At 43.5% G+C, this 72089-nt stretch overlaps 2 protein-coding genes across 2 annotated transcripts in view; one reads left to right on the forward strand and one right to left on the reverse strand.

Annotated features, from left to right (window-relative positions):
- Nucleotides 1-1649: 1649 nt before the first annotated feature.
- On the forward strand, nucleotides 1650-59658 carry RMDN3 (regulator of microtubule dynamics 3). Its single transcript, XM_044293963.1, has 13 exons — nucleotides 1650-1775; nucleotides 10361-10556; nucleotides 10635-10800; nucleotides 12816-12959; nucleotides 22432-22699; nucleotides 25313-25415; nucleotides 26794-26854; nucleotides 51182-51257; nucleotides 51665-51742; nucleotides 54650-54748; nucleotides 54842-54895; nucleotides 57919-57999; nucleotides 58873-59658. The coding sequence occupies exons 2-13, from the start codon at nucleotides 10370-10372 to the stop codon at nucleotides 58921-58923; spliced, it is 1368 nt and encodes a 455-aa protein (XP_044149898.1). The 5' UTR covers nucleotides 1650-1775; nucleotides 10361-10369; the 3' UTR covers nucleotides 58924-59658.
- Nucleotides 59659-71918: 12260 nt separating this feature from the next.
- LOC122938982 (cytochrome P450 1B1-like) overlaps nucleotides 71919-72089 on the reverse strand; it is a 2177-nt gene continuing 2006 nt past the window's right edge. The window contains exon 1 of the mRNA XM_044294891.1: nucleotides 71919-72089. This exon is cut by the window's right edge and continues 2006 nt beyond it. The gene's annotated coding sequence lies outside the window, so the exon portion shown is untranslated.

The raw sequence follows: 72089 nt of genomic DNA on the forward strand, positions 1-72089 counted from the left end.
GGGATCAGACGTAGAGATGGCGCTGTGGGGGGGGATCAGACGTAGAGATGGCGCTGTGGGGGGATCAGACGTAGAGATGGCGCTGTGGGGGGATCAGACGTAGAGATGGCGCTGTGGGGGATCAGACGTAGAGATGGCGCTGTGGGGGGATCAGACGTAGAGATGGCGCTGTGGGGGATCAGACGTAGAGATGGCGCTGGGGGGGATCAGACGTAGAGATGGCGCTGTGGGGGGATCAGACGTAGAGATGGCGCTGTGGGGGGATCAGACGTAGAGATGGCGCTGTGGGGGGATCAGACGTAGAGATGGCGCTGTGGGGGGATCAGACGTAGAGATGGCGCTGTGGGGGGATCAGACGTAGAGATGGCGCTGTGGGGGGATCAGACGGAGAGATGGCGCTGTGGGGGGATCAGACGGAGAGATGGCGCTGTGAGGGGATCAGACGGAGAGATGGCGCTGTGGGGGCTTTCCCCAGGTGCTAAATGTTTTACGGTGGCCCTGGGTGGGGGGCTGTGTAATAATGTGCGGCTATGTCATGTAAGAGCATGTCACACACAGCTCTACTACATGTGATGGAGAGACAGGGCATGGGGGGCAAGTGCTGAAAGGGTCCCTGTGTCACTATACAGGACCCCCGGAGAGGTTTATACTGGTCCTGTTATTTCTCTTCTGCTCCATTAAAACAATAAAATAAATATAATACACTGGTGTTACTATAAAAAACACAAACTACAGGACGCGCCCTCCATGGGACAAGCTGGCATTTTACTGGGCAAAAGAGCGCAACACTAACCGTGCCCAAAATGCCCATCATTGTGCTTCCTAACAGGCAATAGTGCCTCCCTCACATCAGCTTTTTATACTCACCATACACCTGGCACTGCTGCATGTACATAATACTCACACAACTCTGCTACATACAGACTGCACTCACATACGGCACTGCTGCATGTACAGGATACACACACAACTCTGCTACATACATATGGCATTCACATACGGCACTGCTGCATATACATGAAGCACACACAACTCTGCTGCATGCACATGGCATTCACATACAGCTCTGCTGCATGTACATGATACACACACACAACTCTACTACATACACATGGCACTCACATACAGCTCTGCTGGGTGTACCACACACACACAACTCTGCTACATACACCCTGCACTCACATACAGCTCTGCTGGGTACACCACACACACACAACTCTGCTACATACACACTGCACTCACACAGCTCTACTACATACACACGGCGCTCACATACAGCTCTACTAGGTGCACCACACACACAACTCTGCTACATACACACTGCACTCACATTCAGCTCTGCTGGGTGCACCACACATACAGCTCTGCTACATACACACACCACTCTGCTACATACACAATGCACTCACACACAGCTCTGCTACATACACACTGCACTCACACACAGCTCTGCTACATACACACTGCACTCACACACAGCTCTGCTACATACACACTGCACTCACACACAGCTCTGCTGGGTGTACACCACACACACATCTAGCGCTCCACTACAGCAGTGAACGTTTCCTCACACATGCTCTCATCGCCCACCCCAACCTGCTCCCCGGCGTGGCCCCGCCCATGCACGTGACGGATCACATGACCCTGACATCCCACAGCTTCTCTCGGCTCCTTCGGCTTTCGCTTTGCGGCTGAACCGTTATTGTGGGACGGGCTTGGTGTACGGTAGTGACGTGAAGCCGGCTTTTTCCCCCGGCTGCAGGAAGAAGCGGGTAAGAACCTGTTCACACCACGCTTTGGGCCTTCCTTCAGAAGCGTGCGGCTGGAGCAGGTCCTCCACTGCGTCTCTGTGACAGAAGGCTGTACAGCCATAGTGTGCATGTGTCCTCTCTATAGAGGCGGGTCACGTGTACAGCGCAGCTCTTCTTCTGGCCCCGCCCACGGAGTTATCTTTATAGAATTAACCCCTTCCACCATAGGCAGACAGTCTCAGGGGTTAAACAGGAGCTTTCTGAGTCAGCACCCCTAGACCGGACAGTTTGCTGGGCTATTCCATACTGGGTTTTATGTATAGCAGCCACTAATGCATACATTTAGAGTGTAGGTCAGGGGGCGAGAGCACGTGTATAGTGGCCATCACCACGTAGTCACATGACCTATGGACAGATCAGTCCTATGTCCAAGCACAGCCACTATGCAGGACACGGCTCCCTATACAGCAGCAGGTACCTGTCACATCCAGGGCCTCCCGGTGACGTCTCCTCCGATGTAGATCCATTCGGTCCGGACACTTCTCTCAGCCGCCTCGTCTCTGCAGAGTGTGACGCACAGACATCTTAGCTTCCTCACTTTTCTATACCCCCAAATACTATCCTGAAGAAAAATGAGTGCCCCCCATAGTAACAGTACTCCTCATAGTCCCACCAATAGTAATTCCCTTCTAGAATGCCCTCATTGGTAATACTTCCCCCTACTGGACCCAACATTGATAATGCTACACAAGAGTGCCTCCTTTAGTAGTAGAGTTCTCCAGTATTAATAATACCCTCACAGAGCCCCCAGTAGAAATAAGGCCCCCTATTATTCACCCAGTGGTAATAAAGCTCTCTACAGACCCTTCAGTAGTAATAGTGCTCTTAGTAGAAATAATGTGGATCCCTCCTATAGAGCCCCCAGTAGAAATAAGAACGCCTAATGTCCCCTGTTAAGATGTCCCCAGTATTTATACCGCCTCCTACTGGTATAATGCTCGCCCTGAAGCGTCCCAAGTATTTATAATTCCGCCTGCAGTGCCCCCTGTAGTTATATCACCCCCTACTGTTATAATGCTCTCCCTGAAGCACCCCCAATATTTATACTACCCCCTACTGGTATAATGCTTGCTCTGAAGCGCCCCAAGTATTTATAATAGAAAAAATAGGTGGTAGGACCGCACCACTTACTTGGGTCAACTCAAAAAGTTTTGCGGCGGTGATCGTGGCGTCAGGTCTCGGCCTCAGAGACCCCCAAAATTACCATGTAGAGATGAAGAAGGTCACGGCACTCTAATAGCTTCCTTGTTCAGTGTTCTTTATTGCACCAAAATAACAGCAGCAACGTTTCGACAATACAGTCTTTATCAAGCTACATAAATTGTAGCTTGATAAAGACTGTATTGTCGAAACGTTGCTGCTGTTATTTTGGTGCAATAAAGAACACTGAACAAGGAAGCTATTAGAGTGCCGTGACCTTCTTCATCTCTACCAAGTATTTATAATGCCACCTGCAGTGCCCCCTGTAGTTATATTCCTCTGTTTAATGTCCTCAGAAATTATAATTCCTCAGCACCTCCGCCATACAGTCCCATGTAAATAACATTACCCCTCAACATACAATCCCATGTAAATAACATCACCCTACCCCAGCCACTTCCAAATTTCAGTCCCATGTAAATAACATCACTCCACCTCACTGTCCCATGTAAATAACTTCCCTCCCTTCACCCCTAACATACAGTCCCAGTTAAATAACCACAACTCCCAGCATTGCTCTGCCTCTTCCTTCACTTACCTCTCCTCATGTAGCAGACCTCACCTCAGCCTCTTCACTGCTGAGCCGTCCTCTCCTGCACTGGTCACATGATGGTGACATCATCCCAGGCCCTTTTTTTATCGACTGCATTTAGAACTGATCACATGACCTGTGAGGTCATCACAGGTCCTTCAGCTCTTGCAGTGCATTAGATTCAATTGTATTGCCGTCCTGAGGACTACAATACAGTTATATCTAACAGGCAGGCAGGACATACGGGGCCTGGGACAAAACTTCAGGGGCCCATACCCCGAATGTTTTGTCCTAGCAACGCCCCTGTCTTCTGGCATGGAGAGGTGAGTAACCACCGGACTGCAAATATTTAAAGTCTATGTACACTTTCAGCATTTTTTTTATGATTGCATTTTACTCATTTTGGGCTAAAAATCATTTTTCCAATTGGACTTTATTAAAAATATTCAGCCGTTCTGTCACAAAGGGTTAACTGTTTTTCTAGCTATGTTACCGGTCACAAAGGGTTAACAGTTTTTCTAGCTGTGTGAATGGTCATCTAATAACCCTCATCTCTAAACTACAGATAGGTCATAAACACTTAATAAAACCACATTCTTATCAGTAAGATAAGAGCTGAGCTATACTGAGTGTTTATAATGTCAGAGGGCAGAGATAAGGAGCCCGTCAGCACCTCAACTGACGGAACAGTGAGAAAATTCAGATCCTGCTAGTAGAGCATCTCAGCTCTGTACAGAGAAAAGGGCTCCATATTTTTTAATAAAGACCAATTGAAAAAATGATTTTTAGCTACTAATGAGTCCAATGCACTAATAACATAAGCGTTTCCGGCTTTATCAGGCACATATCATTTGGGCGTCCTTCTGTCAGATTTAAAGGGATTGTGCAGCGATTTATATTGATGACCTATCCTCAATATCTGATCCCCCCCCCCTCCCCCCCGCCGATCAGCTGTTTGAAGAGGAGGCAGTACTCCATCCGAGCGCAGCTTCCTGGTCATTACACTACGGGTCGTCGGCCCTGTAGAGGTGGCGCAGTGTAATTACAAGTACTCACCCCTGAGACGAGGTGCAGTATAATGAAGAGGAAGCTCTGATTGGCGGGGGGTGTCGGACCCCCACTGATCTGATAGTGATGACCTATACTGACAATAGGTCATCAATATAAATCGCTGCACAACCCTTATAAAGTACTTACACTGGAAGAGATACATGGGTCGATTGCCCATTGCAGCATTAAAAGGGATTTTATAACCCCCGGCGATCAACTTTTTGAGAATGCAGCGGTGGTCCTGTTAGCGGCGCAGCCTTTTCACAGCGCCGTACATTGCGTGGTATCGCACTCAGCCCCACTCACTTCTATGACCAGTGAATGTGACGTCACTGGCCTAGGGAAAGCTGCGAGAAGGCCGTGGCAACAGCTGATCGGCGGGGGTCCTGGGTGTCAGACCCCCACTCATCAAGTACTGAGGAAAGGTCCTCAGTTATAATGCCTTGGAAAACCCCTTTAATGGTGGCTGCACAAGATGCATACAGTACCAACAAAGTAAAAGATTATTATTATTTTTTTTTCTTAGCTGCGGAAATGTGCAATTTGTTGTGTGAATGTTAACCCTTTCATGACCAGGTCTAAAAAAAAGCCTGAATTTCCAGGCAATTTTTCATGATTTTGTTCACGTGGTGTTTTTTGGCAACGTTTTTTGCTTGACACTTAGGATTTTTTTATTAATATGTTTTTTTTTTAAGAGATTTTGTTTACTTTTTTTTGGTTTAATTTGGTAGAAAACCACTAATTCTTATTAAAAAGTCATTTTTTTTTATTGTAGCTTTTTATTTCTTAAATATTAAAACTGACACAAAAATGAATTATTGGGTTGTGCGGGCTGAATCCCCCATAAAAATGAATTATTGCAATGGTTTCCCTATTTTGTGACGATCGTTTTGATGTGTAGATTTGAGTGAACGGGGCAACCATTAGGGACTGCATTTTTTATTTTATTTTTGTACATTTTTTTTATTAGTATTTTTTATTATTATTTTTATTTATTTTTGGCACATGTCCCCTAGGAGGGCATTAAAAGACCTCTCGAAGACACATTTTTTTTCCTTTACTTTTTTTTCACTGTTTCCACTGTAACTGGGGCATCCACAGAAGCCCCAGTTATAGGGGGGACATTACACACAGGCAGAGCTGCAGGGTCTCCTTAGACCAGGCATGTCCAAACTGCGGCCCTCCAGCTGTTGCAAAACTACAACTCCCAGCATGCCCTAATAGTTGTAAGCTATCCAGGCATGCTGGGAGTTGTAGTTTTGCAACAGCTGGAAGGCCGCAGTTTGGACATGCCTGCCTTAGACCCTGCAGCTCTGCTCCTGCCCCTAGACACCCGGCGGTCACATGACCACTGGGACTAATAGAGGAAGCAGCTCGGCGCTCCTCCACGATCTCCTGCCGGCACTGGAAAAGGCAAGAGTGGTAGTAGACTGCTCCCGGACCCGACCTGCTCCTGCTAGATTGCGGCCTGACCGTTTCTATACATGTTGTGTGCAGATAGGACGTATATAGTCAGTGGGCAGTCGGGAAGGGGTTAAAACCTGCAGCATGTCAATTGTAAAGTGTGTCATAGACTTCAATGGGGTTGTTAATATAAACAAACAATGCCCAAAAACGGTGATAAATAGGGCAGATTCATGTCCGTTTTTTGTGCACTTTTGGTTCCATGTGACATCCATGTTTTTTTTTTTTTTTCTTAAATCCATTGTACCAATGCCTATCCTTGTCTGCAAAACGGACGAAAATAGGACGGACATGTTCTATCTTTTTTTCGGTGCTATAGAACGGACATACAGATGCGGACAACACACGGACTCGTTGAAATGAATGGGTCTGCACCCTATCTGCGAAAAAATAAATAAAATAAGTGACACGGAGACAAAATATATGTGTGTGCTTGATCTGCAACATGTGCATCTACAGATCCTGGAGAGAGGAAATGTGTTGAGGATGATGGGTGATTTGGTGTCCACAGAAGTGACCCGTTTCACTGAAATTTGACCATTATATATGGAATTTCCCCAAGTGTTAGGAACAGATTTCAGCAATGTATAATTAAAGATTCTGCAAACTGGTTCCAGATGTAAACGAGAAAACACCAAATGGACACATTTTTATTTATTAATTCTTAAAGGGGTTGCGCAGTGGCTTAATATTGATATCAGATCGGCGGGGGTCCGACCCCCGGGACCAAGCAGCTGGTTAAAGAGAAGGCCGCACCTTCTCTTCATTGTTTACCTCCTCGCCGTCGCATCGCCTTCACTTCTATGGGACGGCTCTGTACTATACACTTGAATAGGAAGGATCTGTCCCCTAGAAGTGAACGGGATGACTTGTAATTACACGGTTCACCACTGCGAGCAGGTAAATAAAAAAGGGAAGGCAGTGCTCCCACGGCGCGTAGCCTTCTTTTTAAACAGCTGATCGGCGGCCGTGCCTGGGGATATCAATATTAAAATCCCGAAAAAAAACCTTTAAAGGGCATCTGTCAGCAGATTGGTACCTATGAAACTAGCTGATCTGTTGCATATTTATATGCACCGACTTGTTGGGAAAAATGATGCATTAATATATGCAAATGAGCCTCTAGGAGCAACGGGGGCGTGGCCGTTACACCTAGAGGCTCTGCTCTCTATTCAACTGCGACGCCCTCAGTACTTTGATTGACAGGACCAGGCGTTGTGATGTTTCACTGCCCCCAATGTCTGATCTTTAGAACGGAGCCTTCACAGTGAAGGAGGGTGTGCCTCACATGCATTCATTCTGAAAAAAGTTAAGGGAGCAGTGGCCTTGCTTGCGAGATTTATTTCAATGGAACTTCTTATAGGATTGAATAGAGGGTGGCTGCGCAGGCGTGGTGCGCCCTCCTTCACTTTGCGGACTCTGTTCTAAAGATAACATTATCAGACATTGGGGGCATATCCTAGTAATATGCCCCCAATGTCTGAGGTGAGACGACCCTCTTTAATTTTAACACCTAATAGAAACAAAAATGTAGAAATTAACGCAACACTTTTTCTTTGTCAGCAAATACAATCCGCCGTTTGTCCGAATTTTGTAGACTAGTATTGGGCGCCTTCTGTCTTTTTGTGGAACGGACGTACAGATGTGGAAAGCGCACAAATCATCCATGTGCTTTCTGCCTCCATATGTGCTTTCCGCAAAAAGATAAACTATGTCCGCAAAATACCGACCCATTGAAGTCAGTCTGCCAAAAAAAAAAAAAAGCCGACGGCACACGGACCGGATCCGTATTTTGAAGATACGTGGTTTGCGGACTGCAAAATGAATATGGCTGTGTGCTTGAGGGCTTGGTCTGCCCTGCATTTCATATTTCCCATATTTCATACCAGTCCCCCGATACCGATCCTGGCGCAACATGCTGGCTCAACCAGTGGCAGGTCACCCCAAAGGCCAGTGATTGGATGAGTGAGCAGCGTCAGGGAACTGATGGAGGTGAGTAACGCTTGTTATTTTTAACATTTTCTGTCCCTTTTTTTTATGAGTTTCTGGAAACCTCAGGGATCTCTCAGGATCTCTTTTAGCACCGTACACCACTATCGATAGATGAACAGTTTTAATACTAGAGACTACCCGGAATATTCCCATCAGGGTGGTCACTGATAACCTCTGCCTATTAGGATGTGTTCATACACAGCAGATTTGTGGTAGAAATAGCTACAATGAAGAAAGAAAAAAAATATGTTGTATAGATACCAAAATTTAGATTCGGTTTTGATACCATAAAAAAGTATTGCGTAACTCGATACCGATCAATACCACGCCCCAAAAAAAAAAACGCCAAAAAAGCTGCGTGCATTCCACATTTTATGGAACGTCCGGCCCATAATAAAACAGTACGATCCTATTTTTTGGGGGGACAAGGTGACTAACAAAAAATGGCGAATCGCGCATTTATTTTTTCTGTTACGGCGCTCACCGCATAGGACATTTTTAAAAATATTTTAATAGTTTGGACTTTTCAGATGTGGCGATATGTAATATGTTTATTTATTGTTTATATATTTTATATGTAAAATTGGGAAAGGGGGTGATTTATACTTAATATTGAAAAAAAAATTTTTTTTCCTTTTTTTTATATTTTTTTTAACTTTTTCCCCCCTTAGGGGCTATAACCTGGATCTTTTCATCCCTTGTTATATTTACCCTGGTAGAGCTGTATAGGGTGAATAGGACCTCACACTCTCCCTGTGCATAGTATCACACAGTGTCCTGGCTGCCATGGTAACCGATCGGAGCCCCAGGATTACACTGCTGGGGCTCCGATCAGAACTGCCACCAATGAGGGGGAGGCGAGGGGACCCTGTGGCCACTGCCACCAATGATTTTAATACTTTGGGGGGGCGCACTGCGCCACCAATGATTTTAATACCAATGGTAATATAATAAACATTTGATACAGGAGGTGGGTGTGGCACCTGAGGGGTTAACTGCCGCTAATGGCAGCTCCCCGCCTCCGGGATTTGTATTAAGGAGGACCTTTCATCTGGCAAAAATTTCTGAACTATGTATCATAGATACAGTATGTAGAGCGGTGCCCAGGGATCTCACTGCACTTACTATTATCCCTGGGCGTCACTCCTTTCTCCCGCTATCTTCGGGGACTTGGTTATAGTAGGAGACTGCCCTTTTTCTCCTGGGCGTCTCCTTCTCCCAGGCTGTGAGCTCTGCGCTGCGATTGGCCAGCGCTACAGCCTGGGAGAAGGAGACGCCTAGGAGAACAAGGGCAGTCTCCGCCCAGTATAACCAAGTCCCCGAAGTCTCCGCCCAGTATGATACCGGAGGACATACCGGGAGAACGGAGCGGCGCCCAGGATAATAGTAGGTGCAGTGAGATCCCTGGGTGCCGCTCTACATACTGTATCTATGATACTTAGTTCAGAAATTTTTGCCCGATGAAAGGTCTTCTTTAAACATTTACTTTCATTGGTGGAGCAGTGTGCCCGCCCCTCTCTCCTCATTGGTGGAGCAGTGCGCCCGCCCCTCTCTCCTCATTGGTGGAGCAGTGTGCCCGCCCCTCTCTCCTCATTGGTGGAGCAGTGTGCCCGCCCCTCTCTCCTCATTGGTGGCAGCGGTGGCACAGGGGGGAGGAGAGACTGCTTCCTTCTGCCCCGTGCTGCTGAGGAGAACATGGAGCACGCTGACAGCAGCACGCTCATTGTTCTCTGATACTAGCGAAGCCTAGTATTGAAAAAAGGCAAATCCTGGTATGATTATCGAAAATTCAATACCAGAAACAACCCAATTGTATAGTTATGTACTTTTCCATCTTAAGCGGTAATCAAATAGGTTTCTGAATTACTGTAAATGGGTTGTCTGATCTTAGATATTGATGTGCTACCAATGTCAGATACAGTAGGTGCGGGTGTCTCCTATGGGGCCCCCCAAAGTGAGCGGAGAGGAGCCATGCACGCAAAACCTCTCGCCATTCATTTTTATGGGACTGCCGAAAATAGCCAAACGCTGGCTTGGCTATCTCCGCCAGTCCAATAGAAGTGAATGGAACGGTGCGCTCTCCATTCATTTCTATGGGGCTTTGGCGCTCTGCCATTTTTGGAACTCCCATAGAAATGAATGGAGAGCACCCTACGTGAGCTCTCTTTCTGGGGCCTGTTCTGGAGATAGGTGGGATCCTCGTGATATGCCAAGTCTGAGATGACACAGCCACTTTAAAAACCACATAAGAGTAAAATATATCAGGAGCAAATTGATTTATCCCAATTGCAATGTGTTTGTTTTCCAGGAAAGCGTCATGTCTAAATTTCCCCTTTCACATCAGGTCGGCTTAGGCCTGGCAGCTGGTGTGGCGGCTGGAATAATAGTATACGTGGTTCACCGGCAGCGTCGCCGAAATAATAAGCGAGCACCAAAGCAAAATGGACATCATGTACTTGTGACCGGGGATCGCGATGGTACTTTAACAGCAAGCTATTCACAAGGTTTGTCGTATTCTGCAAGTCGTCACAGTCGGTGCCTAAGGCCTCATGAAAATAATACAGTGGTGTGTTTTTTTTCAGCGTTGTCAGCAAACACGGATATTGGGGCCGCGTCACGCAGCGAGCAGTCAGATTTATTGAGCCGCCTGGACTATGTCCTTGGCAGCATTACAGAGCTGCGGCAGGAGATTGAGTCATTGCGGAGCATTCTTCATGGCCTGGCTGACGATATTGTTGGAGAAGTCCGGTGGGTAATACAGTCACTTCTGCCATCTTTAGGATTATAGTTGTATTATGTGGAATAACTTCTCGTTTAAATAAAACACTATGGCACACATCAGCAAATAGAAATACAAAATTGTCCACATCCTAATAAAATATCATCGGACACTACTGCTGCATTGGTATATCGATGGTGTGCCAGTGACTTATCTCCTTAAAATCAGGAAATTGAAAGACTAATGAGTACCGGCTCTTGCTCTGGTGGACTTAAGCCTCCAGGTATTACATTGCATAGCAGTAGTGTAACACTACGTGTCCTCTGCAGTGTCCACAGTGCGTCCTAACTCCGCTGTACATGTACGACTGAAGTCCAGTCTTCAAATACCGCGTCCTCTTGTGAGTGCAGTGGGCGCTATAGCTGCCAGGTATACAGCAGAGGCCCGGAGCTAATGTCTACCATCGGTGATAGCGGTGATTGCAGACATTTAGTTTTCTGCTGTATTATACAGCAGAGGCCCGGAGCTAATGTCTACGATCGGTGATAGCAGTGATCGCAGACTTTTAGGTTTCTGCTGTATTACACAGCAGAGGCCCGGAGCTAATGTCTATGATCGGTGATCGCAGACATTTAGGTTTCTGCTGTGTTACCCAGCAGAGGCCCAGAGCTATTGTCTATGATCAGTGATAGCAGTGATCGCAGACATTTAGGTTTCTGCTGTATTACACAGAAGAGGCCCAGAGCTAATGTCTACGATCGGTGATAGCAGTGATTGCAGACATTTAGGTTTCTGCTGTATTACACAGAAGAGGCCCAGAGCTAATGTCTACGATCGGTGATAGCGGTGATCGCAGACATTTAGGTTTCTGCTGTATTACACAGAAGAGGCCCGGAACTAATGTCTACGATCGGTGATAGCGGTGATTGCAGACATTTTACCCCTCAGATGCCATGGTCAAAAGTGATCACAGCATCTGAGTGGTGAAAATACGGGAGCTGCATGCTGCCACCCAGCAACAACCTCCCCCAGTTAAGATCGGGGAATTTGTTACATTAAGGTGATCGGCTGGAACCTGCTTGAGGCTCCAATGCCCGTCACTGGTATATTCCAATACAGGGCTGCAGGTGCTGTATTCTGTAATGGATAACTATCCATTACAGCATGCTATTGGCAATCTAATGATTGCTTGTTATAGTTACCTAGGTTGACTTAAAAAAGAAAGAAATAAAGCTTTTAAAATATAATAAAAAATGAATATAAAAGTTCAAATTACCCCCATTTCCTCAAAACTTGAGCGCCAATCTGCTTCTTTCAGCCTCATAAACCTTAAATGGAGGAGCAGGTCACATGCCTGACTCTGACACTTGGGGACCCTGTTCTAGTGACTGGTCCCAACCTTCCTATCTTGAGGATTGGTAATACCTCATTCATGGGAAAACCGCTTCACGTACATCAGAGGACTCTCTTGGGTTGACCATTGGATTATTTTAAACAAACAGCTTTGGGACCTGCACCTTTCTCCAGAATGCAGGGTCCTGGTTGGTGAGTGGGCACCTGCTGGCGCATCCAGCTGGGGAGTCGCTGAAGAGCTGGCTGTGCCTGTGTGAGGGGCCACTGTCCCCGGAGTGGGAGCTGCATTCATCAGAAGGTTATGGCATAAAGCATAACCTTATATTTCTCTGCCTACAACGCTGTATGGGACATTTGCATCACCAGTTGTAGTTTTGATTAGTACCGTTTGGGGCTACATATAATTTATTTTATGGAGTTTATGAAATTTCTCGAGGAAAATGAAAATAAATAAATAAATAAATCAATTCCACCATAGTTTTTTCCCTTTTTTTTTTTCTTTTGCACAATGTGTGACTTGGTTTATATGTTAGCTTTATTCTCTGTGAACACATAAGTGTTTATTGGATGTGTGAGGAGGTGCGTTTTTCTTAAATGTACTATTTGTTCCCCCATGACGTGGACGTGAATGCTTGACGTGGCAGAATCTACGGCATCTGGCAGTGTTATTGAATTGTAGTATATTTGTCAGGTCACATTTGGAGGAGAACCAAAGGGCTAATCGACGGCGACGATACCTGCCCCACAGAGAGCGGACTGATTCCACGGGCTCCAGCTCCATCTACTTCACCACCAGTTCCGGGCCAGCACACACCGATGGGGAAAGTGAAGGAGGGTATGTACGGAAACGTATGGCCACGCTCATGTTGTTACATTAAAAGGGTTGTCGTAGATAAAAACAAATAAAGAGCCCCAGACAATAACTTGGGCTACTTTCACACTTGCGTTGTTTGATTCCGGCAGCCAGTTCCGTTGCCTGAACTGCCTGCCTGATCAGGCAAACTGTATGCAAACGCATGTCATTTTTTCTGACTGATCAGGATCCTGATCAGTCTGAAAAATGCCTGATCAGTCAGAAAAATGTATTGCAATACCGGATCCGTTTTTTCCAGTGTCATCAGGCAAAACGGATCCAGTATTTTTTCCCCTCATTTTTAAAGGTCTGCGCATGCGCAGACCGGAAGGACGGGTCCGGCATTCCGGTATTTTGAATGCCGGAACCGGCACTTATACATTCCTATGGATCCGAAATTCAGGCATGTCTTCCGTTTTTTTCGCCGGAGATGAAACCGTAGCATGCTACGGTTTTCTCTTTCGCCTGATGAGTCAAAATGACTGAACTGAAGACATCCTGATGCATCCTGAACGGATTACTCTCTATTCAGAATGCATGGGGATATGCCTGATCAGTTCTTTTCCGGTATAGAGCTCCTGTTACGGAACTCTATGCCGGAAAAAAAAACGCTAATGTGAAAGTACCCTAAAGCGAGAAGGAATTTGTATCATGACAGATATACTGTATATATATCATCTTTCTACTGCATTTAGCATAGCATGCTGCCATTAATAAGAGGCTGTGTGGGCGGAGCAGCTGCAAAGTGAAAGTAAAACTCCCAGCATGCATCACATCCAGGGGAGCAGTCACATGACACCCCTGGCCAACCGTGATGCCATAGTAACAGCAGCACCTCAGGTGTCATTTCATCAGTGCTTTAGCATACCTCCCAACTCTAGAATAGAAGAAGGAGGGACACGATGTGATTAAGGCTGGGTTCACACTCCGTCATGGATCTGCAAAAACGGTTCCGTTACCATAATACAACCACATGCATCCATCATGAACGGATCCGTTTGTATTATGTCTTTTATAACCATGACGGATCCGTCTTGAACAACATTGAAAGTCAATGGGGGACAGATCCGTTTTCTATTATGCCAGAGAAAACTGATCTGTCCCCATAGACTTACATTATGTGCCAGGACGGATCCGTTTGGCTCAGTTTCATCAGGCGGACACCAAAACGCTGCAAGCAGTGTTATGGTGTACGCCTCCAAAGCGGAATGGAGACGGAACAGAGGCAAACTGATGCATTCCGAGCGGATCCTTTTCCATTCAGAATGCATTAGGGAAAACTGATCCATTTTGGACATACCTTCCCCGTACCAGGACCGCCACTTAAAATCGGGACTGTCCTGCCGGATACTGGAAGGAGGTATGGCTTTAGGCCTCATGCACATGACCATAGCCTGCCTGTGCCTCTATTGTGGGCCGCGAACAGGGGGTCCGCAATATATAGGCACCAGAAGTGTGCACACTGTATCAAGTGATGGGTCTGAAATCCGAAAGATACAGTGTGGTGCGGAATGGAGGCACAGATCGGAAACCTATGGAGTGCATCCATGGGTTTTCTGTCCATGCCTCCGCACCCCAAAAAAGTACTGTCTGATGTAGATTGCAGACCCCATTTAAGTGAATGGGTTCATGTCTGCAGACAGTGGACACACTGTCGGTGGCCATGCATTGCAATGTATATACACACATATATATATATATATGTGTGTGTGTAAATATATGTATATAAATATGTATATATACATGTATATTCATATATAATATGTACACATACATATCCACAGGTCTCAGAGGTGGCAGAGATGGCTTATCCTAGCGATATCAGTGGTAATAAGTCAGATCAGCTGGACTTTTTGTAAGTCATCTGACTGGCTTTCTGAATTTCTTATGACTTGTACAAGAAATCTCCAACATTAAATGGGATTGTTCACCCCTGGCTCTTCCGTGCTGGGCCATACTCTGGCGTAGCTGCTGTTTTCTTTCCCCGGGGTACAAGTCGTGGCACTCCTCACTGCACTGGACTGAATACACAATATTGCTTTTCTCGTGTCTGAGCATTGCGCTAGAGTATGGCCCAGCACGGAAGAACCTACACCTGCGGTCAGGACTCGGCTGTGTATCTACATCATGCGGACAAAGGACACTCGTTTGATGACAGCTAGGTTCAAGGGCTGGTTCAAAAATAGGTGTGAAAGAAGCTTTCTATGTCAAATTGGAGAAATTGAGCTTGAATAGAGGTGGAAGGGTAAAACATCTATTGTCTGCCACTTACGATGCTGTTCTAACACCTCTTCCTGGACAGTTTAGGCTAATTTCACACTCGCGTTTTGTGTGCATTCGTCATGGACAGATCCGTCCAGATAATGCAACCGTCTGCATCCGTTCTGAACTGATCCGTTTGTATTATCTTTAACATAGCCAAGACGATCCGTCTTGAACACCATTGAAAGTCAATGGAGGACGGATCCGTCCCCATTGACTTACATTGTGTGCCAGGATGGATCCGTTTGGCTCAGTTTCATCGGCAGCGTTTTGGTGTCCGTCTCCGAAGCGGAATGGAGACTGAACTGATGCATCCTTTTCCATTCAGAATGCATTAGGGCAGGGATGATCAACCTGCGGCCCTCCAGCTGTTGTAAAACTACAACTCCCACAATGCCCTTCTGTAGGATGATAGCTGTAGGCAGTCAGGGAATGATGGGAGTTGTAGTTTTGGACCGCTTGTGAGAGCCCTGAACGGATCTCGCAAACGGAAAGCCAAAACGCGAGTGTGAAAGTAGACTTAATTGCACCTAATAGCTTCAGTCATGCATATTGGTATCAACATCTTCTCTCCATGAGGTCCTTGACCTTGTGTTGATTATGATAAAAAGATTATGCTGACTGCAGCATGAGTCACCGGTAATAAATGTCAGACATCTCTTGTACAACTCATTCTAACTTAAAAGCCAGTTGGTGAAAATACAAGTCCAGTTGATTTGACTTATTACTACTGATATAGCATGACCTGGATGAATGAGAATCTTCACAGACACAGTACAGAGATCTTTCTAATGATCTTTTAATCATTCATGCAACCATGATATCCTGCACATCTAGAGGAAGTAAGGTTTCATTATAAATGTAGACAGGGTTCTTTACTGTAAGAGCAGTGAGACTATGGGACTCTGTGCCAGAGTATGTTGCAATGGTTTGATCATTGAACTAGTTCAAGAGGGGCCTGGATGCCTTCCTTAACCACCTCAGCCCCCCTAGCTTAAACCCCCTTAATGACCAGACCACTTTTTACACTTCTGCACTACAATACTTTCACTGTTTATTGCTCGGTCATACAACTTACCACCTAAATGAAATTTACCTCCTTTTCTTCTCACTAATAGAGCTTTCATTTGGTGGTATTTTATTGCTGCTGACATTTTTACTTTTTTTGTTATTAATCGAAATCTACTGAAATTTTTGCAAAAAAATTACATTTTTCACTTTCAGTTGTAATTTTTTTTTTTTAAACTACATTTCTATATAAATATTTCTCTAAATTTATTGTTCTACATGTCTTTGATAAAAAAAAATTGAATAAGTGTATATTTATTGGTTTGCGCAAAAGTTATAGTGTTTACAACTATGGTGCAAAAATGTGAATTTCCGCATTTTGAAGCAGCTCTGACTTTCTGAGCACCTTTCATGTTTCCTGAGGTTCTACAATGCCCAGACAGTAGAAACACCCCACAAATGACCCCATTTTGGAAAGTAGACACCCTAAGGTATTCGCTGATAGGCATAGTGAGTTCATAGAACTTTTTATTTTTTGTCACAAGTTAGCGGAAAATGATGATTTTTCTTTTTTTTCCTTACAAAGTCTCATATTCCACTAACTTGTGACAAAAAATAAAAACTTCCATGAACTCACTATGCCCATCACGAAATACCTTGGGATGTCTTCTTTCCAAAATGGGGTCACTTGTGGGTTTTTTATACTGCCCAGGCATTTTAGGGGACCTAAAGCGTGAGAAGAAGTCTGGAATCCAAATGCATAAAAAATGCCCTGTGAAATCCTAAAGGTGCTCTTTGGAATTTGGGTCCCTTTGCGCATCTTGGCTGCAAAAAAGTGTCACACATGTGGTATCACCGTACTCAGAAGAAGTAGGGCAATGTGTTTTGGGGTGTCTTTTTACATATACCCATGCTGGGTGAGAGAAATATCTCTCTAAAAGTCAACTTGTCCCTTTTTGTTATACAAAGTTGTCATTTTACAGAGATATTTCTCTTACCCAGCATGGGTATATGTGAAAATACACCCCGAAACACATTGCCCTACTTCTCCTGATTACGGCGATACCACATGTGTGACACTTTTTTGCAGCCTAGGTGGGCAAAGGGGCCCAAATTCCAATGAGTACCTTTTAGGAGTGCATTTATAGGCATTTGGATCCCAGACTTCTTCTCACGCTTTAGGGCCCCTAAAATGCCAGGGCAGTATAAATACCCCACATGTGACCCCATTTTAGAAAGAAGACACCCCAAGGTATTCTGTGAGGGGCATGGCGAGTTCATAGAAGTATTATTATTTTTTTTGGCACAAGTTAGCTGAAATTTTTATACATTTTTTCTTTCAAAGTCTCCCTTTCCGCTAACTTGTGACAAAAAGTTAAATCTTTCATTGACTCAATATGCCCTTCAGCGATTTACCTTGGGGTGTCTTCTTTCCAAAATGGGGTCACATGTGGGGTATTTATCCTGCCCTGGCATTTTAAGGGCACTAAAGCATGAGAAGAAGTCTGGAATATAATTGTCTAAAATATGTTATGCATTTGGATTCCGTGAGGGGTATGGTGAGTTCATGTGAGATTTTATTTCTTTGTCACAAGTTAGTGGAATATGAGACTTTGTAAGAAAAAATAAAATAAAAAAATAAATCAATTTCTGCAAACTTTTGAAAAAAAATAAAAATCTTCTATGAACTCGCCATGCCCCTCAAAAGTGATCTTTTTATAGCGCCGCAGCGATTTTACGGTGTTTTTGCAGTGATCAGAAAAAAAAAAATTCTGTCACTGCGGTGAGGCGGACTGAACGCAAGTGTGTGCACAAGATCAGGCCTGATCGGGCGAACACTGCGTTTTTGTAGAGCCTATAGAACATGTCCTATTCTTGTCCGCAATTGCGGACAAGAAAAGGCATTTTCTATATAGCTCTGGCAATGTGCGGATCCGCAAAATGCGGAAAGCACATTGCCGGTGTCCGTGTTTAGCGGATCCGCGGATCCGCAAAACACATACGGACGTCTGAATGGAGCCTTACAGGGGGTGATCAATGACAGGGGGGTGATCAGGGAGTCTATATGGGGTGATCACCCCCCTGTCATTGATCACCCCCCTGTAAGGCTCCATTCAGACGTCCGTATGTGTTTTGCGGATCCATGGATCGGATCCGCAAAACACATACGGACGTCTGAATGGAGCCTTACAGGGGGGTGATCAATGACAGAGGGGTGATCAGGGAGTCTAATATGGGGTGATCAGGGGTTAATAAGGGGTTAATAAGTGACAAGGGGGGGGGGTGTAGTATAGTGGTGTTTGGTGCTACTTATTACTGAGCTGCCTGTTTCCTCCAAGCAATCCAATCCAAAAGGGACCACCAGAGGACCAGGTAGCAGGTATATTAGATGCCGTTATCAAAACAGCGTCTAATATACCTTATAGGGGTTAAAAAAATCGCATCTACAGCCTGCCAGTGAACGATCGCCGTTGGCAGGCTGTAGATCCATTCGCTTACCTTCCGTTCCTGTGAATGCGTGCGCCTGGGTGTGCGTGTTCACAGGAAATCTCGCGTCTCGCGAGATGACGCGCCGGCACGTGATTGTGGCTGAGTCAGCCGCCTCCGGAACGCGATCCTGCTTTAGGCGGTCCGGAGGCGGTTAAAGTATAATGGTCATTCTTTTTTTATTTGTGTAATGTATAGGGGCAGCGATACTGACCATTTTTGTAATATACTTTAATTACTGAAATCGTACATTTCTATTAGAAAAATAGCTCTAAGGGTCCATTCACACGTCCGTAAGTGTTTTGCGGATCCGCAAAACACGGACACCTGCAATGTGCGATCCGCAATTTGCGGACTGCACATCACAGACCTAAAATAGAAAATGCCTTTTCTGGTCTGCAATTGCGGACAAGAATAGGACATGTTCTAGAACGAAATAGTGGATCCCGAAAATGCGGATGCGGATCCAGGAAATGTGCATTTGCATCCGTTCCAGCCCCATTGAAAGTGAATGGGTCCGCAAATTGCAGAACGAATGCGGACCCAAATTACGGACGTGTGAATGGACCCTAAAGTGGTCCATGGAGACTTGCTCAACACTGACTGTTCTGTAAACAGAAGACAGAGGAGCGTTGCTAAGGCTCAAAATGGGCCACTTTAGAGCCATTTTTCTAATAGAAAGGTATGATTTCAGTAATTAAAGTATATTACAAAAATGGTTAGTATCACTGCCCCTACACATTACACAAATAAAAATAGAATGACTGTTACACTGTAAAGGTGATAATATATCCAGGGTTTTAGTCTGTCATATTTTGGAGTCTAGAAGTAATTTTTTTCCCTAAGATTAGGATAGTTGGTGTCTACCTCATAGGCCCCTTTCACACGAGCGAGTATTCCACGCGGGTGCAATGCGTGATGCGAATGCATTGCGCCCGCACGGAATCTGGCGCTGTGCACATGAGCGGTGGTTTTCATGCATCACTTTTGCGTTGCGTGAAAATCGCTGCATGTTCTATATTCTGCTATTTTTTATATTCTGCTATATTCTGCGAAAATCGCATCCGCAAGCAAGCGCAAGTTTTTCACGGATGGTTGCTAAGAGATGTTGTTTGTAAACATTCAGTTTTTTAGCACGCACGTGCAAAATGCATTAAATCGCATTGCACCCGCACGATAAAAACTGAACAACTGAACGCAATCTCAGACAAAACTGAATTAATTTGTTTGCGAAATTGCGCAGTTTTTACTGAACGCATCCGGACACGCTGGTCTGCAAGGGGCCATAGTGGTATCTGATGACCATTAGATCAACACAGTACAATTATAAAATATACGGTAATTTAAAAATTTTTTATTTTTTTATTTTTTTCAACCTTATCAGCTGTGTAACAGTCATTAACGCTCTAAACTAGGTCTGAACTCTCTCTGGTGTCTCGGCCTGTCACTGACACCCCTGCTCCACTTCTGCAGCTGCAGGATTTTTTTTCGGCAGCTGCTAAATCAATGGTTAGTAGGAAGATCTAATGTGGTCTTTAAGGGGGTAACCCTTTACTATAGAGTTTCTGGGAATATTGCCAGCCATATAGAGATTAGGGTATTAAATAGGGGCCGCTCCGTTGTGCGGTCAACCAAGGCATTTACACAGTTTAATTCACAGAAAGAAAAGGTGAAAGAAGCAGAGAAAGATAATATAGACACGGAGATGAAAACAATGATGGAATGCTAAACAAATAGACTGGCTCCGGTCTGCGTGTTTTCTTTGGCTGACGCTATGGCAGTCAGGGTAATTATTCTCTTGCCTGTTTTACATGATCATCCTCCGGTCCCATTTTGACGGTTTCATTTTTCAACTTTTTAGCAAAACAAAAGCCCCAGAGTACACATTGTTTGTAGTTTCCAAATCCGAACTTGAGCATAATGTAAAAAAAAAACTGCCGTTCAGCATTATTCTGGCCAAACAGACAGTTTTAAGTCCACTATTCTACACTAGAGTGCTCTGGATGTAGTGGGCACTGCACAAACATGTTTTATTAATTTAAATGGAGTCGGTCAGCACTTTTGAGCAGGCAAAGGTAGGGGCTGGGGAAAGCAGGACAAACATATCTTTTGTTATCAGGATTAGTATGAATATGAATTTTTATTCTGCTCCTGCAAGTGCACTGGAGGTGGTGCTTCAATGGGACGTGCTTTCTGCATTGAACTGCTTTGCAGCCCGTCCCCTCTGCTCTGAGTGACAGGTGTAGCATCCATCTAGGAGACCGCTAAGCAGCCCATTGCAGAAAGCTCAGTCTCCATCAGGAGCTAAACCTGGCAGAAAAGAACATCATATTCTCACTACTCCTGATGAGAAATGTTCCACAGAAGGTGTATTTGTCCTGCTCTTTCAGGCTTTAGTGCTGTTAACAGTATAGCCTGGTTAAAGCTACTGACAGACGCCCTTTAAAGCTCTCATGAAATGGAGACCAGGGAGAGAAACAAAGGGGCAGATTTATCATGCCTTCACTCCAGCATTTGTGACTTTTTACACCACTCGCTCCAGTTTTGGAATATGGGTGGAAAAGTGGGTGTGGTTAGCTATGTTGATGAGGGACATTTATTAACCCCTTCAAAAACCAAGCCAGTTTTCACCATTTTTTGCAAATCTGACATGTCACGTTATGTGGTAATAACTCTGGAATGCTTTACTTCCAATAGATTCTGAGATTGTTTTCTCGTGACACATTGTACTTCATGTTAGTGGTACATTTGAGTCAATTTGTTTTACCATTATTTATAAAAAAAATAAAAAAATCCAAATTTATGAAACTTTTTGAAAAATTCACTATTTTCTAAATTTGAATGTATCCACTTTTAAGGCAGATAGTGATACTTCATAAAACTGTTATTACTTAACATTCCCTGCATGTCTACTTTATGCTGACAATATTTTTCTAAATGTGATTTTCTATTTTTTAGGACCTCAGAAGGCTTTGAATTTATAAGCAGTTTTGAAATTTTTCATGAAAATTTCCAAACCCACTTTTTTAAAGGGGTCGTCTCATCCCAGACAATGAGGGCATATCGCTAGCATATGCCCCCGTTGTCTTATAGGCGCGGGTCCCACCGCTGGGCCAACGCCAAGCACGCTTCCCATGGAAGTAAGTGGGAACGCACTGTGCATGATCGGCCGCTGCTCCCATTCACTTCTATGGGTCCAACGGAAATAGCTGAGCTAAAGCAGATGGACTCCTTATCTCTGCTCTCTGACCTTATAGACACTCATTATAGCTCAGCTCTTATCTTAAATAAGTGTTTATCACCTCTCAGTAAATGAGAGATAAGGGTTATTAGACAGTGAAAGTAAAAAGTACCATTCATACAACTAGACAAACAGTTAATCCTTTGTGACAGAATGGCTCAATATTTTTAATAAAGGCCAATTGAAAAAATTACTTTTAGCCAAAAACAAGTACCAAAAAATTGCCTACATAGTGCAGGATAGGCTATTATTAAAGAGTAAGACTCTGTATACCTTTGTGGGTCGTCAGCCATCTTGATAATGTTTCACAGCATCCCTGTATGTGCTATAACAAAGAAATCCTAATAACATTACTCACAACAGAGTCAAAGACTATAATCTATGAACCATTGCTCTGGTTCTTCAATACCATGTCAGGTTTCGACAATGTCATGCCAGAATTCATTGCTTTTACAGATACACTACAGCAAATGCTGAATCCGATTACGATCGAGAAAGTAGCAAAGGGAGTGATGAAGAAGAGGATGAAGTAAGCTGTGAAACAGTGAGGACAATGCGCAGGGACTCTGCGGATCCCGTTACAGATGATGAATCCACAGCGATTGCGGATGACCCTTTGGAGGAAGAGTTAACGCTTTTGCTCCAGAAGTCGGATCAGTTGCACAGTGGTGATGCTCAGCAGAAGAGGGAAGGATTCCAGATGCTGTGCAGTAATAAATTACTGGTAAAATATTGTTTTCTTGCTCAATTATACAAAATTATTTTTTACTTCTGTAACAGGTCTGTCTGTATTCATTGACCTATTCTGCATAAAATGTTGGCAAAACCAAAGTAATTTAGAAAATGATGCACTGGCATTCTGTGACTTTATTTTGTCACTTTAGCACAAAAATGTATATTTGTTTAGTGCAGTTTCCTGATTCACACCAGAGTGTTTAGTTCAAACTGTTGGTATATGCAAAAAGTGCTGGAATATGCAATGTATGAATACAGTCAAGTCCCTTTTTAACCGCTTTGCTGCAGCAGACATCATGGCCAGAAGGCCTCTGCTGTTTCAAACAGCAGAAACCCGCGGCTAATGACGTTCATTAAAGCCTTTTAGATGTGAAAAACCGGCATCCTCTGCTGCCAATGAGGATGCCGGTAATTGATTTCAATACCCTGGGTCTCTCTGAAGAGACCCAGGGTGTTGAAGCTGCAATTCTTATTTTGGCCAGCAGGTGGCAGGCCCACATAAGCAATGAGCAATTCTGTACAAATAATGGATCTAAAAAATCCACGATTGTTCAGAATCAAAAAAAAAAAAATGGATTTTGTTGGCTCAAATATGACCTTCAAAATCATTTAAAAAAAAAGAAATAAAAATGATGGGCGTCAGAATATGGTGATGTAAAAAAAAGTTATTTTTTTAATTTTTTTAAATTTAATTATACACTATTTAGCCATACAGAACCCATACATATGTAGTATTGTTGTAATCGTACTGACCCAGAGAATAAAGGGCAGTTTTGCAGCAAAGGGAACACCGTGGGAACAAAACCCGTAAAACGGGGGAGAAATTGTGTTTTTTTCCAATTCCACACCATTTTTCCCCGCTTCCTACTACTTTTTTGCCATATTAAATGGTGGCATTAGAAAGTACAACTTGTCCTGCTAAAAAAAAAAGCAGTGATACAGCTATGTGAATGGTATAATAAAAAAAAGTTATGGCTCAAGGAAGAGAAGGAAGAAAAATTAAAATGCAAAAACAAAATTATCTCTGCTATACTAAGGCCTCTTTCACACGGGCGTCATGTTTTTTGCCCGGATAAGAGGCGGGTGCGTTGCGGGAAAATGCACGATTTTTCCGCGCGAGTGCAAAACATTGTCATGCATTTTGCACTCGCGTGAGAAAAATCGCGCATGTTTGGTACCCAAACCCGAACTTCTTCACAGAAGTTCGGGCTTGGGATTGATGTTCTGAAGATTGTATTATTTTCCCTTATAACATGGTTATAAGGGAAAATAATAGCATTCTGAATACAGAATGCATAGTAAACCAGCGCTGGAGGGGTTAAAAAAAATAAAAAAGTTAACTCACCTTCTCCTCTTGTTCGCGTAGATGCCGGTCTGTTCTTTAGCTGTGGGCTGAAGGACCTGTGGTGATGTCAGATCACATGCTCCATCACCATGGTGATGGACCATGTGATTGGAGCATGTGATCTGACGTCACCTCAGGTCATTCAGCCCACAGCTAAAGAACAGACCGGCATCTACCCGAACAAGAGGAGAAGGTGAGTTAACTTTTTTATTATTTTTAACCCCTCCAGCACTATTATACTATGTATTCTGTAGTCAGAATGCTATTATTTTCCCTTCTAACCATGTTATAAGGGAAAATAATACAGTGAATAGACTGTCACCTAGAACCCATGCGTGAAAATCGCACCGCATCCGCACTTGCTTGCGGATGCATGAGATTTTCACGCAACCCCATTCATTTCTATAGGGCCTGCGTTACGTGAAAAACGCACAAAGAGGAGCATGCTGCGATTTTCACGCAACGCACAAGTGATGCGTGAAAATCACCGCTCGTGTGCACAGTCCCATAGAAATGAATGGGTCAGGATTCAGTGCGGGTGCAGTGCGTTCACCGCACGCATCGCACCCGCACGGAAAACTCGCCCGTGTGAAAGGGGCCTAAGAGTTCATCTTAAACGTCACAAGACTAGGACCAGACCACCTAGTCTTGAACGTCCTGTAATGAAGAATATATGATAACTCTGCACCCACCAGGTCTTGTTTATGGTTATCCGAGACTAAATCAGATCTCCAGATGTGGCTGATCTGTGGTGGTGACGATACTTCCCTGGTGTTGGATTCAGCCAGGGTGTGGCTCCCGGACCGGCACTTCTACTCCCCTCTTTGCCGATATCAACAAACGTCTGCGGGAGGGGTCACACGACCTCTGCAGCCAATCACCGGCTGCCCGAGTGACCTGCCACCCTTGCATCACGTGTGAAGATCAGGTGAGTATTGCCACATCTGGAGGTCTGATTTAATCTCAAATAACCCCTTTAAAGGCAATCTTACACCGCATACCTCCACAGCAATCCAAGTGCAGGATCAGATGTGTGCAGGTCTCCTGACTCGGACTCTGTTTCTCTCCGATCTGAGAAGTCCAAGCTTTTATGATATTCATGCTGACTGCATTACATCATGATATGACATCATTGGAGGACACTGCATATTTCGCCATATAGCGTTGTTCTTACAAACCTGCTTTTCACCTGTTCACTGCCATTATGTATAAAATCTTCTAACACACCCAATATATATATTTTTTTCCATCTGTCAGTACGGCAACCGCCAAGACTTTCTGTGGAGGCTCGTGCGGTCCTACAGTGACATGTGTGAGATTACTGAAGACATTCCAGAAAAGAAATCCTATGCCGTGGAAGGTGTGTTCCAGAAATAAGAGTATTTGTTGGCCTAAAGTATAAGAGGTTTATCAGGTTTAGGTTAATATTACTTCATCGCTAAATAAATGAAACATTCCAGTTATTAACAACATCCTATAAAATAATCATTTATGAAGGTAGCTGTAGTGGCTGCCATCTTCCGTTCTGGGCTGTGGTCACATGACCATGTCCAGTCAGCTCTTATTTCCTGTGATGTCATGTCCATGGGTGTGTCAAAGCTGCAACAGGAACAGTGATAGGACAGAGTCTATGTAACTAGCTAGGTGGGAGGAGCTATAAACTAGCTGGGCGGTGTTAGGGGCGGTGCTGGAGCTCTGGCAGAGGAAGGAGAGGTGCATCATGGGTTTGGAACTGGAAGTGCTACATACGGGATGGAAACACACCAGTGGGATTTCTTTACATGGTGAAAATGGGTCAGGGCAGTCCAAATTGAAAAAAAGACGACGAAGAGGAGTACTAAGATGACGGACCATGAGCACCATCTGGTACTGTGCTGATTGGACAACAGAGGTCACTCTTGACTGTAATAGCTGATGGGTTAAATATCTGAGAACGGAGTTCTCTCTGATCCTGGCTATTGCAGGTGAGTGTCACCCGCTGTGTTGGAGCTTATATAACAGGGTGCTATTACATGGGTGCCGGTGTAGCGTTACATTACCCTACTTCGTGAGATTTCCCTACCTCCTGACTTCCCGTCGCACTGCTAATGACGTGAAGAGGCGTTCCTGAGTTTTGACGATCTGTGCATGCGCAAACTGACAGTTTATGGAAAATCTCAGCGGAGTTCAGCTTCGCGCCGGCCGGAGTTAGCCGCGCTTGCGCACTGGGCCGTATTATTTCCCTACTGAGGCTCTCTTGCGCATGCGCAGTGTCCCGGTGTACAGCTGAACTCCGCTGAGGATTTCCATAAACTGTCGGTTTGCGCATGCGCAGATTGTCAAAACTCAGGAACGCCTCCTCACGTCATTAGCAGTGCGACAGGAAGTCAGGAGGTAGGGAAATCTCCCGAGGTAGGGTAGTATAACGCTACACCGGCAGTTACCCTTAAATTGCTAGCTGCTAACGCACATGTAATAGCACTTTTATGCCCCTCGCCGGCCTTCATTATGTAAGGTGGCCATGCTTTAAACCTATGTCTAGAAAACTGCGTATCTTTTTGTACTAATAAGTAGTTTGGACATTGAATGGAAAACTAAAATCGTAGCCCTTAAAATGTAATCCTGATTGAGACCCCAGGAGCTTGCTGATATGTGTACGGCTAACTAGATGGTTACCAGGGTGGAATTGGTGGACAAGTAATTTATGGACGTTGACGTAAGCCATTATCTAAGGAGAAATGATGTGGTTCTTATTTTAGGGAAAGAAGAAGCTGAAGTTGCACTTCTAAAAGAAGGTCCAAGTGCCGAGTGTCACAAATGGTATGTGTCTTTACTGTGGGAGAGGGGGTTCGGGCTCATGTCCAACATTCATCTTATAGACATAACACAGAACACACAACTAGCCGGTTACTGCCTACACTATGGTCAGAAGTTAACGGCTCTTGCCTTTCCCAAGAGATCTTGCTGGCTCTTTAGCAGACACTTCATCCAGATAAGTGTTTTTTCTTTGCTTCTTTGAGGTACATAAAAAAACAAACCAAAAACCATTTATGTACCCTTGAATTCTAGGCTCTATGCCAAAGACAAAAAAGTACAGTGTCCTTTACGCCTGTAAATACAACTATATACAGCGAAGGATGGTCCCTGGTACAACCACTGGCCATGGTCTTCGCTCTGTGAGAGGGATGGCTGTAAAGCTGGGTGTCCATATGTGGGCTGCACAGCATTGCTGGAGCTTAGAAAGATGGAAATATTCACATGTAAGGCATTTTAATTAAGCAAAGCTACATGTGAAATAGTTTCCGGGGTGATTAAAGGTGTTTTGCAAGACTTTTATATTGATCACCTATCCTGATCATCAGTATCGGCTCACTGCAGAGCAGGCAGCACACCAGAACCGTGCACGCTCCGTACGTGGTATAGTGGCTGATTTGGGCTGCCAGTGGGTACAGAAGCATCAAAGACACATCATATCTCCTAGAAACTGCAGCAAATCAGCAGGGATATCCTGCAACTCTTTTTACTGAACATATAACTGGCTCAGTCAGGAGTATATTGCAGGCAAACCTCTCTTAAAGGGGTTGTCCGGGTTCAGAGCTGAACACGGACATATCCCTATTTTCACCCAGACGGCCCCCCTGACTTGAGCATCGGAGCAGTTCATGCTCCGATACTCTAAAGGCATGTTCTGAAGTTCCGGTGACGAACCGGGCTCTCCATTGGGCTGCCAGGCGGAGGCTTCCGCACAGCAGTGAGCCCGGTGATTACGGGCACTGATGAGCAGGCTTTAGCGGTACACTAGCCTGTAACATGGCTAGGGCAGCACTAAAGCCCTCCCATCAGAGCTGGTGTCTCCCCCAAACACACTGCTGGGCGGAAGCCTCCTCCCGGCAGTGTGTTATTGTAAATAAAAGAGCCCTTGCGATCTAGAGCAGGGCAAGGGAGAGCATCAGAGCATGAAATGCTCTGATCCTAACATCAGGGGGGGGGGCTGCCTGGGTGAAATTATGGGTATGTCCGGGTTCAGCTCTGAAATTGGACAACCCCTTTAAGGATTGAGCTTATTTTTGCATTTTTGATTTTTCCTCCCCAGATTCTAATAGCCATAACTTTTTTTTTTTTTTTTTTTAAAGTGCATTTATTTAATAACCATGTCTTGTATTGGACAATGAGAAGAAAATTCTTTGTGGGGTAAAATAAAAAATTTTTAATTCCGCCAATGCTTTTGGGGATTTGACATTACGGTGTTCAACATGCGCCAAAAATGACATGGCGTCCTTATTTTGCTGCTCAATACAATTACAGTAATATCCAACTTGTATAGTTTTTATTTTGTTTTATTACTTAAAAAATGTAAAATAAAAACCTTTTAAATAAATTAAACATTTTCTTTGCATTACCATTTTCTGACAGCCATTACTTTTTTAAATTTCAGTCTAAAGAGCTGTATGGGGACTTGTTTTTTATGGGACTAACTGTAGTTTTTATTAGTACCATTTTTGATGCACAATTTTTTTGGGGGTGAACAAGGTTACTAAAAACTGGCAAATTGCGTGCTTTTCATTTTTTGTGAAATTGGGAAAGGGGGGTGATTTAAACTTTTAATATTTTTGTGTTAACTTTTTTTTTTTTTTTTCTTCACTTTTTACTTAACCACTTCACATCTGGGCCATTTACCCCCTTCCTCACTAGAGCCTAATTTTGCAAATCTGACATGTCACTTTATGTGGTAATAACTTTGTAACGCTTTTACTTATCCAAGCCATTCTGAGTTTGTTTTCTCGTGACACATTGTACTTCATGACAGTGGTAAATTTGAGTCAATATATTTCACCTTTATTTATCAAGTAATCCAAAATTTACAAAAAATTTAGAAAAATTATAAATTTTCTAAATGTCAATTTCTCTTCTATTAAAACAGAAAGTGATACCTCATAAAATATTTGTTACGTAACATTACTCATATGTCTACTTTATGTTGGCATCATTTTGTAAATAAATATATAGGTGGGTGGCTCTCACCTAGTGGCTATGATGGGTGCTACTAACTCAGAATTGGGTGCCCGGACCCAAAGTGATTTGAAAATTTAAAACAAGAGGAAGAGTGAGCACTCACAACACCTAGGTCATACGATATACAGAATGTTTTAATTTTTAAATTTTTAGGATAGGACCTACACGGTCAAAAGGGTAAAACAATTACACACCATTCACAATATAAAATACATTCGAAATAAAATAGAATAAAATGTTGCAAATAGGTACCAATATCTATAATAAACTGATGTCGGGGTAGAATCCTAGTGCCACAGTCTGTGTGGGTGTTAGTATTCAAAGAGAGCTCTTTAATAGGGAGAACTCCCTTTGGCAATTTATATGTAGCAGTGTCCGGTCACTGCCACTGCCTCCTATACCACACACCACACGTCAATAGGGACGTCCTGAAAGTTCCTCAGATAGATCACTTATAATAAATAGCTTGTCTCCGGTGCAAACAGTCACTATAATAAACAGTCCCTCCGAGGGTGCTTACTTCTTCTAGTTATTTGTTAACCACCCAAACAGGTAAGTAATGGCGTGGTCCGTGTCCAGAACGAAAGTTTGACAGTGTCCTACCTGATTCCTGGTAGTATGTCCCGCTGTGTGGCGTCTTACGGTCCTTCCACGAGACGAGCGATGCCGGCTGTTCAGGCGTCTTGCGTCGCACGTCTCAGGCCGATGACGTCACAATATCGCGGGATTCAACAGGCAAAGATAATACCTGATCGGCGGTGTCCGCTGCTCCAAACTGGATCTGTGGTTTTTCACTGGAGATCTATTATCGCATGGCCATGCAATTTGTAAGAGGGTCCAGTAGATTCCTTTCTTATCTTTACCTGTTGAATCCCGCGATATTGTGACGTCATCGGCCTGAGACGTGCGACGCAAGACGCCTGAACAGCCGGCATCGCTCGTCTCGTGGAAGGACCGTAAGACGCCACACAGCGGGACATACTACCAGGAATCAGGTAGGACACTGTCAAACTGTTGTTCTGGACACGGACCACGCCATTACTTACCTTTATGGGTGGTTAACAAATAACTAGAAGAATTAAGCACCCTCGGAGGGACTGTTTATTATAGTGACTGTTTGCACCGGAGACAAGCTATTTATTATAAGTGATCTATCTGAGGAACTTTCAGGACGTCCCTATTGATGTGTGGTGTGTGGTATAGGAGGCAGTGGCAGTGACCGGACACTGCTACATATAAATTGCCAAAGGGAGTTCTCCCTATTAAAGAGCTCTCTTTGAATACTAACACCCACACAGACTGTGGCACTAGGATTCTACCCCGACATCAGTTTATTATAGATATTGGTACCTATTTGCAACATTTTATTCTATTTTATTTCGAATGTATTTTATATTGTGAATGGTGTGTAATTGTTTTACCCTTTTGACCGTGTAGCGTGTAAAATCCTAAAAGTAGTCATTGGAATTTTGGCCCCTTTGCGCACCTAGGCTGAAAAATAGTGTCGCACATGTGGTATCGCCGCACTCAGAAGTAGGGCAATGTGTTTTGGGGTGTATTTTTACATATACCCATGCTGGGTGAGAGAAATATCTCTCTAAAAGACAACAAACTTTTCCAATTTTTTTTTTACAAAGTTGTCATTTTACAGAGATATTTCTCTCACCCAGCATGGGTATATGTAAAAAGACACCCCAAAACACATTGCCCCACTTCTGAGTACGGCGATACCACATGTGTGACACTTTTTTGCAGCCTAGGTGCGTAAAGGGGTCGAAAGTCCAACGAGTACCTTTAGGCTTTACAGGGTTGCTCACAATTTAGCCCTGCCCAAAATGCCAGAACAGTAAACACAACCCACAAATGACCCCATTTCAGAAAGTAGACACCCCAAGGTATTCGCTGAGGGGCATATTGAGTCCATGAAAGATTTAACTTTTTGTCACAAGTTAGCGGAAAGGGAGACTGTGAGAAAAAACAAAAAAAATAACAATTTCTGCTAACTTGTGCCCCCAAAAAAAAACTTCGATGAACTCGCCATGCCCCTCACGGAATACCTTGGGGTGTCTTCTTTCCAAAATGGGGTCACATATGGGGTATTTATACTGCCCTGGCATTTTAGGGGCCCTAAAGTGTGAGAAGAAGTCTGGAATCCAAATGCCTAAAAATGCCCTCCTAAAAGGTACTCATTGGAATTTAGGCCCCTTTTCGCACCTAAAAGTGTCACACATGTGGTATCGCCGTACTCAGAAGAAGTAGGGCAATCTGTTTTGGGGTGTCTTTTTACATATTTTACATATACCCATGCTGGGTGAGAGAAATATCTCTGTAAAATGACAACTTTGTATTAAAAAAATTGGAAAAGTTTGTTGTCTTTTAGAGATATTTCTCTCACCCAGCAGGGGTATATGTAAAAATACACCCCAAAACACATTGCCCTACTTCTTCGGAGTACGGCGATACCACATGTGTGACACTATTTTGCAGCCTAGGTGCGCAAAGGGGCCCAAATTCCAATGACTACTTTTAGGATTTTACAGGGCATTTTTACGCATTTGGATTTCAAACTACTTCTCACGCTTTAGGGCCCCTAAAATGCCAGGGCAGTATAAATACCCCACAAGTGACCCCATTTTGGAAAGAAGACACCCCAAAGTATTCCGTGAGGGGTATGGTGAATTAATGTAAAATTTTATTTTTTTGTCACAAGTTAGTGGAATATGAGACTTTGTAAGAAAAAAAGAAAAAATTATTTTTCGCTAACTTGTGACAAAAAAATAAAAACTTCCATGAACTCACTATGCCCATTAGCGAATACCTTAGGGTGTCTACTTTCCGAAATGGGGTCATTTGTGGGGTGTTTCTACTGTCTGGGCATTGTAGAACCTCAGGAAACATGACAGGTGCTCAGAAAGTCAAAGTGCGTAAATGAATTTTTTTGCACCATAGTTTGTACATAGTTTGTAAACGCTATAACTTTTACCCAAACCAATAAATATACACTTATTGCATTTTTTTTATTATCAAAGACATGTAGAACAATAAATTTAGAAAAAAATTAATATAGAAATGTCGTTTTATTAGAAAAATTTTACAACAGAAAGTGAAAAATGTAATTTTTTTGCAAAAATTTCGGTCAATTTTGATTAATATCAAAAAAAGTTAAAATGTCAGCAGCAATGAAATACCACCAAATGAAAGCTCTATTAGTGAGAAGAAAAGGAGGTAAAATTCATTTGGGTGGTAAGTTGTATGACCGAGCAATAAACGGTGAAAGTAGTGTAGTGCAGAAGTGTAAAAAGTGGTCTGGTTATTAAGGGGGTTTCAGCTAGCGGGGCTGAAGTGGTTAAAGCAACACTCTGGTTCAAGAACAAAAAAAATGTACACTAACTGGCGAATGAACAGAACCCTTACCTCATGACCTGCTTTTCATCTGCAGATCCACCAGTTTTTGGGCTCCTGTTCCTCAATCTGAGATGGCAGCACCCCTTCTCATACGAGCTGATACATATGTATTTGGTAGCCCAAGACACTTCCTGCTGCTCACGTGATCAGTGCTGGCCAATCCAAGGTCGGGGCTGGACAAGTAGGAAGTATCTTGGACTACCGATGCACAGTGTGCACCAGGTAGTCTGAGAACAGGTGTGGACATCTTGGAAGACAGAAAAGGAACCTGGCAATTGGCGAATCCGCAACTCAAAAGATGAAAAGGAGGTCACCAGGTAAGTGTTCTGTTCACTCCCCAGCTAATGGATAACGGGTCGGACTGGATGGACAGATGTCTTTTTTTGGCCTTATAAATTGTTACTATGTAATGTGAACTTGGTGGATCCCTTTAAGTAGTAGTATAGAAGTGACATGAGATAACGGTACTAACTGATATGTGTAATGTTTTCTCGTCATTGGTGGACGTTCGGAGATGAATTACTAGACTAATAGGACCTGATGTAGTTTGCGCTCCTCGACCTTTCAGATAGCCTGCATGCCCTACGTGTATCCCTCAGGGGATGTCACAGTGACCCGGATTATAATCCTGGGTTTTCCAGGCTTTTCCACTTAACCTTACAATTGTTACAGCCGAGATGTAAACTCTCTGCAGAGCATTAGGCACATTCGGCATTCACGTTTGCACAAATTGGGGGCTGACATCTGTCTTGCATTAGGAGTCTCGTGTTTTTGTGGCCCGCTGTACTGCAGTGAGTTATTGCTGTATTCTACCAGCGCTGGCTGCAGTGGTTTAGTCATTTGAGACATCGTTTTTTAAGAAGGTAGAACATAAGTCTGCAATATATAGTGTGCATCGTCCACTGTCCGGAATGGGTGCAGTTATTGGAGCTGACAGAGAGACTTGTCCAGAAAGTTCCACCTTTCTCAGTCTTAGCAGGTCAAGGAGGGGCAGAACTGTGGGGCCTGTAGAGGTGGCAGCAAAAGGGTCTGAGGGGAATACCAATGACCGATAGTGAGGCATCACTGTATATTATCCCTGTACTGTGACATTACTGTATATTGTACCTGTACTGTGACATCACTGTATATTATCCCTGTACTGTGACATCACTGTATATTATCCCTGTACTGTGACATTACTGTATATTGTACCTGTACTGTGACATCACTGTATATTATCCCTGTACTGTGACATCACTGTGTATTATTCCTGTACTGTGGCATCACTGTACATTATACCTGTACTATGACATCACTGTATATTATCCCTGTACTATAACATCACTGTATATTATCCCTGTACTGTGACGTCACTGTATATTATCCCTGTACTGTGACATCACTGTATATTATCCCTGTACTGTGACATTACTGTATATTGTACCTGTACTGTGACATCACTGTATATTATCCCTGTACTGTGACATCACTGTGTATTATTCCTGTACTGTGGCATCACTGTACATTATACCTGTACTATGACATCACTGTATATTATCCCTGTACTGTGACATCACTGTGTATTATCCCTGTACTATAACATCACTGTATATTGTACCTGTACTGTGACGTCACTGTATATTATCCCTGTACTGTGACGTCACTGTATATTATCCCTGTACTGTGACATCACTGTATATTATCCCTGTACTGTGACGTCACTGTATATTATCCCTGTACTGTGACATCACTGTATATTATCCCTGTACTGTGACATCACTGTGTATTATCCTGCACTGTGACATCACTGTAAATTATCCTGTACTGTGGCATCACTGTGTATTATCCCTGTACTGTGACATTACTGTATATTGTACCTGTAGTGTGACGTCACTGTATATTATCCCTGTACTGTGACATCACTGTGTATTATTCCTGTACTGTGGCATCACTGTACATTATACCTGTACTATGACATCACTGTATATTATCCCTGTACTGTGACATCACTGTGTATTATCCCTGTACTATAACATCACTGTATATTGTACCTGTACTGTGACGTCACTGTATATTATCCCTGTACTGTGACATCACTGTATATTATCCCTGTACTGTGACGTCACTGTATATTATCCCTGTACTGTGACATCACTGTATATTATCCCTGTACTGTGACATCACTGTGTATTATCCTGCACTGTGACATCACTGTAAATTATCCTGTACTGTGGCATCACTGTGTATTATCCCTGTACTGTGACATTACTGTATATTGTACCTGTAGTGTGACGTCACTGTATATTATCCCTGCACTGTGACATCACTGTGTATTATCCCTGCACTGTGACATCACTGTATATTATCCATGCAGAGTGACATCACTGTATATTGTACCTGTAGCGTGACATCACTGTATATTATACCTGTACTGTGGCGTCACTGTATATTATACCTGTACTGTGGCATCACTGTATAATATCCCTGTACTGTAACGTCACTGTATATTATACCTGTACTGTGACATCACTGTATATTATCCCTGTACTGTGACATCACTGTGTATTATCCCTGTACTGTGACATCACTGTGTATTATCCCTGTACTGTGACATCACTGTATATTATACCTGTACTGTGGCGTCACTGTATATTATACCTGTACTGTGGCATCACTGTATAATATCCCTGTACTGTGACGTCACTGTATATTATACCTGTACTGTGACATCACTGTATATTATCCCTGTACTGTGGCGTCACTGTATATTATACCTGTACTGTGACATCACTGTGTATTATCCCTGTACTGTGACATCACTGTATAATATCCCTGTACTGTGACATCACTGTATATTATCCCAGTACTGTGACATCACTGTGTATTATCCCTGTACTGTGACATCACTGTGTATTATCCCTGTACTGTGACATCAGTGTATTATCCCTGTACTGTGACATCACTGTATATTGTACCTGTGCTGTGACATCACTGTATATTATACCTGTACTGTGGCGTCACTGTATAATATCCCTGTACTGTGACATCACTGTGTATTATCCCTGTACTGTGACATCACTGTATATTATACCTGTACTGTGGCATCACTGTATAATATCCCTGTACTGTGACATCACTGTATATTGTACCTGTGCTGTGACATCACTGTATATTATACCTGTACTGTGGCGTCACTGTATAATATCCCTGTACTGTGACATCACTGTGTATTATCCCTGTACTGTGACATCACTGTATATTATACCTGTACTGTGGCATCACTGTATATTATACCTGTACTGTGGCATCACTGTATATTATCCCTGTACTGTGGCATCACTGTATAATATCCCTGTACTGTGACATCACTGTATATTGTACCTGTGCTGTGACATCACTGTATATTATCCCTGTACAGTGGCATCACTGTATATTATCCCTGTACTGTGACGTCACTGTATATTATCCCTGTACTGTGACATCACTGTATATTATCCCTGTACTGTGACATCACTGTATATTATCCCTGCACTGTGACATCACTGTATATTATCCCTGTACTGTGACATCACTGTATATTATCCCTGTACTGTGACATCACTGTATATTATCCCTGTACTGTGACATCACTGTATATTATCCCTGTACTGTGACATCACTGTATATTATCCCAGCACTGTGACATCACTGTGTATTATCCCTGCACTGTGACATCACTGTGTATTATCCCTGCACTGTGACATCACTGTATATTATCCCTGCACTGTGACATCACTGTGTATTATCCCTGCACTGTGACATTATTGTACCTGTACTGTGACATCACTGTATATTATCCCTGTGCTGTGACATCACTGTATATTATCCCTGTGCTGTGACATCACTGTATATTGTACCTGTACTGTGACATCACTGTATATTGTACCTGTACTGTGACATCACTGTGTATTATCCCTGTAATGTGACGTCACTGTATATTGTACCTGTGCTGTGATGTCACTGTATATTATCCCTGTACTGTAGCATCACTGTATATTATCCCTGTACTGTGACGTCACTGTATATTGTCCCTGTACTGTGACGTCACTGTGTATTATCCCTGTACTGTGACATCACTGTGTATTATCCCTGTAATGTGACGTCACTGTGTATTATCCCTGCAGTGTGCCGTCACTGTGTATTATCCCTGTACTGTGACGTCACTGTGTATTGTCCCTGTACTGTGACGTCACTGTGGATTATCCCTGTACTGTGACATCACTGTGTATTATCCCTGCAGTGTGACATCACTGTGTATTATCCCTGCAGTGTGACATCACTGTGGATTATCCTGCACTGTGACATCACTGTGGATTATCCCTGTAATGTGACATCACTGTGGATTATCCCTGTAATGTGACATCACTGTGTATTATCCTCCACTGTGACATCACTGTGTATTATCCATGCAGTGTGACATCACTGTATATTATCCATGCAGTGTGACATCACTGTATATTGTACCTGTAGTGTGACATCACTGTATATTATCCATGCAGTGTGACATCTCTGTATATTGTACCTGTAGTGTGACATCACTGTATATTATCCCTGCAGTGTGACATCACTGTATATTATCCCTGCAGTGTGACATCACTGTATATTATCCCTGCAGTGTGAAATCACTGTATATTATCCCTGCAGTGTGAAATCACTGTATATTATCCCTGCAGTGTGACATCACTGTGTATTATCCCTGCACTGTGACATCACTGTGTATTATCCTGCACTGTGACATCACTGTATATTATCCATGCAGTGTGACATCACTGTATATTGTACCTGTAGTGTGACATCACTGTATATTGTACCTGTAGTGTGACATCACTGTGTATTATCCCTGTACTGTGACATTACTGTATATTATCCCTGTACTGTGACATTACTGTATATTGTACCTGTACTGTGACATCACTGTATATTATCCCTGTACTGTGACATCACTGTGTATTATCCTGCACTGTGACATCACTGTATATTATCCATGCAGTGTGACATCACTGTATATTGTACCTGTAGTGTGACATCACTGTATATTGTACCTGTAGTGTGACATCACTGTGTATTATCCCTGTACTGTGACATTACTGTATATTATCCCTGTACTGTGACATCACTGTATATTATCCATGTACTGTGACATCACTGTATATTATCCCTGCACTGTGACATCACTGTGGATTATCCTGCACTGTGACATCACTGTATATTATCCATGCAGTGTGACATCACTGTATATTGTACCTGTAGTGTGACATCACTGTATATTGTACCTGTAGTGTGACATCACTGTGTATTATCCCTGTACTGTGACATTACTGTATATTATCCCTGTACTGTGACATCACTGTATATTATCCCTGTACTGTGACATCACTGTATATTATCCCTGTACGGTGACATCACTGTATATTATCCCTGTACGGTGACATTACTGTATATTGTACCTGTACTGTGACATCACTGTATATTATCCCTGTACTGTGACATCACTGTGTATTATTCCTGTACGGTGACATCACTGTATATTATCCCTGTACGGTGACATCACTGTATATTATCCCTGCACTGTGACATCACTGTATATTATCCCTGCACTGTGACATCACTGTATATTATCCCTGTACTGTGGCGTCACTGTGTATTATCCCTGTACTGTGACATCACTGTGTATTATCCCTGCACTGTGACATCACTGTGTATTATCCCTGTACTGTGACATCACTGTGTATTATCCCTGTACTGTGACGTCACTGTGTATTATCCCTGTACTGTGACATCACTGTGTATTATCCCTGCACTGTGACATCACTGTATATTATCCCTGTACTGTGACATCACTGTATATTATCCCTGTACTGTGACATCACTGTGTATTATCCCTGCACTGTGACATCACTGTATATTATCCCTGTACTGTGACATCACTGTATATTATCCCTGTAATGTGACATCAGTGTATTATCCCTGCACTGTGACATCACTGTGTATTATCCCTGTACTGTGACATCACTGTGTATTATCCCTGCAGTGTGACATCACTGTGGATTATCCCTGTTATGTGACATTGTGGTCCTTAGTCATTAGCAGTAGCATCAATGTGTGTCACTGTTCTGTGACTATGACTGCTCTATGTTTTGATCCGTGTACTGAAGGAAATGGGTTAGAGGGACAGAAGATTTTGGTGAGTAAACCCCAGGAAAGCAGTACAGAGATAGGAAGTTATTTAAGCAGCACCCTGACAGAAGCCATATCCTTCTGACCGTCTGCACGGAACTCCTAGGGGAGGATGCTGTCTTCTGCTGACATGCAATCATAAACCATCCCCACTGCACTCACGCGATGAAACCCTCAGCTGGGAACTTTCATTCAAGTAGTTTTTTTTCCTGTTTTTGCACGTTACTTACACTTCCTAAAATGACTGCACAGCGTACCCTGCTCAGGAATAGTGCCTAAATATATCCTAAGGTTACGGCCACGCATGGTATATATGCTTTGGATTTTCTGCAGCGGAATTGCATACAGAAAAACTGCAAAGTGGATGAGTTTTTATAAAAAAAAATGGGATCCACTTTGCAATGCAGAGGGTGAAATTTGCAGCAAATTCTGCTTGTAACTCCTGGGAATTTTGGTACAGAGTCACTGGGGAGCATCAGGGGGTCTTCAAATGTGACATGGCCCTCCAAAAACCATATGGCGTTCCTTTCCTTCTGCGCCCTGCTGTGTGCCCGTACAGCAGTTTACGATCACAAATGGGGTGTTTCTGTAATCTACAGAATCAGGGTAATAAATATAGAGTTTTGTTTGGCTGTTAACCCTTGCTTTGTTAATGAAAAAAATGGATTAAGATGGAAAATCTGCCAAAAATGTGAAATTTTTAAATTTCATCTCCATTTTCCTGTAATTCTTGTGGAACATCTAAAGGGTTAAAAAGTTTGTAAAATCAGTTTTGAATACCTTGAGGGGTGTAGTTTCTGAAATGGGGTAATTTTTGGATGGTTTCTATTATGTAAGCCCCACAAAGTGACTTCAGACCTGAACTAGGCCTTAAAAAGTGGGTTTTGGAAATTTTCTGAAAATTTTAAGATTTGCTTCTAAACTTCTAAGCCTTCTAACGTCCCCAAAAAAATAAAATGTCATCATTCCCAAAATGATCCAAACATGAAGTAGACATATGGGGAATGTAAAGTATCGTATTTTTCGCCCTATAAGACGCACTCCCCCTCCCCCAAAAGTGGGGGGAAAACAGCAGTGCGTCTTATGGGCCGAATGCTGCATGTTGCCGAACCGTCAATGATATGCCGCGCAGCGGGTGTATCAGCTGAGAGGGAGGAGGGGCTGGGGGCCGGCATCTACTTTTATAATGACAGCGGGGCCCGTGCAGTGACTGTATTCTACTACACGGGCCCCGCTCACTGTATAATCATATCTCTAATAGTTAATTCTTATGTACATAATCGCATAATCAGCGCTGTGTATTACTTACAACTACAAGCGCTCGCCGCGCGGTAGGTAGCAGAGAGGAGGGAGGAGGCAGGCCGGGCGCTGGCAGCGTGAGTCACTACGTCACGCGCCTGCGTCGCCCACTTTATGAACGAAGCAGGCGGCGTGGGCGCATGACGTAGTGACTCACACTGCCAGCGCCCGTCCTCCCGGCCTGCCTCCTCCCTCCTCTCTGCTACCGAGCACTTGTTGTAAGTAATACACGGCGCTGATTACTATTAACAATGCCACAATTATAGATAAGATTACGGTATATACAGTGAGCGGGGCCCGTGTAGTAGAATACAGTCACTGCACGGGCCACGTTCTCATTATAAAACCAGATGCGACCCCCACCCCCTGTATTGGGGGTCATTCACACTACAGGGACACTGTTATGGAGGGGATCTGTGGATGACACATATATGTGTCATCCACAGATCCCCCCATAACAGTGTCATCCACAGATCCCCCTCCCTATAACAGTGTCATCCACAGATCCCCATAACAGCGTCATCCAGAGACCCCAATAAGAGCCATCCAGAGATCCCCCATAAGTGTCACCCACAGATCCCCCATAAGTGTCACCCACAGATCCCCATAACAGCGTCATCCAGAGACCCCAATAAGAGCCATCCAGAGATCCCCCATAAGTGTCACCCACAGATCCCCCATAAGTGTCACCCACAGATCCCCATAACAGTGTCATCCAGAGACCCCAATAAGAGCCATCCAGAGATCCCCCATAACAGTGTCACCCACAGATCCCCCATAACAGTGTCACCCACAGACCACCATTAGTTCAAAAGCACACCTTTTTGTTCAAAATATATTTTTTCTTATTTTCCTACTCAAAAACCTGGTGCGTCTTATAGGGCGAAAAATACGGTAATAACTATTTTTGGAGGTATTACTGTCTATTATAAAAGTAGAGAAATTGTCACGGTAACCACTGTGACTGACAGCCGGCGGTTCGGCTGGCTTTGCGGAACTCTCTGCATAAGCGCTGTCAGTCACAGCGAAGGTGCAGGGAAGGGGGCGTGGTTATCTTGACTTAAAGCAAGGAGGACGTTGCCCCCTTGACTTCAAGCCTGATTAGAGAAGGGCGCCGGCAGGGGATAAAAGAACGTTTTCTGAGCTTTAGCCGCATCGGCCTTCAGGAAGATAATTATCGTCGGAAACCCGCTATTGGCTACTGTCAGGTACTGCTGGCGGCTTGGGATGATTTTTGGAGGCAACAGGTTCCCTTTAACAACCTCCATATATCTATCCAGTCCAATTCTTGGACTTCTTTGTGTGTAAATCCATGTTATGCCCTATTCTGCATCTGTCTATCCCCTCAGCCATTACCACATTAATGCGCTATTATTTATGGAAAACTCCTCAATCTTCAGCAATACCTCTACTTTAAAGGGGGGGCGGTATGTATACACTCGCAATTATCCTATATGCAATCCATTAACATGTCGCCCCTCTCTATCCATCACTACATCTTTATATCCCTATGAACTAAAATGCTTACACCTCTAGCATAAGTGGAAAACACCTAATAATATGCATACTGTACCCATGGTTTCCCCAATACGTTACTGTTTTCTTTAGTTATATGTGTTTCCTTAAGGAATATAATTGCTGGTAAAATTTTTTATTCTTTTCACTCCAGTTCCTATACCTCTAATATTCCAAGAAACTATACACATCTTATATCTTCTTAAGGCCGAATGCACACTGCCGTTTTCCGCAGCCGTGAGCGGTCCGTGGTATGCCGGCCTGGATTCCTGCTAACAGCAGGAGCGCACGGCGTCATTGGTTGCTATGATGCCGCCGCTGCACTACAGTAATACACTGGTATGATCTATACGAGTGTATTACTGTAGTGCAGCGGCGGCATCATAGCAACCAATGACGCCGTGCGCTCCTGCTGTCAGCAGGAATCCAGGCCGGGATACCACGGACCGCTCATGGCCGTGTGCATTCGGCCTAATAATTACTATAAATCTCACCTAACACGAGGGAAGGGTCCCTGGAAAATAAATACATATTAAAACCCCAAGACAGGAGGGAGACAATCCAACCCTGATAGATATAGGGCGGGAGAAAGAGAGAGCAAAAAAAAAAAAGCCCACCCTAGCTCACCCACACTCAGAATTCCCCACCCATTGACCCATAGGGCTCTTCATGCCCCTGACTCTTAGCTTAGCATTGACGCCCTCCCAGACAGCCGGCCCGACGCTTTTGATTTAATGAACTTCTTCCGGGGTATTGAAAAACCAAGTTTTTTCTCTCCACATTACTGGTAACTTTGCTGGAAACAACATTGAGTATCGAACCCCTTTCATGCAAAGCTCTGTTCCGATTTCTAGGAATCGACTTCTGTCCTGCTGAGTCTCTCTCACATCATCTGGGAATAACATCACTGGATCCCTTTATAATCCAGATTCCCCTTCTTCCTTGCCCTACAGATTATCTCTTCCCTATCCTTGGACGTCTCGCTCGCTCTAGGTCTCGCTCCAGGGGGCGCTACTTTAGTGGTTAGTCTGTGGGCACCTTCTACAAAATCTGGATATCTTGTCACATGCCTTCCAAACATTTCCATAAACCATTTCTGCATAAAAAGGACCACATCCTGTCCTTCCACTCCCTTAGGCTACTTTCACACTGGCGTTTGGTGCGGATCAGTCATGGATCTGCACAGACGGATCCGTTCAGATAATACAACCGTCTGCATCCGTTCAGAACGTATCCGTTTGCATCATCTTTAATAGGGATCGACCGATTATCTGTTTTACAGCAGTGTGATCCATGTTCGTGATTCGTTATTGGCATATCGGCAAGGTTAGATACCGATAACTTTGAAAATCCTGAATATCAGCCGATAATATCGGTAAAACCGAGAATCGGTCGATCCTTATTAAAGATGATGCAAATGGATCCGTTCTGAACGGATGCAGACGGTTGTATTATCTGAACCCTATGTTTTCCCTCTGCAGCACAGGGGAGAAGTAAGCAGTGTCTCCCCCCCCCCCCCCCCCCCCCTGTGCTGCTGCCACCAGTGAGAGGAGAGAAGAGGAGGGGCGGGGCTGAGGGCACTGCGCCACAATGATGTTAACTAACCCATTCATTCAAATTCAACAGGAGGCGGGTGCTGGCTGCAGAATCATATAGCCGCACCCAACCTCTATGGCAAGTAGCTGCCATCTGCGGAAGTTAATCCCTGACGCACGTGAGGGGTTAGCTGCCGCAGATCGCAGCTACCGCTCATAGAGGTCTGGTGCGGCTATATGATTCTGCAGCCAGCACCCGCCTCCTGTATTTGAATCAATGGACAAGTTATCTTCATTGGTGGCGCAGTGCGCCCCCCCCCCCCCCAGTATTAAAAACATTGGTGGCGCAATGGGCCCCCCCAACCCCAGTATTAAAAACATTGGTGGCGCAGTGCGCCCCCCTATCCAAGCCCCCCAGTATTAGTCATTTGTGGCAGTGGCCACAGGGTCCCCTCCCCCCTCCTCATTGGTGGTGCAGTGGCAGCTTCTGATCGGAGCCCCAGCAGTGTAAGCCTGGGGCTCCGATCGGTTACCATGGTCCTGGCTGCCATAGTCAGCTCCCTGCTGCTGTGTACACAGAGCAGCAGGGAGAGTGTAAAGTCCTATTCACCCTATTAGAGCTCTGTTAGGGTGAAAAGGACAAGAGTTCTAGCCCCTAAGAGGGCTAATAATAGTAAAAAAAAAAAAAGTTTCAAAAAACACAAACGCCAAAATATTAAGTATAAATGAAAAAGAAAGATTTACAAAAAAACTGATCTTTTTGGACCGCTGGTGAGAGCCCTGAACGGATCTCAGAAACGGAAAGCCAAAACACCAGTGGGAAAGTAGCCTAATATTGGCTCTCCTAGATCTATTTTCTATTTCCAATAATTGACTCTTTATTTCTTTATTTTCCAGCATTGTTTTCCCACTCTCTCTAGCCGTTTTCTTCCACTTCCTTATACTTATGCAGATCCGCTCAGAGTAACCCTACGTTTTATTTCCCACTTGGAGAGAGAGATCCAGTATTGCTGTTTGATTTCTAAGAAGATATCCTGCAACTAGGTGATTGCTCACCATTTACTTTGCTGACGTCTCTTTCTGATATGTTCTCTCTTCATTCAAGGAGTCCTCCCCTTTTCACTTACAAGTAATATTAGCGGTGTTATGTTCTTCTATCTGGAGAAACGTTCCTTCCCTATCTTGGGATTCATCATCCTTCTTATGTAGGACAGTTTTTGAGAAACTCGCCTGTTTATTTATTCTAGTTATTAAATGTAAAACCGCTCTGCTCTCCAACAGGTGCCAATCCAACCAGCCTGGGGAAGTGGAATTATCCAAGTCCCTCTCTTTCCTCCTGTTTGTTTTGCCATTACTCTATTTAGATTGAAATGTCCATATTTGCATCCACTTTTCTATCCTCCTTTTCCCACTTCTCTCAATCCCTCCTTCTCTGTTCCCTCTATACCCCTTGAAGCAATTGGAGATCTTAAATGAACTGTGCATGATTCAAATAAATCTTGATAAAAAGCAACAGAAGGCAAATAATATACAATCCACAATCATGTGAAACCCTAAATTAATTGTACATGATTCAAATAACATTTAATAACAAGCAATTAACATATAATCCATGATTAAGAATAACATATAATGCATGATTATAATAAAGAAAAAAAAAAAAAAGAAGGAAGTTTCACTCTCTCTCCCCCTTCACTTTGTTTTCTCTTTTTTTCTCCCCCCCACCTCCTCTCTTTTCTCCCCTTCTCCCCTCTCAAAAAAAATAAAAATTAATAAACACTACTGTAGTTCATCAAACTTTCCAATATCTATATGTCCTTTCTCCCTTTCTTCTCTCTTCGTTTCAATATATCGGAACCTTTAGTTCAGGAGTAGTAAAATGATTAGGGGGAGTAGGGAGCCATGATTAATAATTGATGAGTACTCCAATACAGGTTTATGTATATCCAGTTTTCGCATCCAATTATAAAGAAAAAAAAGTCTCAAAAAACATAATTATCAACCATGTACTTGTTTTCAAATTCCATATATGCCCAAGTCCTGACGGTCCACTTATTACCTCAATCTGATCTGCATTAGAAAAAAATAAATAAATGTAAAGATCAAAAGGAGGGATAGGTATAAAAATGTAGAGGGAAGGCGACTAGCCCAAAACACTCCAACAAAAAGTTAATCTGTGATAGCAAGCCTAGGACGATTCGAGTCCCAATTTATAATCTACTTCGCACGGGTATATTTCATCTATTTAATTTTATGTTTGTGTGTCGTAAAAAGATATCGACCGTTTCCCCCTTTAACAATGACCTCCACAGTGCCCGCCCCTTTAACAATGACCTCCACAGTGCCCGCCCCTTTAACAATGACCTTCACAGTGGCCGCTCTTTTAACATTGGCAGAGCTCAGCACTGGAGGGGAGAAGTGGTGGTGAAGGACCTGTGAGGACGTCACTGATGTGATCAGAGCAGAAGGGGGCAGAGCTCAGCAGTGGAGAAGTGGTGGTGAAGGACCTGTGATTGCAGTCTGCAACACGGGCACAGAGGCCCTGCGGTTGTGTGAATGGGGCCTTACTATAATCTGCCTCCATGGTGTTTTGTAGATTTGTAGGCAGTGTGGCTTTCAGTTAAAGGGGTTGTCCAGGTTCAGAGCTGAACCTGGACATCCCTCCATTTTCACCCCGGCAGCCCCCCTGACATGAGCATCGGAGCAGTTCATGCTCCGATGCTCTCCTTTGCCCTGCGCTAAATCGCGCAGGGCAAAGGCATTTTTCTGAGTTCCGGTGACATACCGGGCTCTCTATGGGGCTGACAGGCAGCCCGGTGACGTCACCGGCACTGATGGGCGGGATTTGGCTCTGCCCTAGCCAGTAAAACGGCTAGGGCAGAGCTAAAGCCCGCCCCTCAGAGCCGGTGACGTCACCGAACACACTGCTGGGCGGAAGTTACCGCCCGGCAGTGTGTTATTGTAAACACAAGAGCCTGTGCCCTGCGCGATCTAGCGCAGGGCACGGGAGCGCATCGGAGCATGAGATGCTCCGATGCCAGGCTCAGGAGGGCTGCCGGGGTGAAAATAAGGGTATGTCCGGGTTCAGCTCTGAACCCGGACAACCCCTTTAAGCGTGCATACCTATGAGGGAGTTGGGACGGATAGCTGATGGCCTACAGAGTCCAGTTATCTAAATTATGTGGACATTGGAGGTGGTGGTGGGGGCACTAAAGTGCCTAAGGCAGCATGAACTGTAAATACGGCCCCTGATGATCTGATATTGATGGCCTGTGCCATTAATTCGCACAATCTTGATCTGCATCTATTAAAATTATAGTGTTGCCCCAGCAAACAGGATGATCTTATTATTTTGTCTGTAGGCTCAATCACCCAAGTCCGGTTTATTTATATATGGGGGGTCATGATTGAGCCGGATTTTATTTTGGCCAGTCTCTTACAAGATAAATCGTCTTCAGTGCAATTCCTGGGAATGGAGAAGTGAATGGCGGAATTATTCCTGATAGTCAAGCCCTTGATTTGTGGTTTATGCACGTACCCCGCTGAGCGTGGAAATAGATATGTTGTTTTATGTTTCTGAAGTTCTTCTGTCCCCATATGTTAGGATTGTAATTATTTGTTCAGCTGCCTGAGCACCGTGGGAGATGTCCATAGTATCTTTCCGGATCAGTATAAGGACCACATTCTACACAGAAATCGCGGGATTTTACTGTGTTGACAAAAAAAAAGCAAAGAGAATTTTTGGAGAATTACAGTATATGGACTGTATAAAATACATGTACTTTTTGATCTGGTATAGTCTCAAGGACGCGACTAGAATCTTTTATAGCTTTGCGCTATTTGAAACCTATCAAAACCCTTTAAATGACCAGTCACATACAAGTACGTTATCGGTCGCAAGAGGATGTATGGAGAAGGCTCAGGTGCCGGTATTATTATACATCTGATGCATGCCTGCAATAATATATATATATTTTTTTTTTTACTACTTTTGCTTACAACAAAACTTTTTTTATTTCAATTTTTTTATCTCCACATCCCAAACTTTTTTATTTTTCTTTCTACAGAGCTGTATGTGGGGCTTCATTTTTGCAGGACTTCTTGTGGTTTTCATTGGTATCATTTTGGGGTACATAACATTCTTTGTTCACTTTTTATTTTGTTGTTTTTGGTGGCAGAATAATTGTATAGTTCGGGTTGTTACAGATGCGACAATACCAAATATGTGGAGGGGATTTTATTTTTGCAGCTTTTTATCATCGAAAAGCATATTTTTTTTTTCAACGGAAAGGTGTATTTTTTTTTTTCATTTTTTTTTTTATTTTTTTTTTCTAAAACTTTTTCACCTTTTTATTTTTACAATTTTTTACTCCCACAAGGAGACATTGACATGGGATCCTCTGATCGCTTCTAAAATGCACTGTACCACTTTATGTATCACAGTGTATTATACTATCAGTAGGATACTGACAGGTAGTATCCGGTCCTCGCATTCTTGAGGTTTGACCTGCTGGAAAACTTTGAGCATAGCTAGACGCTTGCAAAAAATAATACAATGTTTTGAGGGACAAAGTTTAATCTGAAAAAGAGCACCTGAACACAATTCTGTCACAGTTTTATGGTGTTCCTTATGCGGTAAAACTAGCCTGTTCCCCTTATTCTCCGGGTCTGTACTATTACAGCGATACCACATTTGTCGTTTTTTCTTGTGTTATAATACTTAAAGGGACTCTGTCACCAGTTTCTAACCCCCACTTTTAAAACTATTGTTCTGTCCATGGAGCCCTTGTGATTACTATGGTGTTGTTATAAGCTAAATCTGCTGGCTCGCTTTGATAAAAAAACGTTTTATCTAACCTGTCAGTCATATAGTTAAGGTGCCCAGGGCGTTTCTCATGGCCTGAAGATGCCGCCCGCCGCCGCCGCCGTTGGTGCCCAGCTCCTCCTCTGCTCTCGTCAGCGCCGCCTGAAAATCATAAGATACGCCTCCGGCTCTCCCTCACTCCCCCCTCCTTCTTTTCTAAGATCCCGCGCGTGCGGCAGTGTTCGCGTTATCGGGAGGTTGAGCGAAGTGCGCATGCGCATACGCACTTTGCTCAATGAGGCTGAACCGAAAAGTCCGCACGGGCGCATCAGGCACAGGCCTGTGCGCACGCGCGGGATCTTAGAAAAGAAGGAGGGGGGAGTGAGGGAGAGCCGGAGGCGTATTTCTTGATTTTTCAGGCGGCGCTGACGAGAGCAGAGGAGGAGCTGGGCACCAACGGCGGCGGCGGCGGGCGGCATCTTCAGGCCATGAGAAACGCCCTGGGCACCTTAACTATATGACTGACAGGTTAGATAAAACGTTTTTTTATCAAAACGAGCCAGCAGATTTAGCTTATAACACCACAATAGTAATCACAAGGGCTCCATGGACAGAACAATATTTTTAAAAGTGGGGGTTAGAAACTGGTGACAGAGTCCCTTTAAATATTAACTTTGGAAAACCAGTACATCGTCTTATTCTGACCCCCATAACTTCTGTTAATAGTTACAGGCTGCGGAAAGCATGGTAGTGTCTAGCAGGCTTGAGGCTATCACAGTGAACAAACGGCTTCTCCATTCTCCGCACGGCGAACCTGTTGGGACCCCGGGAGCACAGCGCTCTAGGGGAAAGTTGCTCAGGTGCTGTGGTAACCATTGGCATGGAGTCTTAATCCTGCTTGATTTTACACTAGTTTGCATTCAGATAGGTTCAAAGACCGTCAGTGGACAAAACATGTTATGCTGCTCTTTATAGTGAAGTGTAGGAAAGAGAAATACGATACCGCAAGGTCCACCAGTGATTCCCTGGGGTCATTTTCCACCTTTATCCAGTGTCCATTACACAGATGCTACTGGTGGACATTTAGTTATTTGGGATTAGTTCCTCAGCTTCTATGCCCTGTATATGGAGAGAGGAGAACGGGGAAGCATATAATTTCTGTTTCCCATACCAGTTCTTCATCCAAGTTTTTTTTCAGCCTTACATACAGTAACAGTATGCATTATCAAAGGATGCCACCAGTCACGATTTTCAGTGTGTCCACCCCTTAGAAAATCATCTTGTGGGACTCTCTTCGGAGCTCAGGCTGAGGACGTGATCCACCACATAGAGAAGAAAAAACAAAGCTATGCCAATCCATACCTCCCCAACTGAGGCCAAAAGGACACTCTTCGCTTCTGTCGGGGGAGGGTGGAACACTATGTACAGTGAGGAACAGAAGTATTTGAACACCCTGCAATTTTGCAAGTTCTCCCACTTAGAAATCATGGAGGGTTTTTAAATTCACATTGTAGGTGCATTCCCACTCTGAGAGAATTTAAGAAAACAATTCAGGAAATCACATTGTATGATTTTCAAAGAATGTATTTGTCTTGCACTGCTGAACAAGTATTTGAACACCTGAGAAAACCAGTGTTAATATTTGGTACAGAAGCCTTTGTTTGCAATTACAGAGGTCAAACGTTTCCTGTAGTTCTTGACCAGGTTTGCACACACTGCAACAGGGATTTTGGCCCACTCCTCCACACGGATCTCCTCTAGATCTGTCAGGTTTCGGGGCTGTCTGCTGAGCAACACAGAGTTTCAGCTCCCTCCAAAGATGTTCTATTGGATTTAGGTCTGGAGACTGGCTAGGCCACTCCAGAACCTTGATATTCTTCTTATGGAGTCACTCCTTGGTTATCCTGGCTGTGTTCTTTGAGTCGTTGTCATGTTGGAAGACCCAGCCATGACCGATCTTCAATGCTCTGACTGAGGGAAGGAGGTTGTTGCTCAAAATCTCACAATAAATGGCCCCATTCATCCTCTCCTTAATACAGTGCAGTCTTCCTGTCCCCTTCGCAGAAAAGCACCCCCAAAGCATGATGTTACCACCCCCATGCTTCACAGTAGGGATGGTGTTCTTGGGATGCAACTCATCCTTCTTTTTCCTCCAAACACAACGAGTGAAGTTTAGACCAAAAAGTTCTACTTTGGTCTCATCTGACCACATGACTTTCTCCCATGCCTCCTCTGGATCATCTAGATGGTCATTGGCAAACTTCAGACGGGACTGGACATGTGATGACTTGAGCAGGGGAACTTTCCATGCAATGCATGATTTGAAACCATGACGGCGTAGTGTCCTACCGACAGTGACCTTTGAAACTGTGGTCCCAGCTCTCTTCATGTCATTGACCAGCTCCTCCCTTGTAGTTCTGGGCTGATTCCTCACCTTTCTTATCATCAGTGATACCCCACGAGGTGAGATCTTGCATGGAGCCCCAGTCCGAGGGAGACTGACAGTCGTCTTTAGCCTCCTCCATTTTCTAACATTTGCTCCAACAGTTGATCTATTTTCACCAAGCTGCTTGGCAACTGCCCCGTAGCCCTTTCCAGCCTTGTGGAGGTCCACAATTTTGTCTCTGGTGTCTTTTGACAGCTCTTTGGTCTTGCCCATGGTAGTAGTTGGCATCTGACTGTGGGGTGGACAGGTGTCTTTAAAGAGCTCAGACAGGTGCTACTAAGTTAGATTAATGAGTGGAGTAGAGGTGGACTTTTTAAAGGCTCAGTAACAGGTCTTTGAGAGCCAGAATTCTTGCTGTTTCTCAGGTGTTCAAATACTTATGTTCAGCAGTGCAAGACAAATAAATTCTTTAAACGTCATACAATGTGATTTCCCGAATTTGTTTTTTTAATTCTGTCTCTCAGAGTGGGAATGCACCTACAATGTGAATTTAGGACCCCTCCATGATTTCTAAGTGGGAGAACTTGCAAAATCGCAGGGTGTTCAAATACTTCTGTTCCTCACTGTCTTTGACATATATGCTAGGAACTCTTCCTGGCAAATTCACCAAATGAAGGGCTCTGACCCAGTGTGCAAAGACCCTTGTAATGGCGAGGAAGGTTTTGTGAAGAGTTCCGCGTCTTGTCTATGCAGATCTCAGTTTCTCTTCTTATTAGTTATGTCGCTTATTCACATAATGTATTACTGTGTGTGACCTACACTTCTGTAGAACGGAATAATCTAGAAAAAAAGGTGGAATCAAATCCTAACGTTAAAATTGTAAAAATCAAAGGTGGTATGTAAATATGGAAAAATGTAAGCTGTTTACTCCAGGCCAACAGTACATTTACAATATGCATTTTCTTTTATAAAAGTTTGTTATTTTCCTTTAGGTTTGCCATCCTTTGTGGGCACCTGTCAGAGCATGAAAGCATTCAGAAGCGCATTCAGACGGGATATCTGTTTAAGGTAACCGCTGTTATTGTTTCTCCGCTCTTTGATATAGGGCAGGGATGCTCAAACTGCGGCCCTCCAGCTGTTGTAAAACTACAACTCCCATCATGTCCTGCTGTAAGCTGATAGGTGTAGGCTGTTCGGGCATGCTGGGAGTTGTAGTTTTGCAACAGCTGGAAGGCCGCAGGTTGGGGATCCCTGGTATAGGGAATACAGGAGATTGACTCCACATATTTGTCGCATACGACAGCTGCTCTATATAATCTCATCCATCTGTGTGCGCGCTGTAGCTGTGGTTATATAGTCCTACTACAGATTAGGTGCCCTATATTTTGCCTAAGTGGTTCCCAAGGGTGCCCATTTTTAAGCATGGCTTGCACTTTCATGGTAGAAGTAGCTTCTCAGTCTACATCTCTTTTTAGGAACACATTGAAAAGGCGATTTTATTACAGCCAAATGATGCTCAGTGTTACTACTTGCTTGGCCGATGGTGCTATGAGGTAAGTGTGAATATTCTGCAGCACGGTTTTAAGTGGAAGCAATAAAAGAACAGCCTGTTGGGTGCTACAGGTTGTGGTATAGCAGCGGGTGCCTACGGGCACTGGGACTCTGAAGCCTTCCTTCTCCATGGATTCCTAGGGATCCGTTGTAAAATGCCTCCTGAGAATATGTACAGGAAATATGACTATGAGCAGATTTATGTCCTTTAGAGATTCCTCATGGTTCATGACATCTGCGGTCAGGAAGGCAAATGGAGAACAATCTTCCTCATCAGACAGCATGATTAAAGAGGACCTTTCACCTGGTAAAACATTGTGAACTAAGTATTATGACATATACAGCGGCGCCCAGGGATCTCACTGCACTTACTATTATCCCTGGGCGCCGCTCCGTTCTCCTGCTATGCCCTCCGGTATGTTCGGTCACTTGGTTATAGTAGGCGGAGTCTGCCCTTGTTCTGCTGGGCGTCTCCTTCTCCTAGGCTGTAGCGCTGGCCAATCACATCGCAGAGCTCACAGCCTGGGAGAAAAAACCTTCCAGGCTGTGAGCTCTGCGCTGCGATTGGCCAGCGCTACAGCCTAGGAGGAGGAGACGCCCAGCAGAACAAGGGCAGTCTCCTCCTACTATAACCAAGTGAGCGAAGATACTGGAGGACATAGCGGGAGAACGGAGCGGCGCCCAGGGATAATAGTAACGCTGGGTTCACACCTGAGCGTTCGCGATGGAGCGCTCTGTATGCGCGATTCTCCGGGCGTCTCGCATACGCGGCTCCGGAACAAGCGAACGCCCATTGTCGCACGTTCCCACTGAAGTCTATGTACGGGAACGCGCGACAAGACGCCCCAAAGAAGCTCATGTACTTCTTGGGGCGTCGGGCGTTTTACAGAGCGATCGTACGCGCTGTAAAACACTCAGGTGTGAACCATTCCCATAGGGAATCATTGGTTCTTGCCTGTTGAGCGTTTTACAGTGTGTAGGAACACGCTGTAAAACGCTCAGGTGTGAAGCCAGCCTAAGTGCAGTGAGGTTCCTGGGTGCCACTGTATATGTCATGATACTTAGTTCACAATGTTTTTCCAGGTGAAAGGTCCTCTTTAATGGTTTTCTGAGATTTTAATACTGATGACCCATTGTCAGGATAGGTCATCAGTATCTGATCGGTGGGGGTCCGACATCCGGAATCCCCACCAATCAACTGTTTTGAGAAGGGATCGGTGCTCCTGTGAGCGCCGCTGCCTCCTCACCGCTCACCAAGCACAGTGCCGTACATTGTATAGCGGCTGTGCTTGGTATCACAGCACAGTCCTATTCACTTCTATGGGGGTGAGCTAAGCCTAGGCCATGTGACCGATGAACGTGATGTCACTGATTATATGATTGGCGGGGGTCCACATACTGATGACCTATCCTGAGGATAGGTCAGAAGTATGGAAATGTCACAAATCCTTTAAGGCAAAATGCAGAAACTCCATAGTGATCTCTTTCAACTCTTTTAACTTGTTCAGAACCAGCAAAGCTTCAATGAAAAAAATGTAAGAATAGTGTAATCAATCTAGAATTCCTCAGTGTTGCATTTAGGGCCTTAATATAACTGTACCTGTTCCCATGAACAAATTTGAGCTTTCTGGTTGGGTGCTGCCAATGAGTATATCTTATCAGATTTTAAAGAAAGTTCCAGGAGTTGGACCACCACCGATCTGATATTCATGACCTATCTTGAGGATAGGTCGATACTATCATGAAACCAGAATGTCCCTTTAAAATGTTTCAACTGCAGTCTTTTCACATACTAGTTATATTTTTTTCAGCTCGTCTCACCCTCCGTGGCGAGTTTTACAAGAATAGGATGACAATTTTTTTTTATTTTTATTTTTTACCAGACGAGCACTGCACTGCCAGTGTAATTCTGTTTGTTTTAGTGAATTCACCATCACCACCTCCTCAGGCAGAGAGCTCCATAGTGTCACTGCTCTTACCGTAAAGAATCCTCTTCTATGTTTGTGTACAAACCTTCTTTCCTCCAGACGCAGAGGATGTCCCCTCGTCACAGTCCTGGGGATAAATAGCTGATGGGAGAGATCTCTGTACTGACCCCTGATATATCTATACATAGTAATTAGATTTCCTCTCAGTTGTCTTTTTTTCTAAAGTGAATAACCCTAATTTTGATAATCTTTCAGGGTACTGTAGTTCACCCATTCCAGTTATTACTTTAGTTGCCCTCCTCTGGATCCTCTCCAGCTCTGCTATGTCTGCCTTGTTCACAGGAGCCCAGCACTGTACACAGTGCTCCATGTGTGGTCTGACTAGTGATTTGTAAAGGGGTAGGACTAAAATAACAACCTTTATGTAGTGCCAACATATTCTGCAGCATTGAAAACTGTAGAATTTATTTAGTGGGCCAACCCCTTTAACGCCCGTGCAACAATATTTTGTGCCACGCCGTTTTTTTTCACACCGCCTCTGAGGAGTAGCGGGATTGGTGTAGTGGTGTGGTAGGGGCTGGGCTCTCAGACTTGGCACAGGGGATACCAAAGACTGATGCAAAACGCAGGTCTATGATAAATAAAACTTTTGATATGTCATAGAAACATGAGTGCTAAGACCCCCACCGATTGCTATAGAACAAGGAGAGAAGCTCTCAGATATCGTGCTCTCTACTCGCTGCAGGAATCGAGACGGGCCATAGACTTTCGATTGAGTCCGTCTCGCTCCTTCTCCTGCAGTGCGGAAAGAGAGCACGATATGGAGTGCTTCTCTTTTCTCGTTCTAGGGATCGATGGTGGTCTCAGCACTCAGACCCTCACTGATCAAAACTTTTGATACTCCTCTACGACAAATAAAACGTGTTATGAAAACTCGGTGACCCCTTAATTTGCTTCTTACTAAATTGTCCCTTTGTAAAGGTCTCTAATCTTGGCTGGCTGGAAAGGAAAACTGCTTCTGCCCTGTATGACACCCCACCAAGTTCCACTGTGGATGAGGCCTTACAAAACCTCCTGAAGGCAAGTGGGAACAAGTACCATTTTTATATATTTTTTGCTCATTCTGGAGCTGTTGTACTTTTACATCATTCTGCTTATTTGTTCTTCATAAAGGCTGAAGAACTTTCACCAGGATTTTCCAAGGCCGCGAGAGTTAACATTGCAAAAGTAAGTGCTAATTCTTACAAGGTTGACAAGTACTTGGTGAAACTCGAAAAATTAGAATATCGTGCAAAAGTTCATTTATTTCAGTGATGCAACTTAAAATTAGAATATTGTGAAAAGGTTCAATATTCTAGGCTCCAATTGTCACACACTAGTCAGCTAATTAATCCATACCCCCTGAGCAAAGGGGACCTGAGATTGTGACTCTATGAAAACCCCAATCATCCAAATTATAACAAATAAAGGCTTCAAATATCTCGCTTTGCATGTAATGAGTCTATCTCATATATTAGTTTCGCCTTTTAAGTTGAAATAAATGAACTTTGCACAATATTCTAATTTTTTGAGTTTCATCTGTAAATTTTCTTATACACATAATTATATACCGTACTTATGATAATAAAATAGTTTAAAAAAAAAAAGTAATTTTATGAAAGACTGAAAATCTGCTTTGTCCTTAAATTTAATTTCCTAAAAAGAGTTTTCCAGGATTGTAATATTGATAGCAGTATCTGATCGGCGGGGGTCTAACACTGTGCACCTCTGCCAGTTCCAGCAGTACACACTGTGCTTTAGTACACTGGAGCTGCTGTAAACAGTTGATCGTGGGGTGTTAGGACCCTCAGTGATCAGACATTGATGGCCTGTGCCGAGGATAAGCCATCAGTATTAAAATCCTGGAAAATCCCTCTAAGGGGTTTATTTGACGTCCTGTAGAAATTGTCTTTGTATGTATCTAGAGTGTTTCAGGAAATATGTATTTTATGTATTCATGTTTTGTATTACTCGCCTTTACCCGTATACTCCCCCCAAAGCATATATGAAATTTATTTAGTGTTTTCATCCTGAAGACGTTTTTAATATGTATTGCAAAATTTGTGTGGAGCGTAATGGGTTGCAGTTGTAAATTTGTATATGTGCCAGGAAGGGGTGCACTGGGGAGTAATGTCTTTCTATAAGTAGTATTTCTTTTGGATTTATTGTGCGTTTCCTGTGATACATTATATAAATATGTACTTCATTAAATTGTGGGGGAAATTAGGACATTTGATACAGACTACATCCCCAGTTCTGGTGTTATAACCCTTACTTTGTTCCTCATATTATTTGGCAGATGTTTTGTGGGAACCTCGCTCTTCTTAGTAATGGTCCTTCCAATACTGACCCCTGAGGTGCCCCACTAGTGACAGTGACCCATTAATAACCACCCTCTGTTTTCTATCACTGAGCCAGTTACTTACCCACATACAGACGTTTTCTCCCAGTCCGAGCATTCCCATTTTATATACTAACCTTTTATGTGGTACAGTGTCATATGCTTTGGAGAAGTAAAGATATACGACCCCAATTTTACGACATCCATTGACTCACCTGGTCCAGTCTACAACTTACCTTCTCATAGATACTGATTCATTTGACAGGACTGATCCCTCATGAAGCCATGCTGATACAGCTTTATACACTTCTTTTCATTGAGGTACTCCAAGATAGCATCTCTTAGAAAACCTTCAAACAGTTTACCCACGACAGATGTTAAACTTACCGGCCCATAGTTTTCATGCTCTGTTTTTGACCCCTTTTTGAATATTGGCACCACATTTGCTAAGCACCAATCCTGTGGAACACTCCCTGTCATTATAGATTCTTCTAAATATCAGAAATAAGGGTCTGCCTATTACATTATTTAAAGGGGTTGTCCAGGTTCAGGGATGTATGCCATCTGGACCTGGTGATTTCTCTATTTTAATCTTTTTAAGACACTGCTGCACTTATTCCTGGGTCAGACAGGGTACTTTTAATAGGGAGTTTACTTTGACACTCTGCATTTCCCCCTTTATTTGATTTTCCTGAATACAGTGGAGAAAATAATATTTAATAAATTAGCCTTTTCCTCATCGCTCTCAGTAACTTATCACGGCCAACACTTTCAGGTTTAAACCTTTTACTATTTATATAATTGATAAACTTTTTAGGGTTAGTTTTACTCTCTTTGACTGCCTTTATCTGTCTTTTACATACCGTATTTTTTTTTTTTTTTCTGATTATAATGCTGTACTCCTGGGAAAAAAAAATTTAAGTACATGTCTCCAAAATCCCCCAACATATTTTAAACTTCAAGTTAAGTTACTGTTGTGAAATGATAACTGTATGACAGCCCCTTGAATTTCTTTTTAGCAAGTTAATCCTTAGCACTAATAGTACAGTGCTGTAATGGCCTGGGCTTAGGAGCACATGCCCTCGTCAACCCCTTGAAGGTGGCACCTGTATAAAAAAGGCTAACATTGCTACTGGTATCAACATTAGCCCATTTTTCCATTTGTACCACAATCCGCTGTTGCCATTGGAGGTGCTGCTTTAAGATTGAGCTGAAGCGTGCTATTCTCAGCGTTGTGCCTGAAATGTACAACGCTATTAGGTGAGCGATATCTCGGCTCCTCTTTCTCCCCTGTACTGTGTCCACAGGTGATGTGCTAGGATGATGCCGTGTGTTTTTTCTCTTGTTACACCTGTGTACAGGTAGCAATCTGATAACGTTGATGCTGGTCATTTAACCCTTAAGATGCCGCTATCCACAGCACCTAAGTAGTTAGCAACCAAGAACCTTAGCATGGTCCCCAGACTTGCTATGTACAGATGGGCTTTGTATCCGTTTTTAGAGTAACTGACATAATACACTGCAGTACAGAAGTATTGCAGTGTATTTTATGACTGATCAGAAGACTGCATGTTCAAGTCCCCATGTAATGAATTGTTTTTTTACTGTAGTACAGTAGGTGTGTGACAGGTATATGTTAATCAGAGGCCAAAAACACCATGAACATATAGCCTAATGCCATCAAAAATACTTGATACTAGATTAGAAATGAGAAACCAGATTCATTCTAAATTGGTGTGGTCTGTTCCAAAATGTCCCAGGGAACTATTCCCAACTGTGAACGTTAAAGAGGTTGTAAAATCATTTCAGACTCCAACGATTTTGAGTAATTTTGATTTATGAAGGGGAAAATTAACCTTTTTTTTGTTAGTGTTACAGGGACTTGGGTAACACTAGTGAGGCAGCCCACTGGTTGGAATTGGCGGCAGAGCTTCCTGAACGCACACGGGAAGTAAGTACCGACTTTAAGTAAAGACGTTATCCCACAAAATTTTCAGGAAAGGTGATAAATGACGGATTAAGGGGCTTCAACAACTGGGACCCCCAGGGATCCCAAAGACGGGGTAGGAGCGGTGGTGTGCACGTCAGTCCACTGCTCCATTCACTTCTGTCGGGACGGATGAAGCATCGTCTTTGTCACTTTCATGAAAGTGAACTGAGCAGTGGACCAACATTTGCACTCATTTGCTCGGTTCAGAGAGAGGACTCAGAATCTTGGTCTTTGGCCTCGCTGGGGATCCGAGCAGTTCGACTCCTTACTATCTGGCATTGAGAAAATACCATTTTGTGGGTTAACCCCTTTATATTTTAAGTATTTTTAGGTAGTTCTTGAATGTTCAGAAGCTATGAGGTTTGTCATTTGACTGTGCCTTCGGGGTTATGGTGTGAAAGGACAAACCACCACGTTATGAGGGCCTCAGATGCAATCCCTCTGAGGACTACACATTCCATACAATGTCCCATGTTTCCTTTTAGAAGTGAAGAAGTGGCCACTCTGCTATTGGAAATATGGAAAATGCTAGACACAAAACTGTTCATGGAATCCGAGCAGAGGACAGCCACTGATGAGACACGCATGGCATAACGAATGATTAGACATAAGTGTGGGGGAAAGTTGCTGCCACCCATTCATAGTGCCAACCACCCACCGTCTCATTCTCAGTGAAGCCACATGCCCTCACAGGTGTAGAGCACCTCATTGAGCTTATAACAAATATGCTGGGTGGGCTGGATTTTTTTCCATATCATTTATGCTTTTATGTGATGCAAGAATGTATTTTTTCATCTGAATAATATCTCCCATTAATGTTGTGTGTCCAAACAGGATAAAGAGAGCATGTCTGCCATTGAGGAGATGTCGGCAATCACTGCTTAAATGAATCTGCCAGGACACAGATTATAATTTTATTCATTCTTGGGGAGATATCATTATACTTCGAAAGAATTGGTATTTCATTAAAAATCATATTTTCATCAGTCATTAGAAAAGGGGGCATATTGACATGAATCCATGTTATTGAAGGGGCTGTCTCACTTCTGCGAATGACATTTGTCATGTAGAGAAAGTTAATGCAAGGCACTTACTAATGTCTTGTGATTGTCCATATTGCCTCCTTTGCTGGCTGGATTCATTTTTCTTATTCATCTCATTTATACACTGCTCGTTTCCAGGGGTTATGACCATCCTGCAGTGAAGATACCAGGTGTCTGGGATGGAAGCTGCTGCGCATGCGTGCTCCCACAGTCCTGTCCACCAGAGAGGGTTGCAGCGATGACTGTAACCCCCAGTAACGAGCAGTTCATCAAAAATTTCTGAGGAACTCAGGAGAAGAGTTGCTGATGCTCATTAGGCTGGAAAAGGTCACAAAAACAGTCTCTAAAGAGTCTGGACTCCACCAATCCACAGTCAGACAGATTGTGTACAGATGGAGAAAATTCAAGGCCGTTATTACCCTCCCAAGGTGTCACTGTCCAACAAAGATCACACCAAGAGTAGAGAGGCCGGCACTTTTTCCTACACTGCTGCATTGCACTGTGGTCATAACCATGGAAACATGCAATATATAATGTGATGGAAAAATGTATGAAGCCAGCAAAGGAGGCAATATAGAAAATCACAATACATTAGTAAGTGCCTTGTATTTACTTTCTCTACACGATAAATGGCAATTGCTAAAGTGAGACAACCCCTTTAATGAGGACGAGTATCCTCTCCTGACTAGTGATGAGCGAACTTGTGTTTTAAGTTTGGCGTCTAAAGTTCGGGTTCGGATTAGCGGAGAATCCCGATATGGATTCCGAATACCGTTGTGGTCCGTGGTAGTGGAATACATAATCGGCCATTATTGATTCTGCTACCACGGACCACAACGGAATTCGGAATCCATATTGGGATTCTCCGCTAACCGGAAGCCGAACTTTAGACGCCGAACTTAAAACAGAAGTTCGCTCATCACTACTCCTGACATGTCTGTTTTAGTAACTATCTGCATTCCACAAGTAATAACAATTCTGTGTCCTCTATTATTATAACTGTATGTTGTGCTATTACTTTATTATTCCTCCTAGAACGTTATGAATAAATGGACAACTGGGTGTTACCAGTTGGGGGTGTGTCCATGAACAGTGGCAGCACTGATTGGATGGAGTCAGACTGTACAGGGACACACCCTCAACTGGTCACACCCTGATGGACCTTTATTGCAGACTGCTGGCAATTCATTCAGCAACTTCTAGCAGGGATAATCAAGCACCAGAACAACTTGGGGCTCTTTCACACGAGCGGCTCCCGTGCGTGGAATCCACTGCGTGAAAGAGAGCCAAGCCGCGCTCCGGACAGCAGAGACACGGAGCATTAACATGACTGATAATGCTTTTTGCCTCTCTGTGACCTTTTTACTAAAAAATCACGGTGACAATTTTATCTGTGATTTTGTAGTAAAAAGGTCACAGAGAGGCACGGAGCGTTATCAGTCATGTTACTGCTCCGTGTCTCTGCCGTCCGGAGTGGGGCTTGGCTCTCATTCACGCAGCAGATTACCCGCACGGCACTCGCTCGTGTGAAACAGCCCTTAGAGTCATAAGAGTAAATGCTCTAGAATTGTCTTTTCATGTAGAATTCATGTATGTACTAAGACAGGCATATCAGGAGAAAACCAAGTCATTGCAGTGTATTACGTGCTTGGATCCTGTCCTTTTCTAGCGCAGTGGCTGTGGACCTCTGTAAAGCTGCTTGTTTGTGTAAAGACAGACGTGTGGTGTTGATTTTCTGGGAATGGAGTCAAAGTAAGCAATGACTATGGACCTCTGGTCTGATAGAACCGCCACATAGAGGCCCTATTGTGGAAACCTTCCATTTTTGTGCCTTAGTACAAACTGATGTTGTGCGCAAAAGATTACAAAAATCGACATTCCTTTCCTATCGTTTTAATTTTTGTTTTACCTAATAAAATATATCAATTGTGCATTTATGACTTTTGCGCTCAGATAATATAGATGTGCTGCCTTCTGTCTGTGAATGCCGACTACGGACCAGAATGAGGTTCTCAAACCTTTTATCATTTATACTTATTTTATCTCTACAATCCGTAAAAGGTAGAAACTGCCAATTATATATATATTTGTTTTAATTTCAGTGGAAATGTTCTTTTTAATGTGAACTTTTTTGTTTTGATTCAAGACTTGATTCCATTTTGTTAGCTGCTGTCATTAGTACTAGATTGTCATAGACTTTGATACACAAACGCTTGTTCAGATGTCCCAAAAAAAAAGTGTGCGTTCTGATAGGCAAGCGTATATTTTATTACATTGCTAAGAGAGATTTAAGCTACTGACAAGACGTAAGTCAGTGATTTACCTTCTGGCAAGTCAAAGGGTTAAAATGTGACAAACAGTTGTAATTACACTGCCCCGCCACTACAAGGGAGATGGCGCACAGATAGACTTTGTGGCACAAACAGCACCATGTCTTCTTGTGGAGAGCCCCTAGTAGGCCTGAGGAGTATTATAGCCCAGGCAATGCCCCTCTGGGTAAAAAGTATGATAATTAGCTCTCGTTCCAAAAAGAAAGCTGAGCCTCTAACACCACCACATATAAGGTAGCTATCCCATAAGTCAGTGCTTGACTTTTTAAGCAGAGGAGCATTGCTTGGCCTTTGAGACTCCTTGCGCCTACTAGGTGCTTTCCATATGGCGAAATAGAATCCTGACGCAAGCCTCTTACACAGTTAGGTCAGTTCTCTGTGCATTGATGAGGGGCAATCACCCTGAAACGGCTTTCTGCAGATGAGATACTGGCTTAGCCATAATTCAAGCTATGTCTGAAGGCCTGTTTAAAACGCAAGCATTGACTTATTGGATAGCTACCTTACATCTGATGGCGTTAGAGGCTCGGCCTTCTTTTACTTTTGAGCTAATTTGCAAAACCTTTTCCCAGAGGAGCATTGCCTGGCCTACAACACTTCTCACAGCTACTAGGTGTTCTCCTAAAGTACCTACAAGTCAGAATATTGGGCAGGGTTCAAGATCTCTGTTAGCTTCACCACAGATAAGAGTTCTTTAAAACCTGCAGGATGCATTGTGGGAGTTGCATGTCCATTTGATTCTACATTCCCAAGTGATATTTCGAGGAGAATGATTTGTGTTTACTTCACATATTCTGCAGAGATAGGCACTGAGCACAGGGGTAAAGATGAAGGCTCTGGGCTATTCGTTCTCCTTCACTTAGGCATAATTTACTACATGTGTAAATCTAGCTTTGCCATCCGTTGTATGGATGCAGATGATAGTGTGAGAAGTGAACCATTTAGACCTTTGTCGTCCATCACGACTGACATGCCACACATGGGAAAGTGAGAATTCCCTACATAGCTCATTAGGCTGACACGCGGTGATCGGACTTCCCTGGTGGTGATCCAGGACCTTTGTCACGTATTCTGTGTAGCATACCTTCTGCCTTTTAATATGGAAGTTTACATATCATGTAATTACTGTGAATCTATATTGTGCGATCTGTGACTATTTGTTTTTGTATTTTTTCCATTTTCATGCTTAAACCTGTTACCATAAAAATGCAATACAATCCGCGAACAGCAAATCATAGAGCAGAAGGAGCTGAGCAGATGTATCATTTTGTGTGAAAAGATTCCGTATAGCTTAGTTAAATTCAGTATACCATAACTTAAATCGCTGCCCATTCTGTGCTGAGGGGTCCAGGAGACGGTCCTACTCCGTGACTGACAGCTGTCTCGGCATGACTATGCTTACAGAGATGGGTCATGTAGGACTGCCCACATGACTCCTAGCTCAGAATGAATTTAAAGAGTAACTACACTTTTATTAAATTTTTGATATGTCATTGTCATAGGGACATATCAGAAGTGGTGATCGGCAGGGGTCCCAGTTCTGAGACCCCCACTGATCGCTAGAACAAAGGATCAGAAGTGCTCAGGGGAGACAATGTAGACAATAGAAAGTCTATGAGCCCGTCCAGAGTGTCAGGCTCAGAAGCTGTGCTTCTGACTCCTTATTCTAGCGATCGGTGGGGGTCTCCGAGCTGGAACCCCCGCCGATCAACACTTCTGATATGCCCCTATGACATATCCAAAATAGTGCAGTTACTCTTTAAGTGAATAAGTTACATCCTTTAGTAAATCTATAAAACTATACATCAATCTGCTCTGCTCCTCCTGCTCTATACCATCGTGCCTGCAGATTGCTCCGCATCTTTATGGTGACTAAGGGGTTGCCCCTTTACAACAATTTATGCCCTATCCACAGGATAGGGATTAAGTGCCTGGTTGGTGGAGGTCTGACCACTGGGGCCTCCACCGATCATGCACTGGTACTTGGCTATCTTCAGCTACCCCATAGAGCACATGTATCTGCTGCTCCATTCCCATTCATATGGAGGGTCATAGCCTCTATTCCTGTGATCGGCAAGGACCCCCACCATTAGACGCTTATCCCCTATCCTGTGTATCGGGGGTAAGTTGTCTTGATAGGACGACCCCTTTATCGTTGCCATAATTAAGTCATGGTAAGCAGTATGCAGTTGGGGATACAAAAATATATATGTCTGCCTGCTGAAAAGCCTATGTACACCTTTGAAATAATTTTATAAAAAATACCGTAAGCAGTTTTGCAAATAGTCTTTACTAAAAATTGCTTTATATCTGATATAGAGACCTGTGTGCCTCCAGGTTAGAGGCTACAAACAAACCCACCATCGTGCAATCTTCATATGCTCCCCTATCTCCACGCTAAAAATACATTTTATAGGTTAATCAGAGGCAAATGGGAATGGACTACATAGAGTTTATTTGGGATCAGCGTAAGCGTCGGAGCTGTACCCGCAGAACAATGAGTGATTTTTAGATTTAAGGCTATTTGCGAGATTGCTGCATTTTAAATTTTAGATGCACTTGAGCTGTAAAAAATGTCTTTTAAATTATATTTCACAAAAAATAAGCACATTTTCCTGTACTTTAAACTGACCTATATTGACTGAGTATATTTTTAAGTGTAAAACTAATATGATTTTGAAGTGCACTGAACAATGAGGTGATTTGTGTTTTATTTAATGATGGCTCTAAATAAAGTCATAAAATATTGGTTTGTGTTTCTGCTTGATATTCTACGGTAAGGCACAAAATTGTGAAATGAAAATTTAAAAAAATTTGGACAATTTTATTGATTTAAATTTTACCCAGTTTCTTTGAATGGGTTCAAGTCATTATTACACATTTACTTGAAAAATGACAGATTCACAAAGTTCAACCTTAGAGCAATTATACATCATTTCTTATAACGGTCATTTCCAGTTGTCATTATATAAGCATCAACTCTTTTTAAAATGCTGACAGCCACCGAAATCCAGTACACAAATCCAGTAGGCCATATTTCTGACATGATGTATAATGGGAAAATGCACCTAAATCATCATCCTGCTGCATGTGAATAAATCTTATGTGAAAAAGTAAAGCAAGCCAGTTTACAGTGATGCGTTCTCCTCCTCATGTACCCAGCTCCTAACAGACTGCCCCCTTGACCCACTCCACCTCTCAGATTGCCCTCTATGTACCTATCTCCCAGCATAAAGGATAGGACTTGGCACCCGCAGCACCCTGTCCTAGAAGTTCCACCTAGCGGGTAGATAACTGGCCTCACCAGTATTACCAGCAGGAGGCCTTTGACCGTTTTGATTTGCACTAGCTCCATTATTTGCCAGTAATTTTGAGTAGCCAAAGAAAGTATGAGATACCTTCTTGCATGGGCATAAACAGATCTCACAGGCCCCATCGCAAAACTTTGTATGGACCCCCACCCCACCAGGTTTCCCAGTACTTCCTGGCATAAATACACCACCCCTGCAGCCACCACTAAGGGCTGTTTCACACGAGCGAGTCCATTGCGGGAATCGCGCTCCGTGTGTGAGTGTGATCCTCCGCTCTGGACTTGTAGGAGCGCACGGCATTATCATGATTTATAATGCTATGTGCCTCTGCATGGCCTTTTTTCTACAGAATCATAGTGACATAAAGCTGTCTGTATGATTCTGTAGAAATAAGGTCAAGCAGAGACACACAGCATTATAAATCATGATAATGCTGTGCGCTCCTGCAAGTCCAGAGCGGAGGATCACACTCACACACGGAGCGCGATTCCCGCAATGGACTCGCTAGTGTGAAACAGCCCTAAGGGTACTTTCACACTCGCGGCAGAAGATTCCGGCAGGCAGTTCCGTCGCCGCAATCTGGACGCAAACTGATGGCATTTGTCAGACGACTCCAGATCCATCTAACAAATGCATTTTTAAAGGTCTGCGCATGCACAGACCGGAAAGCCAGATCCGTTTTGCCAGATCCGGCAGTAATATACTTCAATGTAAATTAATGCCGGATCCGTCATTCCGGCAAGTGATCAGTATTTTTGGCCGGAGAGAAAACTGCAGCATGCACCAAAAAATGGATACTATAAATAATTTCACACTGAGCTCCCCCCCCCCCCCCCCCATTGGTGGCTGTTGGGAAATGCAGTAAATTTACATTGCAAACAGGAGAAGGACATGGAAGTGTGGACGAGGTGTAACTGATTGGAATAACTGACCAAATAACTGAAGTGTGAACTCCGCCTACTCAATGCAGAAATCCATCATGCACATGGCTGTTGCCCAGCCGTGCCCATATTGCGGCCCACAAACAGCTTGAGTGTGTCAGCAATCCGGAAAGAGCGGTGCGGGATGGAAGCACTAAGGAGTGCTTTCATGGGGTTTCTCTCCGTAGTTCCGCACTGCTAAAAAATACGTTATATTTTTTAGCGGTGCAGTCACGGACCTAATAAAGTTGAATGGGTCTGGATCTGTCTAGTGGCATCCACATGGATGGTGCCCGTGCGTTGCAAGGAACAGTTGGCACACGTTCACTAATTCTGTAGTGTTCACTTACTTTTTCCCCAAAATATATTGATCCATGATGAGTGAAATAAATTATAGCTGTAGAAAGCCAAATCTGGAGCCTTTGTCAAAATCATCCAACCTTTTTTCATCTAAAAGTTAGATGGTCTTTCTGACGGTCTGCGGTTGCCGGAACCTTCTGATCCGCGGGGAGAGCGCATCGCATTAGGAGAAGGAACGGTGTGGAGTGTTCTTTCTATATTGTTTTGCTCTGTTGAGAAGTAAATGATAGGAGTATTTGGCTGATAGCTTAGCAGAACTAATGTCTTTCAGGTGAGGTTACTGTGAGCTCTACATGAATAACGTGCACGTATAATTCGCACTAATATAGAAAATGTGCCGCATTCACTTTCCTATCAGAAAAGCCATATTTTAAAAACTTTGGGAAGTAAAGTAGATATGTGTCAGGCAGCTGGTGTGCTGTAAGTCTAATAACATTAGACAGGAGCTAAGGGGATTTTTATGGGAATGTCATCGAAGAAAGCCTTAGTGACACATACTGTACATCTTCTACAAAATATATATGGTTGTCCTGTAATTTAAAGTGGGTGTTCAGGCCTACTCTCCCGTGTCACTGATAAACGGGCATGAAGAGACTGAATGCATGCTGGGTGGTCGGGTTGCAGAGGCAACCGTCAGATTCCCAGCAGTTCTATGGTGGCCTCTGCATGCAATGTCCATTCTGGCGGTAAGGTACGCATGCACATCACCTTTAAGACTTCAAGTGAATGCCGCTGAGCTGCAGTAGCGGGCACAGTCCGTCATCTGATTCTGGAAAAAATTGGACCCTTTTTTTTTTTTTTTATTTAAGCCAAGACAACCCCTTTAGGCCTAAAGACATGTAGTTGTCAATTATCTCCAGTCAAGGTGATTGGCTGGAGAGATAGAATGGCCACATCTGATCCAGTTTGGGTTAGTGTTATGCATGTGGAGATCTGCTGCCTGCAAATGATAATTTTGAGTTGTGAAGGGGGGACTAAGGGGACTGGGCATGTATACAGGTCCTTCTAAAACAATTAGCATATTGTGATAAAGTTCATTATTTTCTGCAATGTACTGATAAACATTAGACTTTCATATATTTTAGATTCATTACACACCAACTGAAGAAGTTCAAGCCTTTTATTGTTTTAATATTGATGATTTTGGCATACAGCTCATAAAAACTCAAATTTCCTATCTCAAAAAATTAGCATATTTCATCCGACCAATAAAAGAAAAGTGTTTTTAATACAAAAAAAGTCAACCTTCAAATAATGATGTTCAGTTCTGCCCTCAATACTTGGTCGGGAATCCTTTTGCAGAAATGACTGCTTCAATGCGGCGTGGCATGGAGGCAATCAGCCTGTGGCACTGCTGAGGTGTTATGGAGGCCCAGGAGGCTTCAATGCGGAGTGGCATGGAGGCAATCAGCCTGTGACACTGCTGAGGTGTTATGGAGGCCCAGGAGGCTTCGATAGCGGCCTTAAGCTCATCCAGAGTGTTGGGTCTTGCGTCTCTCAACTTTCTCTTCCCAATATCCCACAGATTCTCTATGGGGTTCAGGTCAGGAGAGTTGGCAGGCCAATTGAGCCCAGTAATACCATGGTCAGTAAACCATTTACCAGTGGTTTTGGCACTGTGAGCAGGTGCCAGGTCGTGCTGAAAAATGACATCTTCATCTCCATAAAGCTTTTCAGCAGATGGAAGCATGAAGTGCTCCAAAATCTCCTGATAGCTAGCTGCATTGACCCTGCCCTTGATAAAACACAGTGGACCAACACCAGCAGCTGACATGGCACCCCAGACCATCACTGACTGTGGGTACTTGACACTGGACTTCAGGCATTTTGGCATTTCCCTCTCCCCAGTCTTCCTCCAGACTCTGGCACCTTGACTTCCGAATGACCTGCAACAGTCCGGTGCTGCTTCTATGTAGCCCAGGTCAGGCGCTTCTGCCGCTGTTTCTGGGGAATGCGGCACCTGTAGCCCATTTCCTGCACACGCCTGTACACGGTGGCTCTGGATGTTTCTACTCCAGACTCAGTCCACTGCTTTCGCAGGTCCCCAAGGTCTGGAATCGGTCCTTCTCCACAATCTTCCTCAGGGTCCGGTCACCTCTTCTCGTTGTGCAGCGTTTTCTGCCACACTTTTTCCTTCCCACAGACTTCCCACTGAGGTGCCTTGATACAGCACTCTGGGAACAGCCTATTCGTTCAGAAATTTCTTTCTGTGTCTTACCCTCTTGCTTGAGGGTGTCAATGATGGCCTTCTGGACAGCAGTCAGGTCGGCAGTCTTACCCATGATTGCGGTTTTGAGTAATGAACCAGGCTGGGAGTTTTTAAAAGCCTCAGGAATCTTTTGCAGGTGTTTAGAGTTAATTAGTTGATTCAGATGATTAGGTTAATAGCTCGTTTAGAGAACCTTTTCATGATATGCTAATTTTTTTAGATAGGAATTTTGGGTTTTCATGAGCTGTATGCCAAAATCATCAATATTAAAACAATAAAAGGCTTGAACTACTTCAGTTGGTGTGTAATGAATCTAAAATATATGAAAGTCTAATGTTTATCAGTACATTACAGAAAATAATGAACTTTATCACAATATGCAAATTTTTTTAGAAGGACCTGTAGATAGGCATTGCGTTGAGTTAGAGGTTGGCTTAGTTTACAAATTGCCACGTGCATTGCTGATATTGACCCTCCTTGGGCTTTTCTAAAGTTGCAAGGTATAGCAGGAGGAATTACACTGTATGAGGGACACAGCAGAAGCAATATGGTGTGAGTGGACCCGTAAGGGGCATCACTCAGTATAGGAGGGGTCACATTAAGGGCATCATACTGTGTTGGAGGCATCTAAAGGGGCATTATACTGTGTAGTGGAGCACAAAAGGGGTCACCATATTAGTAGTGTAACAGGGCAGAGCTTAGTGTGTGGCAGTGACCCCTAAATATAACCTTGCTTGGAGCCCCAGAGACACCAAATCCACCCATTTTGCATCAAGTGTCCAGAAAGACATGTTCATCTGCAGAGCATCCCAAGGGTGGTTGCCAAAGCAGAAGATATGGTCATCTTTATTCAGAAGTGTTGGGGTTACAGGGGGTGTCCAATCTCATACACTGGAGGCATATTGATAGGATATGCCACCAATGTCCTTCGTATGCCCTATTAAAATGAAGGGCCACCGCTCCATTCATTTCTATAAGGCTTACGGAAATAGCTGAGCCAGCGTTCGGCTATTTTCGGCAGTCACATAGAAATGAATAGAGGGTAGCTGCGCATGCGCAGTCCATTCTCTTTGCAGGCTCTGTTTTAGAGATAGGTGCGGGTCCCACCTCTGGAATCTGCACTTATCAGACATTGAGGATATATCCTAGCAATATGCCCCCAATGTATGAGATGACACAACCCGTTTCAATGTCCTGGACATTGATCCCCGTTTACAAATCAGTGGGTGCAGCATGGTGCTCCTGACAGGGACTGTCTTATTACCAGAGATTTTCTTCAGTTTATACTATAAAATTGGGTGAAAGTTTTTTTACAACACGTTTCTGATAATTGACTGGTCAACTGTAGCTTTCTGAACAGAGGTTTAGTTCAGGATTGTGGGGGATATCAGGGGAGATTTATCAAAACCAGTGTCAAGGGAAACTGACTTAGTTGCCCCTAGCAACCAGATTCCACCTTTCTAGCTATTGTCAGAGGAAAGATGTCACATGGATTTTACTATACTATTCACTTTAGAAAAAAGATGACTGAGGGGAGATCTAATGACCATGTATAACTATATCAGGGGTCAGTACAGAGATCCCAGGACTGTGACTGTGACGAGGGGACATCCTCTGCGTCTGGAGGAAAGAAGGTTTGTACACAAACATAGAAGAGGATTCTTTACGGTAAGAGCAGTGAGACTATGGAGCTCTCTGCCTGAGGAGGTGGTGATGGGGAGTACAATAAAGGAATTCAAGAGGGGCCTGGATGTATTTCTGGAGTGTAATAATATTACAGGATATAGCTACTAGAGAGGGGCCTGGATGTATTTCTGGAGTGTAATAATATTACAGGCTATAGCTACTAGAGAGGGGTCGTTGATCCAGGGAGTTATTCTGATTGGAGTCAGGGAGGAATTTTTTTCCCCCTTAAGTTGGTAAAATTGGCTTCTACCTCACAGTTTTTTTTTGCCTTCCTCTGTATCAACTTGCAGGATAACAGGCCGAACTGGATGGATGGAGGGCTTTTTCCGGCCTTATGTACTATGTTAGGGTCCATTCACACATCTGTAGTGTATTACGGATCCGCAATACACCCGGCTGGCACTCCATAGAACTGCCTATTCTTGTCTACAATTGCAGACAAGAATAGGACATATTCTATTTTTTTCTGGAGCCGTGGACCGGAAGATCGGGGGTGCGCTCTGGAAATGCCGATGCACCCTGTGTGCTATCCGCATCCATTACTGCCCCATAGAGAATGAATGGGTCCGCACCCATTCTGCGGACGTGTGAATGGACCCTTACTATGTTACTATATACACATTTGGTATACTTCTTTGCTACTGTACAAGTGCAGGTTTATTAAGTACCTGGGATGTTTTTAGTGTGGATGATGTACGGTATTACAGAATTGTGGAATCATCCGCTCCTCATACATACATTAGGAGAAACCTTTGGCTGTATAGAAGGTGGCTTCCATCACCAGAGGTCTGACACAGAGACAAGCTGAAGAAACACATTCTTGTCAATCTGATAATACTCGTGGGTTCAAGCAGCATATGGGAATAAGGGGAACTTTCCAGCCTCTCATTATAATGTTATTGGTATTCTCAGTTTCTGTAGTCTGCGCAATGTCCATCGGAGTGAATTGTCATCCATGACTCATGATATGGCCAAGTGTCAAATGACATCAAGTGCAAACAATGGAAATGTTCAGATGGGATAATTACTGACTGTCTGAAATGATTGGGGTCAATTATCAAACTGGTGTAAAGTAGAACTGGCTTAGATGCCCCTAGCAACCAATCAGATTCCACCTTTCATTTTCCAAAGGAGGTGTCAAAAATGAAAGTTGGAATCTGATTGGTTGCTAGGGGCAACTAAGCCAGTTCTACTTTACACCAGTTTTGATGAATCTCTCCTAAAGGGGGAGATTTATCAAGACTGCTATACCCACACTGGAATGAGAGGCTTCTCAATAAATTAGCTACATCTCAGCCCTGCCATACACCAGAAACTGAATTCTAGGATATGTCCCCATTGTCTGATCTGGGACCCGCACCTATATTGAGAATGGAGCTGGGAAATGACGTGACTCCCCCTCCTCCTGTATGTCTAATATAATAAATGCTTGTATTAGTTCACATATCAAACTCCCTTTAAAAGGAACCTGTCAGCCCACGATTAGGACAGCATGAAATATTGAGGCATTTCAGAGAAAACATTTTTTTTAAATGGACATGGTTAGAAACGTCCACTGCCCCAATCCCACCTGATTGACAGATCTGTCACTATATGCAACCTGTCAATCAAATTTAGCAGGAGGGAGCGAAGCGAAGCCTCTCCCAGTGCCCGACTCTTTTTACAATGACATTTTCTTTGAAACACCACAGAATTACAGAGTCAGGGTCCATGCACACGTCCGCAATTTCGTTCCGCTTTTTGTGGAAAAGAATTGCAGATCCATTCATTTCTATGGTGCAGCACTATGTGCTGCCCGGATCCGGAATTGCGGATCTGCACTTCCAGGTCCGCAATTCCGATCCCGAAAAATATAGAACATGTCCTAATTTTTGTCCGCAATTGCAGACCAGATTAGGCATTTTCTATTAAGTGCCGGCGATTCCTGAAGTGTCCATTTCCAGAAATAAAACTCCCAGACGCAGAAGATACAACAGAAAGTAGAATTATATTTCCAGAACAATTGAGAAGAAAAAAAAAGAACTAAATATACAGTATATGAGTATTCGCAGTAAGAAAATATCTATGTAAAATATTCTATTTCCTATGTATTTTAGTTTTAGAATACATAGTAAATAGTGAAGAGATGGGGAGTAAAGGAATAATGTTGCTGCACAAAATGTGGGCACAGACAAGGTGACCCTGTAGGAGTA

This window comes from Bufo gargarizans, chromosome 5 (assembly GCF_014858855.1).
Source record: "Bufo gargarizans isolate SCDJY-AF-19 chromosome 5, ASM1485885v1, whole genome shotgun sequence".
Taxonomy (NCBI): domain Eukaryota; kingdom Metazoa; phylum Chordata; class Amphibia; order Anura; family Bufonidae; genus Bufo; species Bufo gargarizans.

What these genes read in the sequence shown, in the direction of transcription:
- RMDN3 (XM_044293963.1), top strand. Translation starts at nt 10,370, where the DNA reads ATGTCTAAATTTCCCCTTTCACATCAGGTCGGCTTAGGCCTGGCAGCT. An exon ending in GATGGGGAAAGTGAAGGAGG is followed by an intron (nt 12,960 to 22,431) that starts GTATGTACGGAA and finishes TTGCTTTTACAG; the next exon opens with ATACACTACAGCAAATGCTG. An exon ending in TGTGCAGTAATAAATTACTG is followed by an intron (nt 22,700 to 25,312) that starts GTAAAATATTGT and finishes TCCATCTGTCAG; the next exon opens with TACGGCAACCGCCAAGACTT.